Here is a 70,779-nt window from a genome sequence, read left to right on the forward strand (position 1 = left end):
GGGAAAGGCATGAAGGGCTCCCAGGAGGGAGAGCTCTGGGTCCTGTCCTAATGGTTTTAAGGGAGGAGATTTTAGGGAAGATCCCAGGGAAAGGTCTCATTATGATAATATTCAGCTGCTTTCCAGGTGTGTCCTTTCAAGGTCCTCATCTCCACTGATTGATTGGTCAGCACCAGGCAAGGGGGTCCTTATCCAGTGCAGCTGGTCCCGAGGGCAGCTGTGGCTGGTTTTGTTGTTTTCTGCGCCTGGAGCTCAAATACAACTGAGGCCTAGATGCTCTCTGTAGGGAGGAAAGGTCAGGGGAGGGTCCAAACCTCATGACCAGTGATGTGCTAGGGGAGGAAGGGGAAGAAGGGGAGGAAGGGGAGGAAGGGGGGCCCCCCCCCGGGGGGGCCCACCCTACAGCTGTCCTTTGTTAGGCACCTGGTGCTTTCTGCCCTGGTGACCTTCTGTACCTGGCCCACCGGCCTTGTTCTGCTGTGTCTAACTGCCTCGCACACTTTCTTATGCGGGTGCTTTTCTCTAACCTGCTTGAGTGGAGGAAGTGTATTTTTAAAAATTGATTTTAGAGAGACAAAGGGAGAGAAACACGGATTTGTTGCTCCACTTATTTATGCATTCATTTGTTGATGCTTGTATGTGCCCAGACTAGGGATAGTACCTGCAACCTGGGCATCAGGATCAATGCTCAGATAAAGTGTATTTAAAATACATATATATCTTCACTGATTTCAGAGAGAGGAAGGGAGATAGAAACATCAGTGACGAGACAGTCATTGATCGGCTGCCTCCTGCACGCCCCCTACTGGGGATCGAGCCCGCAACCCAGGCAAGTGCCCTGGCAGGGAATCCATCTGTGATCTCTTGGATCCTAGGTCCACGCTCAACCGCTGAGTCACGCCCAGCCAGGCTAAAATGTATTTTTTAATGTGGCTCACAGTCAAAGAAGCACCTGAAGCCCAACTACTACTTGATGTCTGAACCCACTCCACACCTGTGTCTGTAGCCTGGAAGTTTCTGCTTTAAGACATCCCAGTTCTACTCTTGGACATTTTGCTGAGAAGCTTTTCTTCAAAATAACGAAGACAAGAACTTAAAAAATGTTTGTCTCAACCTATTGTTTAAATCTGCTGGAAGATTAAGCATGCTGGAAGCATTCTCTCATATGTGTCGCAGCAGTAGAAACAGCATTACTCACAAGCTCTTCAAGCTCATCACTGGCTTTGAAGGGTGCCACTCATAAGTTGACTATTATTATCATTAATAATGTGTGTATCATCAACACACCAACTGAGTAGGCAGCTTTAAGGTATGGAAATACTACTGGAAATAATGATTTGTAATTACAGTGGCAGAAGCCTTAGTGTGTATGACCATATTTTTCACACCAAATTAGCTATGATCTTAAAAAGTCCAAAACTTTAAAAAAGGGATTAACCTTTAAAAATGATAAACTGTGATTCACAACTTCGAAAAGTCAAATTATGTCTTAGGTATCATAAGTAGCCTAGAGGTGACTTAAAGTATGCATGGACATGCATAAGTTATGTGCAAATATGCCCTTTTATATAAGACTTGAGCATTGTAGTTTGGTGGCCATGGAAGGGAGGGTGTCCTGGAACCAATTCCCCCAAGGATACTGAGAGACTATCATATAAACTTGTCATTATAATGATTTCTTTGATGGTCCCTGTATGAGCTTTTGAGATATTTGGGGCAGGAATTTCCCACAGTAACTTAGCTACTTGGCCTTCAATATTTGCAGAATTTATTATACTAACAAATAGTTCATTAGTTACTAACTATGCAACAAGCTCATGAAGTTCTAGGAACTTAAAAATGGATAACTTATAGTTCCCAATCTTCCAGGTTTCACTGACTTGGGGGGAGACAAAAATGTATAGCAGTGTGACATGGAGCAGAGGTAGGAGGAGGAGGGTGGGTGATCACTACATTGTCCAGCAGTTAAGAGGATGGCTGATGTCCAAGATCTGTCTTAAGGGATGGCTTTGAAAGGTGGACCAGAGGGTAAGAATATTACTGGATGGGGAAACTCATATAAGGCACATGCAAAGGGAAAAAGTGCCGGAAGATACAGGGGGTGGGCCAAAGTAGGTTTACAGTTGTTCATATGGAAAATAATGTAATAATTAAATAATACAAGAATAAACTCTTGTTTTGCATACTCACGACTGTAAAACCTACTTTTGCCCACCCCTGTATAATTGGAGAGATGGGTTGGTACCTAGGAAAGGGAATTTTTAAAAATATGTATTTCTTTATTGATTTCAGAGAGAGGAAAGGAGAGGGAGAGAGAGAAACATCCATGATGAGAGAGCCATTGATGGGCTGCCTCCTGCACACCCCTGACTGGGGATCGACCGCAACCCGGGCATGTGCCCTGACTGGGAATCGAACCCCGATCACCTGGATCCTAGGTCAGTGCTCAACCGCTGAGCCACGCTGGCCAGTCTGGTTTTTGTTTGTTTTTTTAAATCAGATTCCACCAGGGCAAACGGAGGATGGCTGGCACACTGCCTTCTAACAGTATCTGTCCCGTTTGGTGCTCTTGAAAAGGGTGATAAGCTCCATTTCTTACGGAAAGCCCTCCGAGGGCTCAACGGTAACGCCTCCAGGCCTGACAGTCCCGGGGACGGCGGGGCTTTGACACGCGCTGCGCTCTTTCCAGGTGAGCTGCGGGCCGGGCGGCCGCGCCCCAGCAGGTGCCCCTCCGGCCCCTCCGGCGGGCTCGGCACAGCAGGGCCCCGGGTCCGCACAGCTCCGTCCGGAGGCGGCGCCGCCCCTCCCTCCGCACCCGCACCCCGGCGCCTCCCCGGCCCGAGGGCCCACGCGCGCCGCTGCTCCCGGACTCGCCGTGGGCGCGGGCAGGCCCGGGGCCGCCGCATCCTCCTCTTTAAAAAGATGTTTGTGCCGATTCCAGGGCGGGAGGGGGGGGAGGGGGAGAAGCATCGACGGCGAGAGTCAGCGACCCGCTGCCTCCTGCGCGCCCCCACGGCGATCGCGCCCGCGCCCCGGCCTGAGCCCCGCCCGGGAACCGAACGGTGACTCCGGGCTCCCAGGCGGACGCCGAGCCCACGGGCCGGGCCTCCCGCCCATCTTTCCCCGGGGCGCGGGCGAGGACCTCGGCCCAGGGCCGGCCGCGGGCCGAGCGACGCGCGCCGGGCGCCTGGAGCCGGGGCCCCGCCCCGCAGGGCCGGCGGGCTGAGCGCGGGCCGCAGCCGGGAAGGTCGGGCTCACCTTCAGGTCGCGCGCCCCGGGCCGCGGCGACAGCCCCGCGCCGGCGGCCGGGCGGAGGACGGGTCAGCGGAGGACTGACGGCCCCGCGGCCCCGCCCACAGCCGCGCGCCCCGCCCCCTTCCCGGCGGGCCGCCGACTTCCGGACCTGCGCGCGGGCGCCTGCGCCGCGGGGCCGCCCCTCCCCCGCCGCCTCCCGGCATGCTCCGCGGGGACGGCTCCGAGTCGACAATAACAAACCCGCGGCGGCCGTGTCCGCGGCCCTGCCGAGCCCTCGGCGCTGCCTCCGGGTCCTGCTGGCGCCTCGGCCCCTCGGCTCTGACCGGCCGCGGCCCCGTCTCCCCCGGCCCCCGACCCAGAGCCGAGGGGCCTGCCCGCGCCCCTCTTCCGCCCGCACCCCTCCCGCCCGGGGCTCGGGCCGCCGCGGGCCCCGGACGCCGGCGATCGTGTCGGTTGGCGGCGCCGGATGGGCGGTTGGTAGCGGCCGCCGAGGACGAGGCGGCGGCGGAAGATGGTGCCGGGGGCCGCCGGCCCTGTTGCTGCCGCCGGCGGGGAGCGAGGCGCCGCCAGGTAGGGGCCGGGGCCGCCCGCGTCCTTCCCACCGCGGGCCCGGGTCGGGCAGGGCTGGGGCGCCGCCCGCGCGGGTGGGCGAGCGGGTCCCGGCAGGTGGCCCCCGGCGGCCGCCCCCCGACCCGCCGCCGCTGTGGGCGCGGGGCTCCCGCCCGTCGAGGCCCCGCCGGGCTGCGGGCGGCGCGGGGCCGGGGCCGCGGCCGGGCTGCGGGAGCGGCCGACGGGGGCCGATGCCGGGCCGCCTCCCCGCTCCCCTCGCCCGCCGCCCGGCTCAGCCTGCGGGCGTCGGGGCTTGAGGGCCGGGGCCCAGCCGGGCGCGCGGGGGGAGAAGCCGGGAGGCGTCTCGGCCCCGGGTAAAGTTACTCCCGGGATGACTCAGCCGCCGCCCGGCCCGCGGGCAGCGGTGGGACGGGGCCCGAGCCCCGGAGGAACGGCCGCCCCGGGGTCGCTCTCCCGCTCCTTCCGCTGCCCGGCGGGCGGGCCGCGTTTGCTGTTGACAGTTTCACAATCTGGCTTTTGCCCGCGTGACTCTGGGGAGTGCGGTCGTGCCGCGGGGTGGGGGCCGGGGGGCCGGGGGCCTGCGGGACCCCGTCCTCCCGGGGTGTCCGCCTCGCGGCGGCTGCGGGAGCGGGCCTGCGGCCGCTCCGTGGTGCAGTTCCCAGTGCGCGGTGGTGCTTGTGTGGTTCACCCGCAGGGTTAGCAGTTTAGGAGGGGGCTTTAAAGTATATATATGTTTTTGTTGATTTTATTTTTATTTTTTTACACTTTATTGTTGAAAGCATTACCGACGCTCCCTCCCCCTTGACCCCCGCCGCCGCGGAATACTATGCAGCTGTAAACAAGGAAGAGCGCTCCTTACCCTTGGGGACGGTGGAGGGAAGCGGAGGGCGTTGTGCTAAGTGAAGTAAGCCCGTCGGGGAGACACGGCACTTGATCTCCTGGGGTGTGGGCGCGCGTGTCCTCGTTGGTTTTAGGGAGCAGGAGAGAGCCATAGGCCTGCTGCCTCCTGCGGCCCCCGTGTCCAGCTGGCAGTCTGGGCGTGTGCCCTGCCAGGGACGGCGGGGGGCCTGTGGGCCCTTGGGGGGCCTCGACCAGCGGGGCGCCGGCCGGCGGAGACTGCTGAGGCCAGTGTGGGCGCGATGGGGACCCGCAGTGCGGCCCCTGTTGGGTAGAAGGGCCTCCGGCCCGACCTTCCAGGAGCAGCAGAAGCGCCCCGAGGGGCGATGCGCTTTGGGAGGCTGGTCGGAGCCGCCGGGGAGGGTGAAGGCCCGTCCGCTCTGCGCTGCCGGCCGTGCCAGGGCCCGAAGGGGCAGATTCCCAGTACTTCTCCCATGACTTTATGTTAGTGTTTGCGTAGTGAGTTAAAACCCAGAGGGCTTTTCGTTTTGTTTTATTTCTTAATATGTCTTTATCGATTTCCGAGCGGGGAGAGCTGAAGCCCCGGTGGTGAGCCACTGACGGGCTGCGGGCCGCGCGGGCGAACCTGCCCTAAACCCCACTGGAGGACGTTCCCACTGCTCTTGGGGAGGGGGGGACACGGTGCCTCCCGCAGGATGGAGCCTGCGTGCGACCCAGGCCCGTGCCCGGGGCCGGGATCGAACCCGGCCCTTCAGTGCTCCGGCGGGCGCTGTGTCCACCGGGCCAAGCCCGCCCAGGGGGCACAACGGAGTTTCCCCGCCCGGCCCGCGCGGCTCAGCGTTGAGCGTCGACCTGGGACCCGGCGATGGGTTCATTCCCAGGGGATGGGTTCATTCCCAGGCCATGGGTTCATTCCAGGTGGGCACAGGCCGGCCGCGGGCTCCTCCCCTGTGGGTGCGCAGGATGCAGCTGGCCAGTGATGCTCATCGTGGGTGTTTCTCCCCCCCCCCCCCAAATCAATGAAGACATTTTAAAAAACACAGACCCCTAGAGTTTTTTTTAATAAAAGGGACCTTTTGTGTTGATAAATATTTATGTTGATAAGTAGCTGCTGATGGAAATTGGATGTGGGCTGAGACAGGCGTTTAACAGTGATTTGGTCTGTGATTTGGTCTGTTCTGGGTCTTCTGTGTGAGTCCAGCTGGGATTAGTTGCCCGCCTGGTTTCCCGTGTCCCTGCCTAGAGGGTGAAGGCAGAGCTTGCCTTTGAGGAAACGCTCTGGCCTTGCTGACAAAGTGAGAATGCCCTGCAGGTGACCTCTAGGAAGTCGAATTCATAAAGTCCAAAGGGGCAGAGGACCCACGACCTCTGTTCTTGAAAAGCCACACTTTTGAACCTGAGTCCTTATATAAGCTTGGGAAAAACTTTATTTGACTTCTGATTTTGAGAATTTCAGGATTCAGAGAGTGTTTGAGCACCTGCTATATGCATTACATTGCAGATGTGTATAACTTATGACTTTTTTCAAAAAGGAATGGCTAGGAAAATTTTCTCATTTCGATAATACTATTCTCTAACCCCAATTAAGTTTTTCTTGTGTCCTACGAAAATACTGGTTCAAAACACTCAAGTGGAAAATCTAGCAGCTGCTTTCCACATCTATTCATTCCTACAGTTAGGTGGTTACTGCAGGCCGTTGAACCAGTTACTGTGAGAAATAGAAGAATGTGGAAGAAAGCATTCTTGCCTTATGAAAGAAAATGGGAGTCCTGTATAAAAATAATTATAATTGAGCGTTATTGGAAACTTGAAGAAAATATACTGAAGGGATTTGGGCTTCTACAGAGTGTTGGATATTTCTAGGAGAAGAAAAAGCATGGTAGGGCATGGGTAAGTCACTGCATTTCTTTAATAAAAAGTGTTCTGGCCATCTCAACAAGTTTTGACAGGTACTTTTCATGTACCTATTATTATGTGCCGGGCATTGCTCTAGAAATGTGGAGCAGTGAACAAACCAAGCCACATCCCTGTACGTACTCATTCAAGAAAAATATGGAGTAGTAGGTATAGGCTAGGGAGGAAAAATGAAACAGGGAAGGGAGGAGATCAACTGTCAGGATTGCGGGTTGAAACTAGATAAAGTGGCCAGGGAAGGTCTCACTGGTAACTTTTGGGTAAAGTTCCATGACAAATGAAGCTAGTTGTGTGACTGACTACTGGGGGAAAGAATATCCTTGGCAGAAGGAGTAGTAAATGCAAAGGCTCTGAGATGATTGGCATAGATGTGGAGAAGTGAGAAGGTTACTGAGTGCGGCCAGGTTGCAGAGGAGGGGGATGGTAGTAAGAGAATGTGGTAGTGGGGGCTCTACAGATATTCACGTTTTCCGATCATAGTAAGGAAACAAATATACTCTAACCCTGTGTGGGCAAAGTCACAGAGGTTTGTTCCATCGAATGCACAGAGCTGGAAAGCAACTTGGAGCTAGATTCATTTTTTTTATGAAATGTTAATTACACCCCTGCAACACGCAGTTTTAGCTCTGGCAAAATGAACAAGACGAACTTTATATGTAAGCTTCCTATATAAGGTGGTAGGAAATTTTAAAGAAGATGAATTACAAATGCAAACCGCTCTGAGGAGCTGGGGTAGATCTAATGCTAGAGAAGCAAGTTGTAGAGTGCTGGGTTGATGATTTGTACTTACTGTTTCATATAAAAGTATGTAAGTCGTTTTTAATCTTCACCCGAGGATACGTTTATTGATTAGAGAGAGAGAGAGGAAGGGGTGTGTGGAGGGGAGGCGGAGAAAGAAACAGCAATGGAACAATGTAAGAGACACATCCAGCCATTGCTTGCCTCCCGAGTGTGCACCATATGGGGACGGCACCTGCAGCTTTTTCAGTGTATGGGACAACGCTCCAACCAACTGAGCCACCTGGCCAGGGCAAAGTATGTAAGTTTTAATGATCACATTTCTCCAATTCTTTCATTATCGTGGACCTAATAAATGTAATTTGCCTGTAAACTGGACCTCTGTTGTGCAGGGCCTGGAGTGGGTGGCCTTGAGTTAAGGGTCTGTTAAGTTACTTTTTGCAAGTACAGTACTTGAGAGCCTATAAGCACCCTTTCATAGCTGTTTAGTGAGTGCCTTGAGGCTTATGGAATAACCCCCCACGCCCCAATGATTTTGCTCTCTTGAATTCTCATTTTATTGACTTACAGATATTCCACACATAGTAAATAACTAGTCAGTAATTATTTAGACTATCTGTTGAAATATTAGTCAAATCACTACCATATGTTAATGCTTCCAAATTCCAGATGTGCACCTCCTCTTTTGATACTACCGTAGGTTTGCATGTAGTCTTGGCTTAGTAGAATGAGGCTAATTCAACATTTGCTGTATAAATAATTTTGGTTGCAGTTTTTTTTAACTCTTAGTATCTGTTATAAAATGAAACAGAATTAGAAAAATTCTGAGGAGGGTTGTGTGTGTGTGTATGTGTGTGTGTGTGTGTATATATATATATATATATATATATATATATATATATATAGATGAGTGATATGAGCGTTAAGAATTTAAAACACCAGAATTCACTTTTTTTTTTTCTAATCCTCACCTGAGGATATTTTTTCCATTGCTTTTCAGAGAGAGTAGAGGGGGGGGAGAGAGAGAAACATCAATGTGAGAGAGACACATCGATTGGTTGCCTCCTGTACCCACCCCAGCCAGGGCTGGGGATCGAGCCTGTAGCTGAGGTTCATGCTCTTGACTGGAATCTCACCCGAGACCCTTCAGTCCTTGGGCCGATACTCTAACCACTGAGCCAAACCGGCCAGGGCCAGAGTTCACATTTTAAGGAAGTGTCATAATTTGATATTGCTATCCCTTAACAGTTATACCGCGCACAGCTCTGGTTACAGTAATAGAGGAAAGTCGCTGTGGCTTCATTATTTGGTGTATTTTGGAGGCAGGAGAGCAATTTTGTAGTAGACTTCATTTAAATTCATTTTAATACGGTTCTTCTGTATCTCTGTTAAGCAGAAGCTGTCAAATGATAAGATGTGCATGAAAAAATTAAATGCAGTAATACGTGTTTAAGTGAATTTATTTTTTATGAGTGAGTAATTCAGAATGGCAGAGTCTGATGATATTCTCAATTGGGACACCTTTTTAAAGACTGTTTATTTGCTAATATTTCTAAATTTAAATGCTCTTTGTTGAGCATTTTACATAATTTTTATGAATGGCAGACATTGGCTCAAACAAGTTGTATAACGGTATTTCACTTCTATAGAACCAAACTCTCTGCCTGCGCATGTATTTCCCGTGGACATGGGGAAACCCTGAAGGACAAGGCTCTGAACTGTTAGAGCACTCCTGCTGTTGCTGAGCTTTTGGCGCTGTCTCATGTGAAGGTCCTTGCTTAGTTGTGGACGACGTTCGCTTAGCAGGCCCTGAGCCTCTGTGAAAAGGTTCTCTGGGGGATGCGAAGGTGGCCGACCTACTCTGAGGCTGAATGTGCCCAGTTTGGGGTGTCAGAAAACGTCATTGGGAATTTTCCCCTTTGCTCTCCCCATGTAAGGAAGCTAATTCGAAACTTTGAATGGGTTAGACTAGCTGACTGAGCTGGAGTGACTAGCAGCCATTGTGGTGGTGGTCTCTCGGAGGGAATTGTAAACCGTTCTCCAGCTGATAGGTAGGTAGACAGTTTTTTTGAGTATAGGAGATGCTTCCTTGTTCCTTATGTGCACAAATGTCCATTTGTAACCCCTGTATATTTGGGAATAAATGCAATGGAATCAGTATTTTTAAAAATACATCTTTCCTTTCCCCCTCATTTATAGCTGATTCTATCCCAGGAGGGTCTGTGAGGAACAGATGGCCTTTTGTCATTGGAAGATTACATGGGTGGGGTTTCTCCATTGCCAGTGGGAGTGAGTTATCCCTTTCCCCACTGGGAGTTGGGGGCCCGATTCTTGTAATATTTTGAGAAAAAAATTTTAAGACTTGCACGGGGGTGGGGGGGGGAGGGGTGCAGGCGATGAGATGTGACAGAAAGGTTTATTTGTGTGAAGTTACATCCCTTGGTTTCCAGATTCCCATATGCCTTAAACGAGTCCTGGAAAATGGGCAGCTGGGGCTTCAGCAGAGCTAGACGCAAAGCCAGTGTCCAGAGCTTCCGTTCCATGGGGGACTGGAGTCTCGTACAGCATCAGGCTAGTCCCAGTCCGTCAGTCTGTTGTGTAGGGCAAGGCAGGGACATGCCCCCTGCAGCAGGAGAGCCAGGAGGGCAAGAGGGCCACGAGAGCAAGCTCCCTTTGTTCAGGAGCTTATATTTCCAAGATCTCTCTCCCTTGCAGTGGCCACGCCTATTCTAGCCAATGCCCTGTTGCCAGGTGTGACTGACAGATAGTCACCTTTTCTATGTCACCCAGACCTCACTGGGCATGCTTCTGTTTTCCAGTCCCTTCCCCCTAGGGATCTTCGGGGAACAGACCTGGAGAGTGTTAAGCTGCTGCTTTCTGGCAAAGCTGTACAAAAGGCAGGCCTGTATTATTCCGCCCTCCCTTTACTCCTTTCCAGCTGATTAATAATCAGGTTATTACAACGGTATCACTTTGATGTGAAGTCCCCCCGCCTCCGAGATGATTGATAGCGCCTTCTATACTGAATTAAGAGCTCTGTAAGTTCAGAAGTGGAGAAAAGAAGACTGTGGGCCACCTGGAATTAAGGGAGACTTCCTAGAAGTGCTAGTAGGACTGTACTTTTGGACCACACTTGGATGAGTAATAAGCAGAAATGGGGGAATTTTACCTGGCAGGACTTTGTAAAGTAGAGTATAGGTTTTGGGCAGGGGAGTAGTTGGAGATACTCTGGAAAGATAAACGGATAATTATTAAGGCCTTGAATGGTGGAGTTGAAGTTATGATTGCTGCCATTCTTAAAGCTTTTATTCTTTGCATTGTGGACACATCTGAAGTACATCATTTCTATCCCTCTCGTCCACCCTGTAAAAGGAAATATTTCAGTTTATAGATGGTGAAGTGCCGTGTAAAGGTTAGGTGAACCTCGGTGGGGGAGAGGAGATCAGAGTTACCCCAAAGTCTGCCATTGGAATGGCAATCTAGCTTTATGCCAAAGTCAGCAAATTTACCTGCTTCCAGGGGCAGGCAGATAATGAAATTAAGTGAAATCATCTGGGTGCTGAAGTGAGGTCAGGCGAGGTAGCTGCAAAGAAACAAACGACAGAACATGATGGGGCCTTGGTTTGTGGCCTCCTTGAGGAAGCAGCCTGAGGACCATGACCATGGTGGTAACTGGTAGAAGTGCTGGGGAAGAGGTGGAGCAGGATGGAGGCTTACAGGCAGCGAGGAGCATCGTCAGGCTCTAAAATAAGGGTGCTGTCATTTCAAAATGAGGGGTTGGGTTATGAAGGAAAAAATGAATAGGAGTTAAATAGAAATAACAAGATTTGAGTAACAAGGGGATGATAGGTTTTGTTGAGAGAAGGTAGGGAATAGTTTTAAAAGAAAAGCACTGAATTGAAATATGGACATGATGAGTTTGAAGTAGTGTGATTTCTAGTTGGAGATATTTAGCATCAGGACAAAGATCTGGATTAGTTGGTAACAGTAACTGATACTTGTATGGCACTTTAGTTTGCATAGCTCTTCCTTATATGTGTTGATGCTGCTTTACTTCCTCACAATAACCCTATGGGAGGGATATAGGAAGTTTCCTTTTTGTAATCAAAGTAATTTAGTAAATGAGGTCAGTCAGGGTCATACAGTCATTAGTGGAGACAGGACTTGAATTACAGGTCTTCTGATCCCAAATCTCATGTTCTTTTCACAGCTCTGTTTTTCATTTTGTGTGTACGTAAAGATAACAGCCTGGCCAGGCGCAGTCATTGGCGTGTCATCCTGTACACGAAAGGCTCCTAGTCCCTAGTCAGGGCACATCCCAGGTTGTGGTGCATACATTTGTTGAGCGCTTCTTTAGGTATTGTGTTGGGTGCTTTATATATATGTTGTCCTCTAATTTTTAAGTTAACCCTGTAAGATAGGGACTTCATTCTTTCTGGTAATTGAGTTCATAGTAGTCCTGGGACTATGTTGATCTTCTTTAAACAACTGTTACATTCTGTGTCTAACATAGCGCATGATAGAGTAGGCAATCCATGAATGAATAAAGTTCCAACTCAGTAATAATAAAAGACAGTGTTTAAATATAAAATAAATAGTATTAGCAAGCATGCAAAAACATTATATTAGAAGGGTGTAGTCAGATGGTTAATCAGATATATTGCCTAAGGAGTAATGTGTATCTGTGAGATTAAAAAAATAAACCCTGGGAGATAGTAAGTATATAAATTATGGTGAATTCACAAGTTGGAATGCTTTTTGGCCATCAATATTGATGTTTATGAAGCATTTGTAATAATGTGGAAAGAGGATTATTAAGTGAAAAATAAGTAATATGAATCAGGATATACTGGGTCATGCTCAGGTATAAAATAGTCAAACTTATAGTTACTTGAAAATGAGAAAGAAACATCCATCTGTTCCACTTACTCATGAATTCATTGGTTGATTCTTGTATGTGTCTGACCCGGGATTGAACCTGCAACCTTGGTGCATCAGGACTACACTCTAACCAGCTGAACTACCCAACCAGGGTATTGTAGTGATTTTTAGTAAATGTTGTTTTCACCCTCCAGGGATTGGCAGGGGGGCCTGGCTTATTGTTACCCGGGAACCCAGCTCTGTTACTTGGAGGCTCTGATAATCAACTATATTTGTTACTTTACTCTGTTGGCTTCCTAGTCACTTTGTTTTATTCATGAAAATATTTGGTGCTAATCTGTAGTATTAGAGCGACATACATCTGAGCTAGGTAGAACCTGAGTATCTGTCCAGTCGGACCAAGTCCTTGGGGTTGCGTTTGTTGAGGATCTGAATGGTGGTGGAGGGCTGATGAATGAAGCAGAGCTGTATTGTGGAGATGATGACGTTGGAAAACCTGGGGATCTTTCTTTGAGGACAACCTGAAGAAACTCTGTGGTAGATGTCAAGCGTGTGACTTCTTAGCAGCCTTCACAAGGGTATAGAATAATCCTTTACTACTCTAGAATTATTTATTCATTTTTATTTAGAAATACTTTAGAGCTGGTTCCCAGGAATGCACGGTCCTTGCTGTAAAGAAGCTTGCTATCCAGTGGAGGTGTGAAATCTGAAGAGAAACAGAAATATACGCAAGCATGGGAAGACGGCATAGCACAGCTAACGATGTTACTGTGATTGAATCTGCAAGGAAATATGGGGCTGGTGAGCAGCGTGGGGGGAAGGGGCGGCAACAGAGGTAGAGGAAGGAGCGTGTTGGGCGGTCGGAACGGCTCAGGGAAGGCTTGGAGACCAAGCAGGCGGTTCTGTTCGGGCAGTTTAAGCAGCGTGGTGTTTGGGAGTTGTGGGGAGGGCGAGGATGGTAGGTTGTGGTGGAGAGGAAGCAGCCATGCAATGTTTGCTGTCCTACTGGATGTTTTCGTGGTGGTTAAAGCAGGGGTGGACAACGTCCAGCCCCAGGCCATGCACGGCCCTCGAAGTCATTGGGTCTGGCCCTGCCAAGGCAGCCGCAGGCGGGACTCAACACTCAGTGAATCCAGGAGCTTTTTTCATGGATAATTTTTAGCTTGATAATTTTATATGGCCTAAGAATGATGTTATAAATATCCAAATGGCCCTTGGCAGAAGAAAGGTGCCTCACCCCTGGGTTAAAGGGATGTGATAACCTATTATTTAAATCCTAAATTAATTCTTAGTCTTTATAAAATGAGGAGGATGATACTATCTGCCCCCACAAAGATTCTTGTGAGGATCGGATGGGAGAATTTCATTTAATAAAGCACGTAGAATAGTTGCCTGGAACGTGGTGGGCACTCCTAAATGGTAGCTGCCGTAAAATCAGTCACAGCTGGTTCAGAGCAGCAGAAAGCTCGATTAGCCTGGCATTTAGAATGGTCTCTGAAGGTAGCGTGGAGGTGGGTGGGCTAGGGATAGAGGGGATATGGAGCCGGTTGTCCAAAGCTTTTGTTAAGTTCCAGATCAGTGAGGGCCTGATTAAGGCAGTAGCAGTAGGAATAGGAACAGGTAGTAAATGTTTGTTAGAATGGACTGGACATGAGCACTTAACTGACATTTATGTGTGTAACCTGTGAGGAGGGGGCAGATCCGGGGTAGGGCCTGAGACTGGGCAGTGTGATTCCGTCAGCAGGAAGGAACTGGACTAGGGAGTAGGTTAGGAGGCAGGAAAGATGGGTTCTGTTTAGAAAGAGCAATAGTGAGATGCATATGGGAAACCTCGGTTTCTTGAGTTAGAGACGGGCTGGGTACATAACTCGGGTCGAGAGAGAGACTGGGCTGGGGCTGGGCACCAGCAGTGGCAGCTGCAGCTGTGGGAGCAGGTGAGCTGCCGTGAGGGGGAAGGGGCCTGGCTGAGACACCCCTGAGCATGGAGCGTAGAGGAGGAGGTGCCGGGGGGCGCCTGGGCTGTTGACTGAGCTCTTATCCGCTGAGCACCTTACTCATACATTAACTTTTCCCCCTAGTTAATTGTCGTAGTATCCCTATGATGTGGGGTACTCTTGCTGAGCAAGAAATTACCACAATCTTAGCTGTTTAAAACAACACAAATATCTCACAGATTCTAGGCAAGGCTTGTTCCTCTGCCCAGGGTCTCACAGGACTGGAGAGGGTGTGGGCCAGGGCCAGGGCCTTGTCTGAGGCTTGACTCACGAACGACCTGCTTCCAAGCTCTAGGTGGTTGTCGAGATTCATTTCCCTGCAGCACTGAGGCCTTCAGCTTCTTGTTGGCTTTTGGCCAGATCCCAACTTCAGTTTCTTCCCACGTGGGCCTCTCCATATGGCATCTTATTACTTCATCAAGGCGGGCCAGGGAGGGAGTCAGCTTGCTGGAAGGTGTAATCTCCAGTATCAATCATGACATTTCATCACCTTTGCCAGATTTCATTGATTAGAAACAGATCGTAGGCCCTGCCCTCATGGGGGGGGGGGGGGGGATAGGACAGGACTTCACTAGAGGGTGGATAACTGCAGGTGGAGGGGCTCTCCAAGGTACCATTTTAATTCCTATTTTACAAAAGAAGAAACTGGAATAGTTCAGTCACTTGTTCAAGATCAGGCACAAGCACTGGGGTCAGGGTCACCCGGGCTCCTTTACCACTCTGCTTGAAGGAATGAGAAGTGGCCGTACTGCTCAGCAGTCTGGGGGAGTTCTTTGGAGACCTTTGGTTTGATAACTCCTAATGGAGAGGTGTGGGTCCAGGTCCCATGCTTGTGCTCTCAGTGAGTGTGCGGGTGGGAAAAGTCTGAGTTGAGATTTCTGTTTGAGAAGGTAATTTTAAAAGGAAGAGAACAGTAACCACATGATTGTCACATACTGAACTGTTTCTCTCTGTGATAATCCAGATATTTTCTTTTTCAGTTCACTGAGTTTAACCAGTAATGCCATTCAGTTGCCAATATCAAGCAAAGCAAACACAAGCCAGTTTTAATCTGCTTTTTAAGGAAGGTGGTCGTCCTTTCCACAGTGCCTGACGGTAAGTCACAGTTCCTACCTCTGTAATAGAGTTTTTAATGATTTATAATAGATCTCAGGCATTTAAAATAATTAATTTGGAAATCATGAATGTTAAAAACTTATTTGCCTTTTCTTTCTTTCCTGATAATTTTACTCTGAAGGTGGTGTGGAAAGAATATAAAGGCACTTAACTAGTTTCTGGGAATGTATCGTCTTTCACCACATTCTTTAATCTTAGGGAATTTTACCTCCGGTTTTAAAAAAAAAAAGAGCTAGATGTTGAAATCTGTCCCTTTATTTTATATATGAGGTTTTGACGTCAACAAATAGTTAATGGCAAAGTTATTTTAAATAAGTGGAGTTAGATGTGTGACCAAATTTTTGTTCTTTGTTGTTTTACTCTTAGTGTAGATCAGAGTGACATATCCACGTAGCGTTTAACCACTTGCCTCTTCAAATTACTTTTTAATGGTAAAACAGTTATGCTTTTCACTTCTCTCATTACTATTTATTTGTTTTTAAGCAGCAAATTGACTGAATTGTCCAGTAGCCACTGTGAACATAAAAACCTGTGTCGTTTGTTATTTATGAAGTACAACTGTGCTGTGCTTTACGTGAGGGTATTCGTGTGCGTTTTTAAATTTGACCACTTTTCTTGTCTCTTTCTTTTAGTGACCGTATCCGAGTGTGAGTTACAAGCCCAGAGAAGTCACCATGAAGTTATATGTATTTCTGGTTAACACCGGAACCACCCTAACATTTGACACTGAACTTACAGTGCAAACGTGAGCCGCATTTCGTTTGTTCTCACAGCTTGGCATTTTGTGCAGCAAAAAGTGACAGGAAACAATTTGATGTTGTGAAAACTATTCCTTTATTATTAAGAGTAGTGATACAGCAAGTCTTAAATACAGTATTTCATCCCAGCATGTTGTTACCTTTCTCCAAATGCTGAAGTTGAAATCATTAAGTTGTGCTTTACTCTGGTCATGTGACTAAATTATGCACAAGAACAACTCACCCAGGAACATACTGATTTCAAACGAGAGCTGTCAACTAGGAATAAGATTTCATAGCTGATTCCTAGTCCAAGTGTCGCAGGACACAGCTCGGGGTTACTGCCAGCTATAGAAAGCAACATCTGTCAGTCCGTGGTTTTTTACCTGTTTTTGTTTTTTTTTTAAATATATCTTTATTGATTTCAGAAGAGGAAGGGAGAGGGAGGGAGGGAGATAGAAACATCAATGATGAGAGAGTCATCATTGATCGGCTGCCTCCTGCACAATCCCCAGTGAGGGGGATCCAGCCCGCAACCCGGGCATGTGCCCTGACTGGGAATCGAACTGCGATCTCCTGGATCCTAGGTCGATGCTCAACCGCTGAGCCAGGCCCAGCTGGGCAGTCCCGTGGTTTTTAGTGATTTTTTAAAAAATTCTCTTGTATTAATAAAGATAGTAGTTGACTTTAGCCAAATTAGTGGGACTCACAGTTCTAATAATTCTCCAGCTGTGAGGGGTTTCAAGTATTTGAGTAATACATGCCCTCTTATATCTGTAAAAACTGGGGAGAGGTTTCGGGTGAGGAAAGATGTGCCTCGAGGCCATACAGGAAGGGAATAGAAATACCAAATGCGGGGCGGGGCAGAAGTAGGCTACAGTTCTAAGTACAGGAAACAGAGTTTATTCTCCTGTTATTATTCTAGTTTTATGCAATACTATTTTACTTGTAAAGCAATGGTTTTTTTGAAAGATAGGACAAGGAAACAGTTTTCATATAATTTAGATTTAATATATAGTGTAATGTGATGTGGAGATTTTTAACACACATCCTGTGTTCTGAGGATTTTAACAGACCTGATGCTAATTTGAGCATGTTCCTTTGCTACATTATGTAAAGAGCACAAAAATAAATATGTCCACTGCCTGTGTTTGATAGACTCCCTTTTAGATGTGGCACATGGTTGACTTATTCACCTAAGACCAGCCAGTTAGTTATGAAACCCAGCTCCAGAGATAAAGGCGCTTATATTTTTTTCTTCTGTTTTGGTGGAAAATCTAAGGAGTAGAATTCCTTAATCTGTCAGATATTTGTACGTAGTGCTACCTTGATAATAAAAATGCTTGTCAAAGTAACGGGTGCCTTCTCTTGCTGCAGTGTTACAGACCTTAAGCATGCCATCCACAGCAAGTACAAGATCGCTATGCAGCACCAGGTGCTGGTAGTCAACGGCGGCGAGTGCATGGCTGCGGACAGAAGAGTGTGCACCTACAGCGCGGGGACGGTAGGTGTCCTGCCCTGGCGCCCAGCGTGCTCCGCTTCACGGCAGACGGGGCTGGGCCCAGCCTTCAGAAGCAAGGTGTATCTGCCTCCTGTGTTGAGGGCAGTGTGCATGGTCAGTATTTGTAACATTTTACTTCACTGTTTTTTTTTGCATTTTTACTTTCATAGGACACAAATCCAATATTTCTTTTTAACAAAGAAATGATCTTATGTGAACTTCCACCTGCTATTCCTAAAACTACCTTTTCGACAGAAAATGACATGGAAATAAAAGTGGAAGAGTCGCTTATGATGCCTGCGGTCTTTCACACTGTTGCTTCCAGGACACAGCTTGCGGTGGTGAGATATCAGTGCTTTCTGAGATGTAATGACACATCTAGTACAGTTTAAAATTAAAACTGGTGCATGTAACACAATGAAGTCTTACACATACACTTGGTATATTTTCGGAACATTCTAACAAATTTATTACTCCTAAAAGCATTCAAATCTAAATAGCAAAGTATTCTAAGTTACAGAGGAAATGTTCAAAAAATGTGAAAAATAACAAGCTTTTAACGATACGTATTTTGTGGTCAGTGTGTCTGGTATTTAAATTTCAGGACGGTACATTGTTAGTCATTGTACATTGTCAAACAGTGACAAGATCTTAGAGTGGAACATGGTCTTAACTGTGATTTGTTCAACTTCTTTCCTAAATATGGTATGCAGATAATGACTTCTGAACACTGCTTTAATCAACAAAGTACCTATGTTAAAATAGACATAAACAAAGAGAGCTTAAGTAACTATTAAAAATGTGATTCTTTTTCCCCTATCCTTATTTAGGTCCTGGAGGAAAACCAGGTTGCTTTTCTTTCTTTTTTTTTTAATATATCTTTATTGATTTCAGAGAGAGGAAGGGAGAGGGAGAGAGAGAAACATCGATGATGAGAGAGAGAGAGAGAGTCAGTCATTGATCGCTGCCTCCTGCACGTCCCCGACTGGGGGTCAAGCCACAACCCAGGCATGTGCCCTGACCGGGAACTGAACCACCATCTCCTGGATCCCAGGTTGATGCTTAACTGCTGAGCCACACCAGCCAGGCCCAAGTTGCTTTTCAGTACATACCTTTTGTATTGTAGTCTTCATGGGTTGTTTGCCAGTCATTGGTTTTCTTTTTTTACTTGCCTAGTACTTGACTATAATGTTGACTCGAAGCTATCAGTAGTAAGACACATTTTACCTTCAGACATGAGAAAATGTTCGTTTAAAATCCACCAACAGTATTTACCTTTTAATACTTATTTTAATTGATTTTTTTAGAGAGAGAGAGGAAGGAGGAGATATGTAGAGAGAAACATTGATTGGTTGCCTCCTGCATGCACCCTGACTGGGGATTGAACCTGAAACCTGGGTATGTGCCCTGACCTGGAATGGGACCCCCCACCTTCTGGTGTACAGGATGACATTCCAAACAACTGAGCCACATTTATTTATATCTGTAGAAAACTTGTAATTGATTTTTTATGTGATGTATAAAGATAGGTGCCCTGGCCCGTGTGGCTCAGGTGTTTGGAGTGTCATCCTATGCACCAGAAGGTTATAGGTTCAATTCCTGGCCAGGTTTCATACCTAGATTGTGGGTTGATGTTTCTCTTCTTTTCTCTTTTTCTCTTTCTCTCTCTCTCTCTCTCTCTCTCTCTCTCCCTTTCTCTCCCTCCCTCCCTTCTTCCCTCTATAAAATCAATTTTTAAAAAAATTACTTTATGAATTCAGCACCTTGCCTTTTGAATTTAATACTGTATGTTGATCTTTTCATAGCCTTATATATAAAAATACTTCATTTTATGCTACATAAATTTCATTGTATTGGTGTAAATTTTGATAGACATTGAGGTGTTTTGCATTTCGTTTCATAGTATTGAAATAAAGAACCTTTGACGATTCTTTATTTGTTTAAGATCTTACTGGATAAATCCCTAGATGAACCACTTTGCCAAGCAGTAGATAGATAGCATTTTACTTTTGATAGTTATTGCCCTCTGTAGATGCTTTACCAGTATAGACTCCCAGCAGCAATGAGTCGGGTGTTTATCTTCCTCCACTGTCATAACAACGGGCAGGCACAAATGAGACGAACTAAAGCATTCCCTTAACATGCCCTCTTTAAAATGTGTTCAGGGCACATGCACGCACCCACGTAAGTACATGCGTGGAAACGTGCACAGAAACGCTACCTTCTTTTATTGTTTCATATTTTTGACATAGGAAATGTATGAAGTTGCCAAGAAACTTAGCTCCTTCTGTGAAAGTCTGGTCCATGATGAACACCTTCAACACCAAGGCTGGGCTGCCATCATGGCCAACCTGGAGGACTGCTCAAACTCCTACCAAAAGCTGCTCTTCAAGTTTGAAAATATTTATTCCAATTATCTGCAATCCATAGAGGACATCAAGTCAAAACTTACTCAGTATGTGTGCCATTAAAATGGATAATAAGATGTTTAAAATATCTTTGCCATTTATCAGTAGTTTCAGTAATTAATAATGTTTCAAGTAGGCCGTATATTAATCAAAGTTCATTTTTTGAGACTTTTATGATGACTTTCATAGACTCTAAAGTTATGATTGGTTTTACCACATATATTACACATCTCCCACATTTCTTTTTCATGTGTTGTTTTCTTTGTGTAAAAGGCTTAAAATACTTTTGAAATATTTCACAAACCCAAGAATCTTTGCATGCTCTCACCTAGCTACCAACTTTCCAATAAAGTAAAGGTAACATCAAAAAATGACACACCTAATGGAAATGGAAAAATTTTCAAACATTAACTAACAAAGGAAAATGTAATTTTCTTAAGTGGCCATCTGCTGTAGGCTTGCTTAGGTAGAAAATAACCATTGTGTTCTGGCTTTCATTTATAATCTTTATTAAGATTGTTAATTTTATCCTGTGCTTTCAGTATACCAAAAATACTTGATTGACTTAAAGACTGCTGTGGTAAATTTGAATTTCTTATATCTTAGGGTTTGATAGAAACCAAGTGCTCACTTGCTTAGTGTGTCCTAGCAAACTTTACTTTAGAATAGAACTTGAATGTGTTGGTGCCCTTCCCTCTCTCTAACTAGGTTTCCCTTACAACACCTCCTGCAGCACTTTATGGATGTATAACACAGTAGAGAGGTGGTAAGATTTGTGAGTAATAATAAAATGCTAATCTCTAATTAGAGTAGTCCTGTTATTTACTGACAGAACTTTTGTGTTTTAAGTTTAGGAACTGCAGTTTCAGTAATGGCCAAGATCCCGCTGTTGGAGTGCCTGACCAGACATAGTTACAGGGAATGTTTGGGAAGACTGGACTCTCTACCTGAACATGAAGGCTCAGAGAAGGCTGAGCTGAAAACTTCCACTGAACTGGTGCTCTCCCCCGATATGCCTGGGACAACTAATAAATCCTCATTAACCTCATTTCACAAGTCAGTGGAACATGTAGCCCCAGATACTACAGATGCTGAAAGTGGAGGAGAAATGAGGGAATCTTGTCAGAGTCCTGCCCAGCAGGATGAAACTCCAGCAGATGCTAAAGACAGAGAGCTGCCTTTTTTTAATGTTTCTTTGTTGGACTGGATAAATGTTCAAGATAGACCCAATGATGTGGAATCATTAGTTAGAAAGTGCTTTGATTCAATGAGCAGGGTGAGTAACATTAATTTGATTTTTCTTGTCTTTTCAACTATCTGAAATTATATTATTTATACTAAATATTTTATAAAGTGGGAGAATGGGTATTATGTTAAAGTAGAAATAATGAGTGTTGGTGTGAAAGATAAAATTTTTTTTTTGGTATTCTTTGTTTACACGGATGATTTACATTCAATGAAATGTACACATTCATGAGTAGTTGATTCAGGAGTAACCACCACCCAAAAGAAGACATTTTAACCATTTATTATTTAAATCATCAAAGAAAGCTTCAATGAAGACACTTACCAGGGCAGGGGAATATGTGATACATTATGTAAAGATTAGTGCCAAAAACGAGTGAAAACTACTGTTCCTATAGGAACAGTTGACATTTTAGTAGCTAAAGATTTCATTTCTGATTGTGGAAAGTGAGCCACAGAATTGTGATCAGGATGATTGAGGTGTCATCTTTATATTTCTGTGAATATAAATATTCAGTTTGTTTGAATACAATAGGCAGTTCCGTTTCAAAAGAAGGTAGGCCTGGAAGGAATTACTGGTGTCAGCCCATGGAAGCCTGTATTGTTTTCTGTGTCTTGGATGTCATTGTGAGCAGAAGGAAGCCATTGAGGGGTTTCCACAGGAAACAATTATAGTGAGTTAGTAGTAGAACATACAGTTGATATCCACACATAGATACTAACAAGCAGTCAAACATACTCTGAAAATGTGAGGCTCAGGGATTCAAAAAGGGTAGGGAGTTAGCTCTGTAGAAGTTACGCTGAAGTGATAGAAGTGGGCTAAGCGCCGAGTCCTGGCTCATCTGTATACATGGATTAGGTAGGAAAAGGTGCCAGAGGAGGGCCCTGTGCAGGAACTCCTGAGATAATGCCCAAAGCTATGAGGTCTGGGAAAGGTGGTCTTCAGTGCTAACTATCTTAAGAGCCTCAAGTAAAACAAGGTCATTGGTGATCTCTGGCCGGGTGGTTTTCATGGAGAGTCCATGCAGAAGATGGCCCGTGTAAGGTATTCCAAGGGGAGGGGAGACTGTAGTTGACCCGATTCCTTGAGGAGCTAGGGATGGAGAACGGAGATCTCTCCAGGAGGGAGGTAAGTGTGAGGATGTTATGTTAGAGAGAAGTTGGATTGATGACAATGACCAAAGAGTGTGTTTAGTTTATTTTTAACTCTGCTTTACTTCATTAGACCTTGAAAATAACATTTTCTTTGGGATATTGACAATTGAATAATTTGTGGCATTGATTGAAAGGTGTATTTCCTGGAAATATATATTCTTAATTATGTATTTCAATATAGTCAGTAGTACTTGTGTTTTATTAACATAATTGTCCAGTTCTTGACCTTCTGAAAATAAAACTTAAACTTCTGTGTTTTTCTCTGAAGTTGTATAAAAATAGTGTGAAATATACTTTAAACTCTCTGATGAAACTTGATTCATATGTGTGTCCTTATCATTTAGCTCGATCCAAGGATTATTCGACCATTTATAGTAGAATGCCGTCAGACTATTGCCAAACTTGATAATCAGAATATGAAAGCCATCAAAGGGCTGGAGGACCGGCTGTATGCCCTGGATCAGATGATTGCCAGCTGTGGCCGCCTGGTGAACGAGCAGAAAGAACTGGCTCAGGTGCTATTTCAGACTTTTCTGTACAGTTGTTTTAGGTGCAGTTTCAGTTTGGTCAGCACCATGTTTTCACTTCACCCTAGGATATTGCTAATGCAGCATCACTGTTTCCATGTAATAAAGAACTCATGTTCTTAGTGTTTCAGTTTGATAAAGCAAATTGAGCTTAGGCTGTTTTAGATGACAACGGGAGATAAGCCATGAAAATGCTGTGAGCAGCTGGGGGAAAATACGTGTTGAAAGGACATGTAAAGCAGTCACTGTACTAAACATTTGAATACCTCCTGGTCCCCTCTCAAAAACTAAAAAAAAAAAAAAGAAATTTGTAAAGGACAGGAGGAATATATGAAATCTTAAAGAATTTACTAATACTTAGGCGTTTAGGTCTAATTTAATGCAATCTGCCAAGATTTTTAAATGGATTGAGTTACAGAAAAAGTAAGCCCACAGTTGAGTATATTCCATATTGAAAGGAAAGTAAGATAAAGTTACTATTGACATTGTCTTATTTTTACATATAAACTGTTTTGACTTAATTTTAAATACACATCATTTAAATTGAAATGTTTTCATGATATTTAGAAAAACATGCAATGGAGAGAGAGTGACAACTACTAGAAATTAGGAAGACACACTTGCTGTCCTTTACTGATCAATGTGGTTCATTTCCTAGAAGGATAGTTATTTATAACAGCAAGTACAGCAGTCGGATGGATGTGCAAATCCCAAAGCCTCGGTAACAATTCAATCACTTAGTAAGTAGAATAGGAAAAGAACACCTATAAACACAATAAAAACACGTTAGTAATAACCTCATCAACAGGCTATCAAAAGATTATAACCTCTTTGGACATTTTTATAAGTGTTTGCTGTTGGATTTTCATTTGGCTGGTTTTGTGAACAAAAGAAGGCTTTTAAATATGGCACATCTGCCTAAATAATTTATAGCCTAAAGACAGTCCGTTCCCTACTTAACAAAATGATGTAGAATTCACGTATGAAAATAAATGAATAAGAATAGCTAAGAAAACGCCTATTTTTTCCCACCAAATAATAAAATGTGCTGTAAAATTGTACAGTTCAGTCACTGCTGTAAAGACAGGACAAAATATGTATATGTTATTGGAACAAAATGTAGTCCAGAAACACTAAGAGGGATGCCTTTTCAATAAAAAGTGCAGTTAATTGATTTTTTTTTTTATTTAGGGAAATATACAATATAGGATTAAATATTGGTCAAGATTAAATCAGTTCCTCTTTTTAAAGGCTTTGAATTATTGACCACGTTTCATTTAATATCATGCTCTTACTGACCCATGTGTAGTAGGAGTCTAGAAACACAGTTTCTAGTTCTCATTTAGCCATTAAATGTACCTTTGAATTAAGTTACTTTACCTTCCTGGGTTTTGCTCTTTTTTTTAGCATGACAATGGAATAGAATTAGATGAGTATAGATTTCTTGAAAACTTAATCTTTTGTTTTGACCACAGGTAACACATTCAAAAAAGTAGATTTTAAAATCTTGTTTGAAAGTAGGACAGTTCTGCCTGCTCAGCGTGGCTCAGAGGTTGCGTGTTGACCTATGAATCTGGAGGTCACCATTCTATTTCCAGTCAGGGCACATGCCTAGGTTGCCAGCTTGAGCTCCAGTCTGTGGCGTGCAGAGGTAGCTGGTCATTGACTCCCGTCATTGATGTTTGTATCTCTCTCTCCCTCTCCCTTCCTCTCTCTGAAATCAATAAAAAAAGTAGGACAGTTCTTGTTTAATATAAAGATATTTCTCCTAAGTGAATGTTCATGTTTCTCATGAAACAAAGTTAATACCTTTTAAAATATTTTCTTTCAAAGGGATTTTTAGCTAATCAGAAGAGAGCTGAAAACTTGAAGGACGCATCTGTATTACCTGACTTATGCCTGAGTCATGCAAATCAGTTGATGATTATGTTGCAAAACCATAGAAAACTGTTGGATATTAAACAGAAGTGTACCACTGCCAAACAAGAACTAGCAACTAACCTGCACGTCAGGCTGAAGTGAGTGATTCTGTTACATCGAATTTAGGATGTTTAGAGTTGATGTCATTTAATTTCTCCTGAGTGGTGCAGTAGTTTTCTCTTACCATTGTATTGAAATACTTGATTGATTATTTTGGGTTATTTTTATAGTGTTTGTATGTCAACTTCATCCTATAGGTGGTGTTGCTTTGTAATGCTTCATGCTGACCAAGATGGAGAGAAATTGCAGGCTTTGCTTCGCCTCGTAATAGAGCTGCTAGAAAGAGTCAGAATTGTGGAAGCCCTGAGTACAGTCCCCCAGATGTACTGCTTAGCTGTTGTTGAAGTTGTGAGGAGAAAGATGTTCATAAGACACTACAGGGAGGTACGCGAGTTCTGATTAATTGGTAGGAGTCGTAACGAATTGGTGTGTGATACTAATACCAGCTTCCCTCCTTTCAGTGGGCTGGCGCTTTAGTCAAAGATGGAAAGCGATTGTATGAAGCTGAAAAGTCAAAAAGGGAAACCTTTGGAAAATTATTCAGTAAGTGTTCTTCATCAGTAAGTTATTTTTTATAGATGTGGACATAGCGTTATATAGCATGTATATGATTTTAATTAGCACTGAAATCTAGAAACATTTCTTTTAAGGTTTGTGGAATTGAATCCATTGTTAATTTTAAAAAACGGAGTATTGTCAGAATTTTTTTCCCAAAAAAAAGTTTGGTTTTTTTTGTTGTTGGTTTTTATCTCAAATAAAGTTATAAAATAGCCATATTAATTTCTTTATACAGGGAAGTCTTTTTTACGAAATCGCCTGTTTCGGGGATTGGACTCCTGGCCCTCCTCCTTTTGTGTATGTATTTTATTTCCTGCACGAGACAGGATTTTGTATGTGTTCAAACCTTTATTTCAGAAGGAGAGGCATTTATCAGAATAGTTTATCAACATAATGTTTTGGGGTTTTAAAAACACCAGTTGTTACAAAGCTTTAAAATATATGTATGGTTTCTGACCTAGAGTTTCCACAAGGGGATGTCTTACTACGTCGTTAAGATTGGTGGGAATGGATCCTCCTGTGTATAGTTTGTCTTTCTGTGTCTCCTCCCCGCCCGCCCACCCTTCTACTTCCTTCCTCCTCTCATTCTCTTACCCGCTGACCCCCTTCCTTTCATGTTTTGACAAATCAGAATAGGCTGACTCTCCAGGTAGCCCTCACCAAAACCCTGAGGATAAGTTTGGTTTATTTCTAAAGCAGGTTGACTGTCAGAGAAGTTGAGGAAAGGCTGTAGGTGTTTTTGCTTGTCGTGCCCCCCCCCCCCCCCCCCCCGACATTCTGCTGAGCTGTTAAACAGTTTTCTGTGCTGCAGGCTTTCTGAGGGCTTTACTTGTATGTGTTTTTGAATATCTGAGAATGAGTGATTGGTAGGGTTTCCACACTCATTTATCTAGGAAACTTTGTTTAATGAAGACCTTGACATTTCTGGATCTGCTTACGTAATGATTGAAACAAATGGAGTTATTTTTAAAGGTGCATTTCTTGGCTGTATTGTAAAGATATGGTAGGACTCAACAGATATTTTTTAATTGACTAAGTTTTTAATTTGTTATTTCATTCAGTTTCTTAAGTGTGAGTAGATCTTGAAGCATTTTTATTTGTTTCACTGAATTTGATTATAGTAAGAGACCACTTAATCATTTATCCTGTATGTTTTGTAAATTATCATTATCATCACTATTGTACAGACGCAGAAACCTCGAAAGTTTGACTGTGAGCTTCCAGATATTTCATTAAAAGATTTACAGTTTCTGCAGTCACTTTGTCCTTCAGAAGTCCAGCCATTCCTCAGGTAAATGTCACTGGTATTTTTAGCTTTAGATGTCGCCATACAGTGTTTCATTATTCTGGAGTGTGGAAGGGAGCGCCACACGCCTCGCAGGGGCCAGAAGAGCAAACTGTTTTAGGGTAGACCAACACGCCTGTGCCTGCTTCAGGAAGTTTCTGGGGAATTTTAAAATGATCAGAAAAGAAGGAAGTTAATGTCTACGTGCACTCAATGTTTTTCTAGCAGTTACTCTGACTTTGCATACTGCGGAAGACTTCTAATATCATTTTAACAATTCTATCTTTGGCTTCTTGCACTGTTCCTGGTGTTGTTGATAGAAAGAGAATGATAGTGCAGGAGTTATTTTTGACATAGATTAAAAATTTGGTTGTGCATACGCATCTTTTTATTAAGAAATCAGAAATCTAATTTGATTGCATTTTGTTTCAGGGTCCCCTTACTTTGTGACTTTGAACCTCTGCACCAGCACGTACTTGCTCTACATGATTTGGTAAAAGCAGCACAAAGTTTGGATGAAATGTCACAGACCATTACAGACCTACTGAGTGAACAAAAGGCAAATTAAGTTCTTCCCAGTGGCTCACTTATTAGTGTAAACGTTTGTGTTGCCGCAGCTGTTAATGAACCTGTCACTCTCTCTCTCCTAGGCATCCGGGAGTCAGACATCCCCACAGTCGACTTCCTCACCAAGAGTCGAAGGTGCAACAGGAATTACAACTACTACCTCACCAAGAACTCCCCCTCCACTCACTGTGCAGGATCCCTTGTGTCCTGCAGTATGCCCCTTAGAAGAATTGTCTCCAGACAGCATTGATGCACAGACATTTGATTTTGAAACTATCCCCCATCCCAACATAGAGCAGACTGTTCACCAAGTTTCCTTAGACTTGGATTCATTAGCAGAAAGTCCGGAATCAGATTTTATGTCTGCTGTGAATGAGTTTGTAATAGAAGAAAACTTATCATCTCCTAATCCTATAAGTGATCCCCAGAGTCCAGAAATGATGGTGGAATCGCTTTACTCGTCAGTTATCAATGCAATAGACAGTAGACGGATGCAGGACACAAATCTGTGTGGTAAAGAGGACCCAGGAGGTCGTGTGTCTCTAAATGTCCAATTGGAAAAATGCAGGGTTGTTGCCCAAGACTCGCAGTTCACTATACAAACCATCAAGGAAGACCTTTGCCACTTCAGAACCTTTGTACAGAAAGAGCAGTGTGACTTCTCAAACTCTTTAAAGTGTGCAGCAGTAGAAATAAGAAACATTATTGAAAAGATAAAATATTCTGTAGAAATAACACTAAATGAAAAACATCAAAATGAACTACAGTCTTTAAAAACTGAATATGAAGGCAGACTTGATGCACTAGTAAAAGAGAGTGACGAAAACAAAAACAGAATTAAAAAGCTTAAAGGAGACCTCGTGTGCCTTGAGGAGGTTCTGCAAAATAAAGATAATGAATTTGCTTTGGTTAAACATGAAAAAGAAGCGATCATCTGCCTGCAGAATGAAAAGGACCAGAAGTTGTTAGAGATGGAAAACGTCATGCACACTCAGAATTGTGAAATTAAGGAACTGAAAGAGTCACGAGAGAGAGTGTTGAAAGACTTTAAGAAGCTCCATGTTGAAAATGATGAAAAGATCCAGTTGTTGAGGACAGAGCTTGAGAGCTTGGAGCAAAGCCACCTAAAGGAGCTAGAGGACACTCTGCAAGTCAAGCACACCCAGGAGTTCGAGAGAGTTATGACAGACCACAGAGATTCTTTGGAGAAATTAAAAAAAGAAAATCAGCAAAGGATCGACCAGATACAGGAGTCTCATGCCACAGTCATCCAGGAAAAAGAACGGCAGCTGCAGGAGCTGAAACGGAAGGTTTCTGATTTGTCAGACATGCGGTGCAAGCTAGAGGTGGAACTTGCTTTGAAGGAGGCAGAAACGGACGAAATAAAAATTTTGCTGGAAGAAAGCAAAGCCCAGCAGAATGAGACCTTAAAATCTCTCCTTGAACAAGAGACGGAAAATTTGAGAGCAGAGATAAGTAAACTGAACCAGAAGATTGAGGATAATAGTGAAAACCATCAGGTGGGCTTGGCAGAGCTGAGAACTTTAATGACCATTGAAAAAGATCAGTGCATCTCGGAGTTAATTAGCAGGCACGAGGAGGAATCTAATGCGCTGAAAGCTGAACTGAGCCAGGTAACAGCCTTGCACCACCAAGCCTTTGAAGTAGAAAAACACCTGAAGGAAGAAATAGAGGAACTGCAGAGGAAATTGGACTCAGCATTGAGTGCTCTTGAAAAAGGAAAAGATGAAAAAGCCGCCCAGCAGGAAGAGAGGTACGAAGCCGCCATCCAGGAACTCGAGAAGGACAGGGAGAAGCTCCGCACGCACCAGGAGCAGGAGCGGCAGGAGCTGCTGCAGCAGCTGAGCTGCGAGAAAGCGGCGGCTATCGAAAGGGCCCTGCAGGGGTTTCGGCTGGAGAGAGACGCCGTGGAGAGGGAGTTGCTAGAAAAGGTGAAACATCTTGAGAGTCAAATAGCAAAAAGGTAAGAACTTCAGCCCGCAATCGTAAAATAAAAATATTGATGATTCAGATTTCAGCTTTGTGTGTGAGTCAGCACAGTGCCTTGGTTTACCTTAGGTAAAGGTAGCAATTAAGGTATATTTATGCAGGAAAAACTTTTAAAAATAGTTTATTGCAAACATTTTGAAAATAACAAATCTATTAATGGATTTTAGTAATAGATTAGGGTTTTGGATCTCTGGAGAAATGATTGTTTTGAAAATTTCAAATATTTACAGGAGCTTTTTCCTTTTTTAACTTAAAAATTTCCTTCTTTGATTTACTTGAAGTTTTTCCCCAGATTCTTCAATTGAAAATTACTTATTTTTACTCTTTTTAAACTGTGTGTGTATAAAAAGTCACAGCTTTCTCTGAGCAGTGTTCCGTAAAGGCTAAGTTCTGGATTGGGGCTGTATAGTTTCATCAACGTTATTTTCTTGATCTTACAATTTCAGTTATTTCTTTGGTGATTCAAAAGAATGTTTTTAAGTCCCAGGTTTTATACAGTTGTTTTTTTGCACTTTTATTATTGTTACTGACTGATCACTGCTTTTTATTAGAGAAAATGGCCTTCAGTTTTTCTATTCTTTAAAATTTATTGAGGTGTTTTGTGGCCTAATAAAAACTTTCTAGAACATTACCAATTAGTTCTATCATGAATTCTTCCAAGTGAATATATTTATAGTTATATATACATTATATATGTTAATCTCTCGCTTCTTGCCTTAACCACTTTTATACAGTCTCTTGGGGTTATCTCTCTGCTGTGTAATGTTCATATATTGGTGTACAGTTAAACCTCTTCTGTATTCTGGGGCAATTCAAGGGTTTAATATGAATTAGAACCTGCCTGAAATGTTTACAGAACTGGGGCAGGTAAGGTCAATGTAGTCACTACTGAGGGCCAGGAAAATTCTAAGTGAAATATGAGGAAAAGAGACACTAAGCACCCACCAAGCTCATGGTTTCCCCGGCTCCCTGGGCAGCTGCGACAACATCCAAGCGCCTCTTCACGCCCGATGATGTGCCCACCCGCAGCACACAGCGGGTAGCGCTCATTTCCTTGGCAGGACGCTCCTGTGAGACTGCGTCTGGACACAGCCACCTCTGGAGAGTCAGCCTGGGCTGCTCTTCTCTGCACACCTGTACCTGTTCTTTTCACTGGCAAACTTGAAGTTATACAGAGGATTCTGGAAAATGTAGAGTCTGCATTTCATTGTAGATGAGATTCCAGAAAAGAGGCGAGAGCAATGGCAAGATGACAGGCAGTCTAGCGCTGCACACCCCCCGCTTTAAACTCAGTGGTCGCACACATCACACCCACATTGGACCTCCAAATAAAGATGCTTACCACGTGATGTTTCTGTCTAGTGTGATTTAGCATATATGCCTCATCTCAGGCGTCCTAACCCTGTCTTCAAAAGGTGTGAGTCAAACATTTCATTCTGGCCGTCCCAGAGTGAACGTATTGGTGATCGATCATTTTTCCACACAGACCCAATCTCTTCCTGATATTCTGTAAGTTAAATGCCAAAACATAGGGTTGGCTACCATTAAGACAACATGTTACATACTAGGAGAATGGAGAAGGGAAAGAGACAGAAATGATTAATTTTTGCAGTCTTGGTTGCTGTGGTCTTTATTTCTGTAATCAGCCTGGGAGCTCTAATAGGTATTTACAGCTCGCTTGTGTCACACAGCCCAGGTGGTCTCTGTCCGAGCTACTCGGCTTTGCTGTTGCAGCAGGAGAGGAGTGCAACACTATAAATGGGCGTGGCTGTGTTCCAATAAAACTTTAATTACACAAGCAGGTGATAACAGGCTGGATCTGGCCTGCGGTCTAGAGTATCTCAACTTGGCATCTTACTTTTGTTTAATGTTGGCCGTTAGGTCCAGGTTTCAGGAAGTCAACCTAGCAAACTCTTAATAGCTAACACTTGAACTAGAGTCTGGTCATTGCATTCGTACAAATGATTTTGGCTTGTAGCATTCTGTGTGCCCTTGTTCTAACTCCCGTTGGTTCTGTTTCCATACGTATTTCCTATGTTTCTTCCGAATAAATGAAACATCTTGGAATTGCAATTCCTCCTTTTTTTTTTTTTAACTTCCCTTGGCACTGGGGTTTGAATGTAGCAGTGGGTCTGGGAGTAATGAAATGGTGGAGCGGTTGTTGAGAACCATGGCCTTGTTGAGAAGGGGACCTCAGGTAAGGTGACACTAATCTCAAGGGAGAAGAGGCTGCTGCTGGTTGGTAAGGGAGGCTTGGTGGGATTTGGAGGGACAACTGGGACGTCTCCAAGACCTTGCCTTTAGTCACCCGAGACCAGACAACGACCGCTGTTCGCTGTTCTACCTTGGAATGCCCTGGTGGTGAGGTCATTACTGCCTTCAGATGGAAACAGGTCACAGAGTTCCAGGTTCCCGTCTTCAGAGTTTATTTTCCCCTAGGATTCTATTTGTATCTATCAGGATTGAGTTTAGAAAACAGAACCTATTTTATTTACTTATTTTTTAATTCTTACCTAAGATACGTGCATTGATTTTAGAGAGAGAGGAACATCCATGTGAGAGAAGCACCAGTGGGTTGCCGCCTTCGCACCCAGTTCACTACTGTTAGGGTAGAGAGACCTGTAGCCTCTGCGGTTGGCTACTTGGGGCATTTGGTGTATGGGGGATTATATCTGCCATTTTGAAAAAAAAATTAATACTATATTTAACTTTCAAGTTCTGCCACTGAGTCTGCCAGAGAAGATTCTTTGAGCCTGGTTGCTGAACTTCAAGAAAAGCTTCAGGAAGAAAAAGCCAAGTTTTTAGAACAGCTTGAAGAGCAGGAGAAGAGGAAGCAGGAGGAGGTGCGGAGCGTGCGCACGGCCTTGATTGCCGAACAGCAGGTGAGTCCTGCCCCTCAGTGTTTAAACATCTTCCTGATAAAAGCATTCTCTTTTTAAAGGCCATTGTGTCACACGGACGGGTGCTTCGAAAGGAAACAGTCCTAGATTAGAAATTGGGACGTAAATTATACTCCTAGTTTCTTAGCTACTTCTGTGATCTTAGATATGTCACTTAATCTTCTTAAAACTCAGATTAGTTTTCTTGCAAAATGAAAGTGTTTATACTTAGATGATAATCTCTAAAATTTTATTTTTCTAAATTACATGCTATACTGATCAGTACAATTTTTTTTACTTTTATCCCAGAAATCTGTTATAGTTGATATGCACATTTAATATGTGTAGTCCCCCCCAAAAATGGTAATTTTAAATTTTCTTTCTAGCCCGGCCAGGCGTGGCTTGGTGGTTAAGCGTCGACCTGGGATCCAGGCGATCAGGGTTCGATTCCCGGTCAGGGCACATGCCCGGGTTGTGGGCTTGATCAATGACTCTCTCATCATTGATGTTTCTGTCTCTCTCTCTCCCTCTCCTTTCCTCTCTATGAAATCAATAAAGATATATTAATAAAAATTAAAAAAATTTCTTTCTACAGTTTTTAAAAAATGTCTGTTGGGACAGATTTAAAGTGTATTCGAAAACCCTTAGGAATTTTACATTTTAAGGACTGGGAAAGGAAAGAAGAGCCTGAAATCAATATTTCTCTCTCTCCCACTCTCTTTGAAAAGCAATGGAAAAAATATCCTTGGGTGAAGATTGAAAAATAAATAAAAATAGAAAAGGCAAACTGGGGGCGGGGGAGAAAGATTTCTTAAAAAAAAAAACATCGTTGCCCTGGCTGATGGGCTCAGTGGTTAGAGCATCAGCCTGCGAACCAAAGGGTCACAGGTTCCATTCCCGGTCAAGGGCACGTACCTGGGTTGTGGGTTTGCTCCCACCCCAGGTTGGGGGCGTGCGGGAGGCAACCAATCGACGTGTCTCTCGCATCGATGTTTCTCTCCCACCCTCCCTCCAATATCCTCATGTGATGATTAACAAAAATAAGTAAATGCTAAACGTCATTTATAAATTGCGCTTTATTTTCTTCACATACTAACGTACTGTGTGAAAGTGTTTGCAGGGTTATTTCTTTTAGCCCCAGCTTCTTGTGCATGCAGATAATTTACCTGCTTACCGTTCTGTGTTCCAGACCAATTTTAACACTGTTTTAACAAGAGAAAAGATGAGGAAAGAAAACATCATTAACGACCTCAGCGACAAGTTGAAAAGCACGATGCAGCAGCAAGAGCGAGATAAAGGTCAGTAACGTTTTGTAGCGACGCCCGTTCCTTTCCGAACCGGACGCCGTCTTCCGTGGCCCTGACGCCGCTTTGGCGGTGCCCGCAGATCTGATCGAGTCGCTGTCCGAGGACCGCGCCCGCCTGCTGGAGGAGAAGCGGCGGCTGGAGGAGCAGGTGAGCAAGCTGCGCGGGAGCAGCTTCGCTGCGGCCCCCGAGCTTCATGGAGCGTGTGGCCCTGAACTCCCAGGCGACGCCGAGAAGTCGGCCCTGGAGACCCCAGACGAAGGCAGAGTGGACTCGACCCTGGAGACGAGCATGATGTCCGTCCAGTGAGTGCCCCTCCGCAGCCGCTGGGCGCCTCGGGCGTTTCAGCAGTAGTGCTGGGCAGTGGGGGGAGGGAGAGGTTTCTAAGGTGGTGCAGAGGTTCAGTGGTGGGGGGGGTGTGGTTGGAGATCAAACGTGTAGCATGGGGACTGTAGGAGGTGACCCCAGATTGTACAGTTGAATTTGGCGATAGTAGATTTTCAGCGTCATCTCCCCTGCCTCCAAAATGGTAAGTGATGTGTGTGAATTAACTCGGAGGGACTCCACAGTGTGTGCACGTATCACATCATCACAGTGTAGACGTTAAATGTACAATTTATTTCTCAGTAATGCATCAATATAAAATAAAAGCCACCCTATTTCTATTTTTTCTTTTCTAATTAGTTTTTAACTATTTTTTTGTGGTGAGCAGATTCCCACGCAGCCTGTTGACTGGCACACTGGGCACTCAGGAATGCCTGCGAAGTCTTCACTGAGACTTGGGTTATTTTGTACTGAAACTCGGAGCTCCGCAGGCCCACGCGGGCAGGCGGCGTTGGTTGTTTTCAGTTTGGACAGTGAGGCCACCCGAGAATTGCCACTCTATCCATAATGTGGATTCATCCACACAGGACGAAGGAAGGTTCTTAATCCCTGAAAAACACATACAGAACAACTTGACATTTAAAAGGAATTATTCTAGAAAAAGGCATAAACAAATGCTCTGCTTGTAATTTCAAAAAGTTTATAGGTCTCATTTCAGGAGCTGTGGTACAAAGAATGCACTCCATTGAAATGCACCCTAACTTAAACAGGGTGCTTTCTGAAATTTAGCACAGTCCCTTACATTTTAAAGTGCTTATAGTAATAGTTAAATTTCTAAAATCCTTTTGAAGAGTGTAAAGTCCTGAACTTTAAGGCTTAAACTAAAATAATCCATTCTCTCTTAGAGAAAATATCCACATGCTGTCTGAGGAGCAGCAGAGAATCATGCTGTTAGAACGGGTAAGTAAATTGTCATCTGGAAGTGCAGTGCTTACTGTGTTCACTCTGGGTGCAGTTAGATGAACCTCATGCTTAAGACATGGCTCTGCTTGTGTTTATAAGTTAGTTCTTTTAATGGTTATTTTTGCAGTTACTATTTTGAGAAGTGGCCAAACAGTTGGCAGTATTATTTCAAGCCTCTTATTTGTCCTATATTTCCAAGAGATGAGGTCTGTGTTAGAACAGAGGTTAGTGGTCTTTATAAAGTAAATAATATACAATAATATTTTTAATCAGTAGCTCAGAATTCATCAAAACATTATAAGTACGAGTTCTGCATATTATAGAAACAAAGCATTAAATACCTGAATTGGGCAAACATAGATTATGTGAATGATGAAATAGTGTTGTGTTTTTTATAGAGATTAATTGAACATGAAAACACTGGCAGTAAGTGGTTTCCTCCCGATTGCATTACAGAGCACATCTCATTCCCTAGGGCTTTAAGATTTTCAGCAAATTTTTTTGTTCTTTACAAGCTTATTGTCTATGGATCTAGTAAAAATAGTACAACTTTGTGCTCTAGCATGCTCTTTTCATTTTGTTTTTTTGTTATTAAAGGGTTGTATGATCACTTACATCAGCATCAACTGCAGATGTTGTATATGCTAATCCCTCCTCTTAGGCCAGAGCTACTAGCAGAGCTTTGGGGACCGATCCCAGCCATTTACTGCATACTTAAAAGTGATGTGATTCTACTGCATAGTCAACTGTAGAGCCCTGGGCTTGGGTAAATGTACTAAAGTTGATCTAATTATCTTTTAAGCCGGTAAATAATTAAAACAGTGGGAAAGGATCTGTGAAGAAACATTTCCCACTAACTCAGTACTAGAACCGAGCAGCAATCTGCACTTAGAGAAGATGCTGTCGTCGTGTTCAGGCTGAGTAGGTACAAGGATAAACAGCAGGTCTCTCCCCCCCGCAGACGTTACAGTTGAAAGAAGAAGAGAACAAGCGGCTAAGCCAGAGACTGGTAAGTCCGTCGTGTTTCATCACAAAGAAGGTAAATTTGTCCAGTGAAAGTGATTGTTGAAGGAAAGGAAGTATATTCATGAACCACATAAATCTGGATGCTTAGAAGCTGGGCAGAGGCCGTGTGTGTAACAGTGAACGAAATGTTTGCAGCGAGGACCTGAAGAGCGCCCTGCTCTGATGGTATGAGCTTTATGAACTGTTGGTTTCTTTTCTAGATGTCTCAGAGCATGTCTTCGGTATCCTCCAGGCATTCCGAAAAGATAGCTATTAGAGAGTAAGTATTTTGTGTATATTTTGTGGTGGGTTTTTCTGTGAAAATTTTACTGAACTGAATAATGTTGAATTGTATTGTTAGAAAATTTTATTAAAAAGCACGGCTTTTCTAAATTATTATTTCTGGTGATGTTAGGAAATGTTTCTGATTAGAGCTTTAATTATTACTTATGTATAAATGTTCCCAAAGCTTTTTTGACACTACTGCCACCTCTTTTAAATTCCACCTGTCTCCTTAGTCTTTTTAAATTTTAGATTGGAGAGTCTTGACTTTTTAAGTTACAGTGTTTTCTCATTTGTTGCCCTGGCCGGTGTGATCCAGTGGTTAGTATTGACGTGCACGCCTAAGGGTCAGGGGTTTGATTCTGAGTTGTAGGTTGGAACCCTGGCGCCCGTTGGGGCCCTTCAGGAGGCAAACAATTGATGTGTCGTTGACCCCTCCCCCCCTTGGGCGTGCCCCCCCCTCCCCCCCCCCCCCGCCGCCAAGATAAAAAATGGAAGAAATACACTTGGGTGATGATTAACCAAAAAAAAAATAGTTTTCTCACTTTTGTGTTGACTTTTTTCATTGATATGCTAAAAATTTATGTGTTAAATTGATGAAACAACAGACGATCTTCCTGGACCGAAGTCCCCCATGTCAGTGCTGCGTTGGGTGTGGGCTGCGGAAGGGGAGGGTCTCGGGTAATAAAGCTGCTCTAGCAGCTGGTGAATGCTGGTCAGTTTCCTCTGCCTGTCAGCACAGATACAAAATCAGCAAGCTAAATATTTGAAAATATTTTGTCTATAATAGGTTTGTTTACCAAATTTTTGGTTGTCAAATATTACTGACCTGTAAGTAATTATTAGAATTTTATTTTTTCTCAGTGATTTGAAAGGGTGGTATCTGACTTGACCTTCCAGCTATGTGTCAAATCACATCAGTTTATGGCGTCTCAAAGATAAGAGAGGTGAACTTTTTAAAAAAGAAAGGAAAAACTCCTGAGAGAGGCCCCACCTGCCTTTCTAAACGTATCTTCTGGTGTTTAGCTGAAGCAGTGCCTTATCTCGTTAGGGGGGCTGCCGGGGGCTGCAGGGTAAACATGATCGAGTAGAAGCCTTTCCACCTACCAGCTTCCTCATGGTTTTGATGATCTGTTAGGTGTAGGGCTTACTTATTTTGACACCAAGGAATCTGAGGACTTTTAAGGGCTCTTGATACTTGAACATTTCTAAATTCGTCATCTCCATTGTTTAAGCCTCATAACAGCGTGAACCTGCTCAGAGCAGGTTCAGTGGCCTTTTCTCTGGAGTTGCAGAGCCGTGTGCCTGGAGGCTGGAGGGATAGTGTACAGACTGCTTTAGCACTGGGCTGTAAATGTTTGCGCCCTTTAATTTGTGTTTCTCATGAAAGGTTAGGATGGTGCCCTCTTCATGCAACTAGATGAACTGTGAAGGGGGTTTTCCTCCCCTCATTTTTTTCCTTAAACAGTAGATAGCATTACAAATTTTATTTTAAAAAATGTTTGGTCTCTGACCATTGCTCGTGTCATTCTTTGAACATCTATGAATCGCCAGAAGTGCCATTAGGAGCCGGGTAAAGTATATGTATATATCCTGTAAATATGAAAATTAACATGGTGTTGATATTTCAATATGTAGTTGACCACTGCAGAACATATACTTAAGTTTTAGGGTAGGGCGACAGCGACTTCTCGGGCAGTGCAGTGACTCCTGCGTTCAGTTTCCAGGTGGGAGATCTGGTCCTAATCATCCTGGACGAGCGCCACGACAATTACGTGCTGTTCACTGTGAGTCCCACCTTGTATTTCCTGCATTCAGAGTCTTTGCCTGCCCTGGACCTCAAACCAGGTGAGGGTGGTAAGTGTCACGTCCATTATTAAAATAATAACCCGGAGTGGGGAGAGCATAGTAAAGGTTTTTCTTCCCTGTCTAAGTATATCAGAATTAAGTAACTAAAGGGAGCTCTGCTTAATCTGTTTGTTTATAAAATCTGCAGTATCCAGATTACTTTACTGGATTCTGTTGACAGTTCACAATAGACATAGTTAATGCAGTTGGGCCAAATATCTCATATCCTAGCAATAGCAGAATTAAATTGTCACAATTCTTAGGCAAATTCAACTGACTTAAGCTTACATGCTTATTTGTTTATAACATTACCTTTCTTTGGCAAATTATAAAATGTCTTTTCTGTCTTATTTATCATCCAGTGTTTCTACTTTATTTTTTTTATTAAATTTGTCAATACTTAAACATTTTTAAAAGGCAATGATAAGCTTTGTTAAAATATACTGGATTATTCTGTCTGTTATCTCCCAGAGGGAAACCATATAATTAGGCTGAGGTGGGCACGTGAAGATGTAAATAGACCTTGCCTAACCCTCGTCAGCTGTTTACGTGCCCAGACTGTGTCCACACTGCCCTGCTGGGCACCGGGGCACTGATGTGAGACAGCTGCAGGTCCTGCCCTGAAGCACTGGCGCTGAAAGCGCTGCCCCTCAAGCAGCAGGGCTTTTCTTAGGATGTAGGAAATAACTCGTCTGCTTCCAGAGTGGAAAAGGTCACCTCTGTGAGCACCTCCAGCAGGTGGCCCTGTGGAGCTGAGTCGGAGTTTCTACATGTAGTTTATAATTTATGCTGGATTGTTTGCATTTCTTTTGACTTCGTTAGTTCTGTGATTTGGCTTACCACCTGTATTTAATGAGTAAATAAAACCAAGATTACTGGTTGGAAAGCAGGATGAATTCAGTGTTGTGCTGAACACTGTCCTGCATTTTCGTGGCTTCGGCCATTGCACGTATCTCGCGTTCTCCCGGTCTAGGAGTTGCGTAGGTCTCGACTCTGACAGGTACATTTTGTGATAATTATAACTGTACTTTTAAAAAGAAACTAATGACTCGATTTAATAGCTTCAGGTGTGTCTAGAAGACCCTGGGTGCTTGGAAAAGTAATGGAAAAGGAGTACTGTCAAGCCAAAAAGGTAAACACCGGCGTGCGCTGCAGACCTGGGGCACGCAGGGAACTCCCACGCTGCTTAGTAGACGCTCCCGGCAGTGCTGTCGTCCGTCTTTCTGCGCACTGGGGTTAGACCTTGAATTTAATGGGTGTGAGTTTGAACCAGCAGTTTCATGAGTATTTGTGTATTTTATCTGTAGGTAGTAGACGTAAATTACCAACAATTCACGGACCTCTATAGGAAAACCATAAGTTTCTGTTCTGTGACTGTTGGTATTAGTGTTTTCATGTACAAAAAAGAACACAGCCTGGCTGCTGATGCCACTAGAGGTAGAGTGGATGTTTCTTATGTTCACACGCTACTCCCACTGAAGTAAAGTATTGATGGCTGGAAACGCGCCTGACCGAGATGAGCAGGAGCGGAGCCCTTGAGCCTTCGCCCCGACTCACTGTTGCCGTGGGCCCCTTTGCTCCAAAACACTGATAGAACTTAGACTGTGTAGTAGTGAGGTCTCTCGGTACTTTAAAAGTATGACTTACGGCTCAATTTGTGCTGTGTCCTTCCATCAACACTAGTGGCTCAATACATTTTCTCCTGGCGAGGGGTAGATCCTACATAGTTTGACAAAGACAGCCCCCCCAATACTCTAGCTTTGAGGAGTAGGCTATGATGGTCCCTGTGTGACTTGGTTTCTTTTTTCCTAGGCACAAAACAGATTTAAAGTTCCTTTGGGAACAAAGTTTTACAGAGTAAAAGCTGTGTCGTGGAATAAGAAAGTATAACTTATGGAAGAAATCAGTACGTCCTGTGACATTTTCCTGACGTATCCTACAGTGTTCATTCATCACTCCACAAACTGCAAGCCATCTTTTTATACAAAAGTCACCGAGACCATGTGCTTCCTGGGCGTCCGTCACCTTTCTAACTGGCTACATACACTTTAGGAACAATAAACTCAGCAAGACCCTTGGCTGAATTAAAATGGTTTTGGTTTTGTTTTGTTTTTATCCAAATAACTAGAAATATGGACCAAACTAGTTCATTTCTCAAAGGGCATACCCTGTGCATTGTGGCTCATGATTAGCCATGTTAATTGCCTGTTACAGATACATTAGCTTGAACTTAGGTAGTAAATGTTAGTTGTTATTACCAGCATTTGTCCTTTTGTGAAATCAGCATCAAAAACTTGCACTCTTAATACATTCTTTATAAAATGTATAAATTCTTCAAAACTATTTAAAGGGGTGTTTACTGCATGCAGATAATCATAATTTTGAGTTTGCCTCTGTAGATTACTAAAGCAGATTGTTTCATTTATTTTTTTTAAATGCCCTTTGATGTTTCAAAACAAAAAGGAACTCGATTTGATGGATTGATTTTTAAGATCAGCCATAATTTGCAGCCTTTACAGGCACTTTCAGCAGACTGGTCACCTGGGTTCTCACGGGAAGAGCCTGCCGCTGACGCGGCGCTGCAGCCTTCCTGATGACTGTTCTGTCTGGAATAACCCATCGATGAAATTACAATTCATGGTTGTTTCAGAAAAACATATTCATTGTACAGTAACCATTTAGAGGTCATTTAAATAATAAAATACTGTATTGTAAAACATGTAGAATTTTAAACAATAAAGATTTGAACCTGTAAATGTGTGTGCCTTTTAAGGAGGGTACATTTTAATATATTTGAGTGAGTGCTGGGGTGTGGGAAAACTTGTTCTGTATTATATCAAAAGAAACATGTTAATTTCAGAAATGTTCTTTAATTATATTCTATGTAACAGGGTAAAACAGTGTTACGTAGATCAGAACCGTGTAACCTGGATCTTTTAGACAGATGCCGTGGAGCGAAGGTATTTAATGAGTTAGTTGAGTTGGATGCGACTTGTTTCAGGTTGTTGCTAGAAAACAAGAAAATGATTTCCCCCCCCAGAAAATATTTAATTTCTTCATAAAAATAAGTTAAATATTTTTTTAAATATGTATGTCTAACAGTACAGAAAATGGAAAAACGCCGTGGTGTGTAGAAAATGGAACCTGACATACTGATGAATAAATGAACACGTGACTTCACCTGTTTCTACGTGATCCTTTCGTGGCATCTTGGTGCAGGGAGCACCGCAGCCCTCGTTGCGTTCTGCGCAGAGCGGGTCTTTAAAGAGGTTTGGTTGGGGCTAAAGGCATCTGCCAGAGGGGCCGTTTCTACTTAAATTTGCTTCAGATTTAATCCACGGTCCTGGTGCTGTGGCTTCATAGTGGGCTGAGCACATCCCGTCCGTCAGCCCCTCATGTTGCCCTTGAGCTTCGTTGCTTGCTTCTTTTCTTAGACCCACCGTGTCCGTGTTCACATGCACACTTATAAAGCAGAAAGGAAATGCAGTTTTCTTTGTTAAAAAGAAAACGAGTGAAACCTGAAGATCAAAACTCGTAACTGTACCTTACCTTTGGGTGATGAAGGAAAATGGACCGAGAGTTTTGGCATCAGAGTGTTTGGGGAAGTTGCACAACCTCTACACCATTTTATACACGAGAAAACTGGGTTCAATGATAGGACCGACCTCAGGGTTAATTTGAAGATTATGTAATAAAAGTTAAAAATATAAAGCGCTTTGGACAATTTCAGGAAACAGAATTGGTGCTCAGTGAGCGGGAGCTGTTGTGAAGGTTTCTTTACAGTCGATTTCCCTGTTGAAGTTCGCCCGCCACGTGGCCGTGCCGGAATCACCAAGGTGCTTGTCCGTTCCTCTCGGGACACTCGGGGCGCGAAGCACTGGACAGTCGGGCACCGCACAGCAAAGCTTCGGCCCGTGACAGGCATGCACAGCGGTGGTCTCATGAGATTATCCGGGGCTGAGAGTCCCTGCCGCCCGGGACATCCTGGCCATGGGGACGCAGCAGGCATTGCCCGTGATGGTGCTGCTCTGTCGCCTGAGAGTGTAACACGCAGCTGTGTACAGCACATGACACTTAATGATAAACGACCACGTTACTGGTTGACGCATTTACTGTACTTTTTATGGTTGATTTTTACTGAGTTTGTAGACAGTATATTAGTTAGTTAACCTCATGTGTGCGGTCTAGGGATTTGGCATTTTTATACCTTGCAGCGTACTCACCTCACTAATCCTAGAAATCACCCGTCACTGCAGCTTACCGCAGTATTACCGATTCTGTTTTCCTTCCCGTCCCCACCTTCTCTCCGGTGTCCGCCCCTGTGGTTTCTGTCTGAGTGCGGTGTGTTCGTTGGTTGTTGAGCTTTCACGTGTGAGTGAGATCACGTGGGGTTTGTCTTACGGCTGCCCAATACTCCGCTGTGTGGGTGTGCTGCATCTTAGCTGTTGTTTAAGACTCGGCTCTTTCTACTTATTAAAAAAAAGTCTGTAAAACAGCAGCCGTGTTCTGCCAGCGCAGCCGCATCTCGCGATCCTAGTCTCCCGACTGCGCGTGCCTCCGCTTGACTAATCGCACGCCCTGCAGGCTCGGTGCAGCCTAAGGCTCGTGGCGCCCCGGTCGTGCGCGGGAGCGTCCTCGTCTCCGTGTCCACTCGCCCTTTGAAAGGACTCGTATTAGGAGGGACCCGGGCTCCTCGGTCCCGTCTACCTTCCCAGAGACGGGGGGCTGTGTCCTGCGTGACGGGAGGCTAGCGATGGGGGCCGGGGCCAGGCAGGCACTGCCCGCGCAGCGACTCCTGGGAATTTGCTCCACGTCGGGAGCTGGCAGGAGCTGCGCTCGCTGTTCAGTGCTGCTCGGCGAGGGGGCAGCTTCAGCGCCGCCTGGGAGCTGGTTGGACGGGAGACTCCGCAGCCCTGTCTCAGGCTCAGCTGCTTGGACGCTGGAGGTGGGTCGAGGAAACCTCATCTTCCCAAGCCCTCGGGGCCCCCGGTGCAGGTCAGGGTCTGAGACGCACTGCGCCGGGTGGGGGGGGGCCCGGGGAGGCAGGGCGGGCTCCTTAGAGTAGGGGAAGGGGCTGTACTTTGGGCAGAGGACCGAGATGGATGCTCCCTCCTGGTTTGCTGGGCAGTGAGGGGCTCCCTGGAACTTGGGCTCTCAGTGTTAAAACTCGGGGAGCCCTGGCAGACCGGATGGCCAGCTGTCGTCCTGGTGGGGTGTTGGTGCCCCTGTGACTGCTGTGGGACCCCGCAGCCTCGGCGCCAGGATTGCCGGCCCCGGTCCCCGCCCCACACCGCTCGCTCGGCGTGGACGGGGCAGAATTTCTGCCTGGTCCTCCCTCCCACCCTTCCCAACGCGCCTCCTCCCCCAGCTCCGGCATCACCCTCTCAGAGCGACCGGCAAGTCACAGTTGATTCGAGCCAGGCCGATGGCCTAGGCCAGGGAGCAAGATCTGAAATGCTCCCCGTTCTCTGCGTTTCGTGTGCTTTAAAAACACAAGGTAACAGACCCAAAAGGGAGTCCCTAAGTGCCGTGCCCTCAAACGGACTTAGCTACAGCTGCGGGGCTCCAGGAAATGGAGCCTTAAACCCGTCGATGAGGAATCACCGGCCAGCACCGGACAGGGACCTGCCTGAGACCCGCCACCCTAAGGGAACTGGACAGGCCACGGCCAGGCCACCGTACTGACCTCTCATCCTGTCCAGCGCCCAGGGCTGCTGTCTGTCTGTCAGGTGGTCGCTGCCCGATTCGAGTCGTTGAATAAAGCCAGTGAGATCTCTGAAATTTCCTCAGTTGAATTTTGCTTTTTAACATCTTTGCTTCGTTTTATTTTTCAAAAACTTGGTTGTCTTTAACAAGGTATTTGTGGTCTATGACAGATTGGAGGGGAGAAAGCAAAAACCCCCAAACCTTGTAACCCCCAAACCTTGTCCTCCACACATGCGTTGCTTTCGTGAAATGCCCACGCTGTCCACGAGGTGTCACCTTCCTGCCAGAGTGGATCTTGGAAAGGACGAGTCATCCTGGACCTGAGCAGCCCCCAAATTGGCCGCCTACCACTGCGCTGCTCCAGTTAGAGATTTAGAACAAGCCCAGCCGGCGCGGCTCAGCAGGTGAGCGTCGACCCATGAACCAGGAGGTCAGGGTTCGAGTCCCGGTCAGGCCACAGGCCCGGGTTGTGAGCTCGATCCCCAGTCGGGGGCGTGCAGGAGGCAGCCGATCAATGACTCTCATCACTGATGTTTCTCTCTCTCTCCCTCTCCCTCTCCCTTCCTCTCTCTGAAATTTAAAAAAAAAAGGTTTAGAACAGAGCTTTAGTCCTTAAATGCCAATCGATTGCTATTTGGTATATTATTTATTCTCATGGAGCAAACGGAAGGTGTAATCCCGCTGCCCAATGGGTGGCGTGTCTGAGAGCGTTGTCTGGGTGCCCGGGTGCTGTACGCGGCCTGCTGGGCGTCCTAGGGTGCCTGCGAGGCAGGGGGCGGTAGGACCGTTGTGGGCCTTCCAGAGCACAGGGTTAGTCTAGCTTGTGGCAGAGGTTTTCAAGCTGGCCGTCCTCAGAATCCCCCAGAGGGCTGGTTAAAACAGGGCTGCTGACGGGGCAGGGAATCTGATGTGCCTGGGACCCTGACCTCCAGGTTCATGGGCTGACTCGCAACCACTGAGCCACACTGGCCGGCAGCAAGGACCATTGTTACCCCAGTTTGCAAATGGGGCCACCGAGGCACCGATCGTGCGAGGAACAGGCCCAAGGGCGCGCCTTTGGCGAGTGGCGAGCGGAGGGGTCTAACCCGGGCCGGGGAGCGCGAGGCTGCACGTGGCCCTGGCGCAGGTACTGGGTGCTGGCGACTCGCAGGAGCAGCTGCCAGGACAGCAGCCGCTTTCGGGGCCGCGCAGGATACGGGCTCGCCTTTGTGTTTTCGTAAAGCTGACGAGCCTGACAGGGAGGTCAGACCTTTATTTTATGTAATGGGCTTGAGAGAGAGAGAGAGGGCGGGGGAGAGCGAGACGTGGCTTTGATTTGCTGCTCCGCTTATCTCTGCATTCGTCGGCCAGTTTCTGTATGTGCCCTGACCGGGGATCGAACCTGCAGTCTTGGGGGTATCTGGACCCGCAGTCTTGGGGGTATCTGGACCCGCAGTCTTGGGGGTATCTGCTCTAACCAGCTGAGCTACCTGGTCTGGGCTACAGAAGTTAAACATTTAGGCCTAAAAGATGAAATAAAGAAATCAACCTAAGTGCTGTTGGGGCGCAAAAGGGAGTCATCCGGGTTGGTGAAGGGGGTTCGAGGAGCGTTCCCGGGGCGTGGCCTTGCAGCGGAGCCTCTGTGGGCTTTGGCAGGTGAACGGGAGGGGGGCGCAGACTGACGGGGGCTTCGGTGGAGTGTGGCTTTTAGGGAGCGGACGGTGGGGGCCAAGCTGGAAAGGAAGGGCGAGGCCGGAGTGGAGCCCCCGAATGTCATGCTGAGGAGCCTGGGTTTTGTCCCGCAGGCAGCGAGGACTTCAGCCTCTGTGAAGAGCGCGGGTGTCCTTTCAGGGAGCACCCCGCCTCTGGCTGGGCGCCATCCACTGCAGCTGTTGGCCTTCGATCTGAACGGAACAAACGGGCGTCGGATGGAAGATGCCGGCGGGACACAGAGGCAGACGCGGGACGGCAGCGGCCCCGCCGGCTCCCCTTCGGTGCCCTATCCGCCCCCCGCCCCCGCCCCGGCCCCGCGGCTTTAGTGCCGGAATCACTTGGCAGCGTTTGCCACCCGCTGAAAAGCCTCCACGTCAGGTGGCTGCCCCCTCCTCAGCCTCCCTCCCGGCCACGGCTCCACGGGCCGCTTGGCTTTGCAGAACCACTTCCAAGAGTGTTGATAAGGTCTTGCTGCCGCTTCCAGCCGCCGCTCGCCCGCGGAGGCCTGGCTCCTGGGCACGGCCGGGAGCGAGGCGCTGGGCGCCAGGGAAGGCTGAAGGCGCAGCTTCGCCCCTGCCCTCCTGCCGTCCCGTCCTTGCTGCCTTTTCATCCGGCTTCCCACAGGGGACTGAGGGCAACCTTTCCTTCGAGTGAAGCCAAACTTCAGCTAATTCTCCAATTACAAAAAAAAAAGACGGGCCCTCTTACCGTTAGTATCAGCCGGGCCGGCACGAAGACCTAATGCAGACACACCTGGGAACAGCAACGCGCACAGTGAACACGCGCACACGTGAACACACGCACACGTGAACACGCGCACAGTGAACACGCGCACAGTGAACACGCGCACAGTGAACACGCGCACACGTGAACACGCGCACAGTGAACACGCGCACACGTGAACACGCGCACAGTGAACACGCGCACAGTGAACACGCGCACAGTGAACACGCGCACACGTGAACACGCGCACAGTGAACACGCGCACAGTGAACACGCGCACAGTGAACACGCGCACACGTGAACACGCGCACAGTGAACACGCGCACAGTGAACACGCGCACAGTGAACACGCGCACACGTGAACACGCGCACAGTGAACACGCGCACACGTGAACACGCGCACAGTGAACACGCGCACAGTGAACACGCGCACAGTGAACACGCGCACACGTGAACACGCGCACACGTGAACACGCGCACAGTGAACACGCGCACAGTGGCTCAGAGTAAATTCCCCAGGGGTGTGTTTTGCTAAAACGTGGTGAGGGCGTATATGCATATAGTTTATTTTTCGTAACAGATGCCAAGTTAACACTATAATCATTAAAAAAACATTCTTAAGAGTCGGAGCCGATACAGTCACACAGCAAGGTCCTCGGAGGGAAACGACACGGTGTGCGAGAGGCGTTTGGCAGGACCGCCTTGGGTCCACGCAGAAACGGAATGTTTTTGAAATAAAGACATGTCACAGGAGATTTAAGGAAGTCACTGATTTCTATGCTCCGGTGAAAAGATGTTGTTCTTTTGAAGACATTCGTCATGTTTAATTGTATGCGGATTATGCACATATTTTTTGCCTTAATTTAGATGGTAAAAAAAAAGTTTTATAAAAATTATCCTACACTTCCATCTTGTTTCTTGATTTAATAAACTTTCATTTAAATGTTTTTATATTTTGCATCTGCTGCCTGTGGAGTGTGCATTTTTAAAAATATATATATTTTTTATTTCAGAGAGAGGAAGGGAGAGAGAGAAACATCCATGATGAGAGTCATTGGTCGGCTGCCTCCTGCACGACCCTGCTCGGGATCGAGCCCCAACCTGGGCCTGTGCCCCGACCGGGAATTGAACTGGGACCTCCTGGTTCCTAGGTCGACGCTCAGCTGATGAGCCACACCGGCTGGGAGGCACGTTCTTGACTCAAATGATTTCTTATTGGTAGTTCAAACAGCGCAAATGGCTTTCTGAAATAAGGCTTTGTGTGATTAACGTGCCTCTATTATGTGATTCGGCGGCCTCACTTTTATGTTTTTTTATGACTAACTACAACTCCTCTTTAATCACCAGACACCATTCTGTGCGTGGAGCATATTGGATGCACATATAGTTTATTAAGCATCACCGCTTTGAAACCAAATGCTGGCTTATTACCACTTGCTAAGAATACGCTCTGGCTCCCAGTATCTGAACAAATTTATGATTTACTCGGTACCCGTGGAGTGTTGAAGGTAAGCTAAACAAGCGCCGTAAAACATAACGCCGTCTTAGGGTGTCTTTATACTCCGGCCAGGATCTGTTCCGACGGCTCTGTTTTAGACGTGAAACCACTGAGGGCCACTGTTCCGTCCAGGCTCATTTTTTGCTGCGGCCCAAACCGGCCTCGCGCCGTCCGCAGGCATCTCGCCGCCCGCGCTTTCTTCATTGGCGTCCGTGCCCCTCTCGGTATCGAGTGTGTGCCAGATGCTCTTGCTCGATGCACCTTTGGTTGGACTGCAAACCCTTCGAAAGCCGGGGCAAGGACCCACACCTCATGAGAACCACGTACCACAAAATGCGGCCCGTCAGGTTTATCCTGATACCTGAACGTGAGGGTAAAGATGCCCACGGAGCGGAGAGGCGGTGGGCATGCATCTTCCTTACCCAACGTCGGGTCAATCTGGCGGAGCCGCGGCCCCGCAGCACCAGGTGCGCCTCGCTCCTCCTTTGTCCCGACCTCTGAATGCGCGGAGCGCGTCCTTGGAAAGCCTCTCCCGGTGTGTGGCCCGGGGGGCCTCGGGGGCCTCGGGGGCCTCGGGGGCCTCGGGGGCCTCGGGCCGGAGCGTCGAGAGCCCGGCTCACCACCGCTTTCTTCTGGAGAAACAAAGCCGAGCTGTTAGCGAGAAACGCGAGGCGCGGAGCAGAGAGAGGCCCTTTGTGAGGCGGGCTTCAGGGTTTCCCTGGACAAAGGAGGCGATGGCCGTGAGGCTGCCCGACCCTCTGGCCCAGCCAGGTGCCTGGCGGTCAGTGCCTCCTAGAAGGGGACACCAGGTGGTCCGCCCGGGCGGGGGGGGGGGGACGGACACACACCCGAGGGTGGCCGTGGGTGCTGCTTGAACTCGGGAACACGGCTCGGCTGTCTTATTTGGACAATGTGGTTTTACTAGTCTGGTGAGTTCTTCAGATGTGAACTTTACCTAAGTAAATAAAACCATCTGTCTGGTCCAAAGTTTTCTTTTGTTTGCTGTTGAAGTGGCTTCTTAGGAAAATGACTAAAGGACTCAGCTGTTTTAGGAGAAACAAGAGACCCTGCTTCCCTGTCCTTCTGTGTTTAAGGAAAATAAACACTTTAACAGGGAAGATTAAAGAGAAACCTACAGAGTTCAAGTTCATCAGGGTGTGAATTTAGTTTAAAGAAAAGTGCTGGGTTAGTTAGCGGTTTTTTTTTAAAAAAAAAACTTTGTTGAGTTTTCGAAGAGTGGTATAACCTAAGGGAACTAAGAAAATCTATCTTTATTTGTATATTTAACGAGTAGCCTGTCATGTATAATTTATCTACAATGTTATAAGCTGGTGTAAGTTCAATTAAACATAATAATTGCTCTACTCTGCATTGCAAATTTAAAACTTCTCTTCCCGGAATAATGCTTTTAAAAACATTTTTTTTAATTTATTTTTTTAAATGCCTATTGATTTCAGAGAGAGGAAGGGAGAGAGAGAAACATCAATAATAGAATCATTGATCGGCTGCCTCCTGCACGCCCCCTACTGGGAGTCCACCTGCAACCCCAGGGACCTCCTCTGACCAGGAATCGAACCCGAGATCTCCTGGACCATAGGTCGATGCTCAACCACCAAGCCATGCCAGCCGGGCTGGAATAGGGCATTTTAAAACGCCTCAGGTCAGCGTGTGAAGTGACTGAGAGGTTGCTCTTTTTTTTTTAATTTATCTTTATTGTTGAAAGTATTACAGATGTCCCCCTTTTTCCCCCATTGACCCCTCTTCCCCACACCTGCCTCCCACCCCAGGCTTACGTCCCCACGCTATTGTCCGAGTCCCTGGGTTTTGCACATATGCATATAAATTCTTTGGTTAATCTACCCTCCGACCCCACCCCACCCCACCCCACCCCCACCCCACCCCTGCCTTCCCCCCGAGACCCCTCGGTCTGTTCCATGCTTCTATGTCTCTGGATCTATTTTGTTCATCAGTTTATTTTATTAGGTTCCACATGTGAGTGAGATCATGTGATACTTGTCTCCAAGGACCAAGCTGCACACCAAGGTCTGCGTTTCCTAGACCCAGGTCCAGAAGCACCCCAGGTCCGCCTCTGCCTGCAGGCTGTTAGTCTCAGTCACTTAACGAGCCTCAGGCTGTAGAGCTCATTAGGGCCTAAGCTCCACAGGGTGGGGGGAGACGGTTTCCAATGAGTGGGGCAACTGCTCCCCCCCAGGCTAAAGCTGCCTGGATGGTAACGGCCCACCTGAGAAAGGCGTCCTCTGCGATCTGGGGCAGTGGCTCCGCACAGGGACCCCGCGGCTGTCCTCTCAGCTCTCCCCAGAGCCACCAACCCGACTCTCCTCACACCGTCCAGGCCACTCGGCCTCCCTCCGCCGGAGCCCCAGGTGAGTGGTGCACTGGCCCACCGAGGGGGCTGCGTTTCCAGCCGTCTCTCCCTGGCAGACAGACGCCCGGCTGCTTTTCACAGCTGGGTGTTATATGGGCACCTTTCCCAGCTCTTTTGCTCTGGGCTGGGGAGCCCAGTTTGGGGTTTAGGCCCCAGACTTCTCAGTGGGAGCCCCCGCAGCTGAGATCTCCCTCCCGACCTTCAGCTGCTGCTGTGGGAGCCCCGCCAGCCTCTGACCGGGGAGATGAGACCTCGGTTCTTGTCTTCTTGAGAGAAAGATTTCAATCAAGAGACAAAGTGTAGAAAAGAAAAACAATTTATTGGCCGCAGCAAAATATACTTAGGACAGTGAACCAAGGAAGGGCCCAGAAGCAGCAGGAGAGCCTGGGCTGGGCTGCGTTGGCTCCCTGGGAAGTCAGAGAACAGGGGCCTTGGAGACAGGCTCGGGGGGTTAGCCGGGGACAAGCTGCCGCTCCCCACTGCTCCCCTGGTTGCAAGTCTCACGGGGCCCCCTAGAGGTAGGGGACACGTGCCTGAGGGGGAAGAAGGCACCGGCGGGCTCCCTGGAGGGAGAGTGTGTTGGGACCTTCATTTTCAGGGGATTTAAAGGCTGGGCGTTTAGGGGTGGCCTTAGGGGCGGATCAATAGAATATTCATCAGCTTTATGAGGTTTATTCTCTTAATCTGTCTGTCCTCAGGTGTGGTCGGCAAATGGCACTACTTGGATTTCTGCTGTCGGTCTCCCTGGGTGGGGTGATTTAAGCTATTTACCCTCTGGTTGGCGGGGAGAAGCGCAAACCATTCACTCTCAAGTGTCCCCGGTTTAGGGAAGACAGGATTTACCAGGTGGCTGCAAACTGCTGTTTAACTACCCATCTCAGTTTCCCTATTTTCGTAGCTTTTACGATGCTCTGACACTATTAGTAAGAAATTATTTGATGGTATTTGGATGTTACATGGATCGCAATATGTCATCATATGATCTGCATTTTGAGGTTGAGAGCTATTTGTCTGCGTTTTCCTGTCTGTAATTCTCTCTTGGGATCTTTCCAGTGTGTGAAAAGATTAAAGGGCTATTGAGTATTGAATATTGAAGGACTATTGAATGTTGATTACTGAACATTCTTTTTCCCAACTGAATTTTGGGGTGCAATTTAAACTCATTTTTCTTTCTTTCTTTGCTCTGAAAATATTCATGTGGGAGAGATAAAGAGTGGACTTTATGGACCAAAAGAACTGAAAAATTCTTACATTTCATCTCTCTGGTCTGCCCTCTCTCTCCAGTCTACATTTTATAAACTATTTAAAAACAGTCTGTGGATCTATTTTGTTCATCAGTTTATTTTGTTCATTATATTCCACATGTGAGCGAAGAGGGGATCAATGGGGGGGCATCTGTAATACTCCCAATAATAACGATAAATTTAAAAACTAATAAGTAAATAAATAAAAACAGCCTGTGCTGTCCTTAGTGCTTTCTACAACATTCGCTGTGTTTGCTTCATTACTTAAAAGCAGAAATAAATGTCCCGTAGATGTATTCAGCAAATTTGTCTTTTCTTTGGCATTTCTAACTACCCGTTCTGTGTTTCCTGCCCTCAAGGAGCACGCACAGTGCAGGTGTAAGGAGTTGGGATCGTTGAGCTCTGAGTGCGTCGTGCGCCCACAGGTTTGTGAGGGATGAGCCCAGGGAGGTAAACGGAATTGGATCATGGGACGGATTTACCGAAAGTTTTAAAAAATGTGGCTCTTATCCCCCCAGTGAGCGAGTGTCTGCATCACTGTTAGCCGGAGTAGCAGGGGGGCTGAAATGCTAAGAGCTCAGCGGGCGGTGAGCAGGTTCTCCCACAGTCTGCGCAGGATGTTCCGAGGCCTTGAATCAGCCATCGACATGGGGATGAGCAGGCGGAAATACACTTGAGACACGCGAGTTTCGTTGACGAAATGTATGGAATGCGCCGGGTCGGTGTAGCTCCGCGGTTGAGCGTTGACCTATCAACAAGGAGGTCACGGTTCAATTCCAGGTCAGGAGGGGACGTGTCGGGGTTTCAGGCCTGGTCCCCAGCAGGGGGTGTGCAGGGGGCAGCCGATCAATGACTCTCATCATTGATGTTTCTCTCTCTCTTTCCCTCCCTCTCTCTGAAATCAATAAAGATATATTTTTAAAAATATAAAATAAAATAAAGCGTGGCAATATTTGTTGAGTATCTGTAGCATTTTAACAATTTGGGGAGAGCATAATACAGGTTGGACTCTGTTAGCTAATCAAGTTAGTGGCAGTTTTACCAAATCTTAAAAAAAACTCTGCAGCGTGTGAGAAGGTCAGATACATCCTCTGATGTGTAACTTGTCTGCCTTTACTTAGGTGCCATTACGTTAACTCCCACCCTTCCTTAAAGGTTGGACCACTTCAAAATATCTCTGTCAAAGTCGTCATTGTCCAGAATCCTCTCAAGCTGAGTAAAAAATTACAGTGATGGGTCCTTTTGACTCTTGGATTTAATACTTGTTTTCTTGCTTACGATGGGATTCTCATTCCTAACCATGGAGCTGGAGGGATGACTTTGGCATGTAAACCAATGCAAAGTTGCTCATGCAAATGTTTCCGAGATGCTGGGGCATTGCTCTGGCTAATTTGACTGCTATTTTGGATTTTTTTTTTTTTTTTTTGGTTCTGTTTTATTGATGTACTTGGGTTTCTGAGTGAATTTCCAAATGTCACATACATTTAAGATTTAACACACCTCAAATTATTTTTTTCTTGATTCTAAAATAATGTTATTCACTGGAAAATTCTAGTAGATGTTTCAAAGGTACTTCAAGCAGCATTCAGGGTTTCACGCCACAGCTCAGAGTTTATAACAGTCTGTAAGCTGATAGGAATCGTTGCCAAGAAGAGCTGTAGAAGTTGACCTTTGAGGTTTTATAAACGTCCAGTTGCTTCTCTACTCTTTGGGACTGTTGTTCGAAGCGGAAACAGGGCATTTTCGAGAAACAGCCTAACCGAGACGTTTTGAAGGAGAGCCCGGTCTTTTATTATTGTTCATTTTATTTCTATAGCAACAGAGTCCCGGGGTATTTGCTTTTCAAATATATTTGGTTACGGGTATTAGTACTACCCAGGGCTAGTATCGGACTGTTTAATGCTAAGGCTGAGCATGAGCACCTACCCTAAACCTTAATGATGACCGTTCACAGCGTTATTTTCCAGACTTCACTGAACAGGGCGAGAGGAAACTGTGATGAACAGGGGGGAAAACGGGTGGCTGTGTTTTTGGTAAACAAAGCTTGCTCCTGAATAAAAGTTTCATCGCCGCATAGTTGAGACTGGTGATGATGTTCTTCTATTGCCGTTTTCCAAGGAAATGTATATTTTAAGTGTATTCAACATGGATGGCTATTCTGGGTACAGCAGAATCTAATTATAAGATCCCCGACTAAATTCCTTGGTTTGGCTTTTAAGAGACCTTCCCGTTTATTGGCTTGTTATTGTTGTATTTAAATCAGGGTTTCTAAGAACTATTTTTTTGAAAAAATAAATTTAACAGTTTTCACAATCTTTCAGTTGAGGTTTATTTTTTAGTAAATAATCAGTAAATTTCATTAGAGATGTCAACAGGTATTTGCCATTTAGCTCCATCATTTGCAATTACAACTGAGGCTGGGTTAAAAAAAAAAAAAGAAGAAGTCTGTGCTTTAAAAAACAAAAGCTAAGTAAACATGTTCAACTTTCCTCCCCCAAGAAACTCTTTGCACATTTTGATCACTTTGGATTGTGGCTCATGATGTTTATTTCCAAAACCAAATCTATCAGCAGGATAAGCCTGAATCTGTTACAGAGCAAAAGGAATTTTTTTTTTTTGTTTTCTCTCTCAATTGTTCATTCGACTATACAATCACCACACCGGTCATCTTTTGAAGACGAGAGAGAGGTTTCAATACTGATCCACACAGGACACGGTTAAAACTAATTTGAGAAATACTGAACCCGAGACCACCGGATCACAGTCAGGTATGGGCTTTGTTGTTTTTTTACTTTTGCTTTTTTATGAATATTAATTTATAAAGAAAAAAAGTATCCCATCTAGTTCATTTGGGTCCCAAACATTTAAAGTCAGTAATATGTGTGGAATTTGCTTTTTTGATAATTGTTAAATAACTGAAGGTAGTGTGAAAAGTAATGCTGTGTCAGATACTGCACCCAACAGTGCTTTATTTTATTTTTAAATGTTTATTTATTGATTTTAGAGAGAGAAAGAGGAAGGGAGGGGGGAGAAATAGAGAGAGGGGAACGTGGATTTGCTGTCCCACTTACTGATGCATCATCGGCTGCTCCTTGTATGTGCCCTGACCTGAGGTCGAACCCGCAACCTTGGTGCATCCGGACAATGTTCTAACCAACTGAGCTCCCCGGCTGGGGCTTCAAGCTGTTCTTTTTTGTTTCAAAATAGTGCTTTATAGCGGCACCTTTGGGTACGTGTTCCTGTCCCCGGCAGCGCCCGGCCCAGCGAAGGGTCCCCTCGGGAGCTGGACACGCTGGGCCCAGGGCCTCTCGGCGGCATTTTCCCTCCTGAGTCTTCGTTCACTTTGCACGCCGCTGGGCAAGAGTAACCGTTGGTGAATTAGGTAAAAGGAGTGGCAAGGACATCAGAGGAGTGGCAAGGGCACCAGGGCAGTGAAAGGAGGCTTGGGGTCCCCGTGACACGACAGTAACCGCAGGGAACAGACGGCCAGCTGTCCCCCGGGCGCCGGTCCTCAGTTTCTCCTCGGTCCGAGCAGAGACGGGCCGAATGCAAAGCGCCTGCTTATAATAAATAAATCTGTGTGCACGGCATGAGGGTTTTGAATACGAACAAACGGGAAAGGAGAAGTGGGGGCAGGATTGAAGCTGGAGTCACGTGGCTTCGAAGTTTGTGGAAAGTTTCTTCCTTCCTTCGGTGCCCTGCGTGTGTCACGGTTTCAGACGCGAGCCCAGCTGGCGCCGAGCTGACGTTCGAGCTTCTTTCACAAGTAAGCTTTTGAACAGTTTTAAAGCAATTGTAGCCTGGCTTTTGGTTCGGAACGCAGGTGGATGTGCTGCTGTGCTTTCATTGCTGAGAGGCCTCCCTTTGCCCCCTTCCCTTTCTGACGCATTTATTAGGGACACCCCAAACTCTCGCTGCTCGTGTCAAAAAGCGGCCTCTCTCCCGTGGAAGCTGAGCGGTGCCTGGACTGGGACGGCTTTATCTTCCTGTGACCTGTTACTAGTCTGCGCCTTCTCTTAGGGGAACCTAATAGGCACCACCTGGTCAGCTGCCCCGTTGCTCCTGCTCGGTGACGGGCGCTGCGGGACGTTGCTGGACGTGGCCACAAGGGCCGGTGGGTTCTGGCTGAACTGCCTGGCCGCGCCGGGCCCCGGGGGGGGCAGTGTCCAGACGCTGCTTCTCTTAGGAAGTGATAAAATAGATTTTTTTCCAAATTCCAGTGAGTCACGCCCCTGGGCTCGCTGTGTCACTCACGGAGCGAGGAACTCACGGAGCTGCTCTGTGTTACTCACCGCGCGTCCCCCACGAGGCCTCGCAGCCCCCGGGACGCGGCCTGAGGCTCAGGAAGGCGGCCCGGGCCGGCTCCCCTCAGCACCTGTGCGGGACACGCAGGGCCCAGCGCCATCCTCGCGCCTGTGCCTCTCTTCACGCGTGTTCTCGGACGTGTTTGGTTTTCACCTACATTTAAGAGCCTCATGGGACAAATATTGTGTTGATTTTTTTAAAAAAAATATGTTTTTATTGATTTCAGAGAGAGGAAGGGAGAGGCAGAGAAACATCAAAGTTGAGAGAGTCATGGATCGGCTGCCTCCTGCGAGCCCCCCTGGGATGGAGCCCGCACCCGGGCCTGTGCCCGACCCCGAACGGAACCGCGATCCCCGCTGGGCACGCTGGCCGGGCTTGTGCTGACTGCTTAGAAAAGTTTCTCCCCCGCTGCTATCTTGAAATGATCTAGTGTGTTGCGTGCATGACAGACATTTAAAGCATTATTGCTGAACGGAGTTACAGGCCTCTTTACCTGTAGAAAATAAATATTTTTTGATGTTATAAAAATTGTCATATGCTGGGAGTTCTACTTATGAATTTCTTGATTCTGATGATATAAGAACTGTCCCATAATCCGTGTAGAGTTTGTGACAAAAATACCTCCTGTCTCCTACGGAAGGACAGGTGTGAGGTAGTTGCTTCGTCTTTAAAACAATAAAGCACAAAACCAGCGGGTGAAGGTCGCGCGATGTATGAGTGCTCCGGCGGATAAGCTTCGAATCCGCTCTCTGTTTGTTAGGAGAATATTAGGTTAATGGGTTGCTGAAGGCAGGTGGTTAAATAAATTGATATTTTGTTGGATTCCAGGGAGTCAGCAGAAAATGACATTCTGTTTTTCCCTTTTTATAGAATTTATTGGGGTGACGCTGGTTAACCAAATTGTCCAGGTTGCAGGTGCACAGATCCATGACGCATCGTCTGGATATCGTGCTGTGTGTTCACCACCCAGGCCGGGGCCCCTTCCACCACCGCTTACCCCGTCACCCTGCACCCCCCCGCACTCGCCCCCCGCACTCGCCCGCTGACGTTTGTGTCCGTGGGTTTTCTTCCTTCTTTTTCTCTCTGGCTCAGCCCCCCCGCTCCTCCCACCCCTCCTCCCCGGCAGCTGGCAGCCTCTCCCCACCCATGAGTCTGTCTCCGTCTTGCTGGTTAGTTCAGTTTGCTCATTAGCGTCCACCTATGAGTGAGGTCACCGGCGTTTCCCTTCTCTGCCTGGCTTGTTTCACGCAGCATCGTGCTCCCCAGATCCCCCCACGCCGTCGCCGAGGGATTTCCTTCCTTCTTCACAGCTGCATAGTGCTCCACGGTGCGAATGCCCCCCAGCCGTGCCCCCGCTCACCCGCTGAGGGGCACCTGGGCGGCTTCCAGATCTTGGCTGTTGTAAACTGCGCTGCTGTGAGCGCAGGGGGCATAGATTCTTCCAAATCCGTGATCTGGGTTTCTTCGGATAAATTCCCAGAAGTGGGATCACTGGGTCATAAGGCGGTTCCATTTTTTATTTTTGTTGGGGAATCAAGTGGAAACACAAATTTGGCTCTGGGCTTCCTTGCAGCAGATGTTTAGTTTTAACATTCACTCAATCTACATAAAAATAAATCAGACACTGGAGGTAAGTAAAACTTTTCCTTTGATCTACTTGTGGATTCTTATTTAGGTGCTGTGCTGTCCTGATCATTGGAACTTTAACTCTTGGAGTCAGATAGCTGTAAGTTCTACAGTTTAGTTATTGTGGTGTTTTTATTTTTATTTTTTTGTAAGATTGCTTTAGACATTTTAAGTCCTCTCTCATATTTCTACGAAAACTTTACAATCATTTTATCAAAAATTACAAAAAAATCCAGCTTGCTGGGATTATATGATTATCTTGACTCTATAGATCAATTGGAGGAGAACTGATATCATAACAATATTGACTTTCCAGTCCTTGGACATGGCATATCCATTTACTTGTACACTGCCCCTTAACAACGTTCTGAAGTTTTAAATGTTGAGATCTTGTCCATTTTGTTTAATTTATTCCTAACTCATTATATAATTTTTTGTGGTATTGTAATTGAATTTTAAACATTCCAGTTTTTCATTGTTTTCCATTTGTATATAACATGCATTTGATTTTAATATACTAACTTTGTGTCCTGCAACCCCATTAATATCACTTATTAGTTCAGTTATTTTTAGATTTTTCTGTATAAACTATCATGTTGCATGGAAATAAAGACAGTTTTGCTTCTTTCTTTCTGACCTTATACCTTTAATCTATTTACTTTTCTTGCCTCTGCAATGGCTAGCACCTCTAGCACAATGCTGAATAAAAGTAGCAAGAATGGATATTCTTGCTTTGCTCCTGATCTTGGGAAGAAAGTGTCACTAGTTCACCATTCTAGTGAGTTAACATTTTCCTCTGTCATCTCCATTCGCTGGTAAGCTCATTTAATGATTAAAAAAAAATCCTAGAGAGAGGCACACACAGATGTGAGAGAGAAACACGGGCCGGCTGCCTTCTGTGCGCTCCCCTCCCCACTGGGGACCGAGCCACACCCAGGGCAGGTGCCCTGACGGGACTCGAACTGGGATCTCCTGGTTCATGGGTCAATGCTCAACCACTGAGCCACACTGGCCAGGCTACGATATTCTGTTTTAAAATGCCATGTAAAGAAAGGAACTATGTAGTTTAAAACCGGAAGTCATAAATAACACTATCCTATTAAAAATATAATACTTTTCTATGTATGAATATAGGACATATATAGATTAGGTATAAATGATGGCTGATAATTGGAGATCTAAAGCTTTAAACAATGATAAAAATCTGATAAAGTTTTGAAGAAAGTAAGAGTAGTTGTATCAATGTTTTTTAGTTACTCCCTTGGTAGGTAGCATTTCATCATTTTTGGTATTCTGACATAAGGTAGAAATCCATTTAGTATATAGAATAATACCTATTTAGTATATGGGATATAATTATGTTATAGATTCTCTTACTATATGGGTCATTTAAAAACTTTGCTTAAACTATTATTCATGAACTCCTGATATGGAAAACTCTTTCCAGCTACAATTATTTTAATGGCTTTCACTTTAAACTAAGTCTTCGCCATCTGTTCTTCCTTTAATTCTAAATGCTAAAAGAAATTAATTTAAATGCATCATAAAAGAGCTATTTTATGTTTTTAAAATCCCTGTCTGTAGCTTAATTCTCCGTTTAAATATACATTGGCGTTCTCCAATAACATCTGGAGGAAAACAGCTGTCTTTTGACATCTAATTTGGAATATTTCCCAGGGAGGGTAAGAAGTCACCCAAAATGGATGTATTTCCTATACTGAAATGTCTGCCCCATCTAAAGTCTACCGTTACTATCCAGCTAAAAAGGAGGGCAATCTTTAATACAGTACTAGCGTTGTTTTATTAAAAAATAAAGATTTTATATCCAGGTAAAGTTTACTTCTCAGTATTTTTTATTTTTATTGATTTTAGAGAGAGGAAGGGAGAGGGAGAGAGAGAAACATCAATGATGAGAGTCATTGATCGGCTGCCTCCTGCACGCCCCCTACTGGGGATGGAGCTCACAACCCTAACATGTGCCCTGACCTGGAATCGAATTGCGACCTCCTGGTTCATGGGTCCACGCTTCAAACACTGAGCCATACTGGCTGGGCTATTATATATTTTTAAATAAACTATAAAATTAATTTTAATATTTAACCCAATATATTCAAAATGTGATCATTTTACTATGTAAGCAGTATAAAAAACGATTGGTTAGGTACTAAAATGACACCTGTGCCATAAATGGGCTCTAATGCAACCGTGGCATCTGACAGTGCAGCCGCTGAAGCACAGTGGAGCTCTAGCAGAATAGAGCCGTGTTTAATACAAAGACATTTACATGGTCTAACCACTAACCAATTTACATTGGTTTTTGTTGAAACCAATCTCAACAAAACTGAAAGGGGAAAAAAGGCATTTACACTACTTCAGTTTTTAAATTTTATTTTAAATTAATTAAAATAAAAAATTTAAAAAGCCATTTCCTGAGTCAGGCTAGCTACATTTCAAGCGTCCAAAGCCACATGTAACTAGTGGCTATCAGCTTAATTCATTTTTAAAAGCAGCTATTCACAAGACAGACAATTATGTCCATAGACATCTTTGTGTGCTGACTTTTATTGTTGAAGTGACGCCTCTTGAGACAGTTGAAAAATTCTGGTATTTCAATGTCATCATATTTGGATTTTAGTATTTTACTAAAGCTTGGCAAGTTCCATTTCTTTTTATTCAGTTTCAATGATAGTTGAAAGCAGAAAAATTAACCTACTAGTTTAATAATTCTGGGTGTGATTTGTTAAACTCACAAAATGATATGCGTATTTAACAGTACATAGCAACCACGTCTCAGTGTGCTTGCTTTAGTCACATTTCAGTTCTGCCTGACAATAGTTTTTTGGCAAACTGTGTCTCCCTCTAGTGACACAAATCACTGTTTGTTTTTTTAAAATCCAGGGAAAGTTGGATCCCTTGAAAGAAATATATTTTTAAATTTAGAAAAAAGCTTATTATTAAAGAATAAACAACATACTTACATCTGGAGTGTGGTTTTTTGTTTGTTTTTTTGCTACTGTAGCAAGAAATGTGAAGACTTGTTTTTTATTACGGTTTTGAGGTAGATGTTCATTCTAGATGACAATTGTCACTTTAGAAAAGTTTTTATGAAGCATGACTCCTCTAATATATGTTGTTTTGTTAAATAAAAGGACATAGGCTGTTTAGACATTAAACGCTACTGTAGAAAGGGGGAGGCCCTTCAGCTGTCCGACTCCAAAGGATGGAAACAAAAACACAATGTGCTCATGGTTCATTATGGTCTGTGACGCGTACCAAGGTAAATCCCCTCCCAGCGATTCCACTCCTGGGAATATATCCTAAGAGTCCTGAAACACTAATGAGAAAGAATCTATGCACCCCTATGCTCACTGCAGCCTGATTTACAACAGCTAAGATCTGGAAACAGACCAAGCGCCGGTCAGTAGATGAACACATAAGACAGCTGTGGGGCATTCACACCGTGGAATACTACGCAGCTGTGAAAAAGGAAACCGTACCCTTTGCCACAGCATGGAGGGACCTGGAGAGCACTGTGCTGAGTGAAATAAGCCGGGCAGAGAAAGACAAACACCGTAGGATCTCACTCATATGTGGAATCTAATGAACAAAATTAACAAACTAGGACCAGGTTCATAGATACAGAGAACAGACTGACCGCTGTGGGAGGGGAGGGGTGTTGGGGGGCTGGGTGGAAAAGGGGAAGGGACTAAGCGAAGAAGGAAACCACAGGTCATAGACGGTCAACGGTGTGGTGATGGCCGGAGGGAAAGCGGGGTGGGGGAGGCAGAAGAGGGTGAGGGGGGTAATGACCATGGACGGAGGCTTGACTCGGGGTGGCGAGCACGCGATGCCATAGACAGATGCTGTGTTACAGAATCGTACACCTGGAACCGATATCATTTTATTAACCAGTCACCCCAATAAATTCAATAAAAATAAACCCCGCGATGCCAGGGCACCTGAACACCCGCGGCCTTCGCAGGCAGCCTCCGGGGCAGCGGGTTTTGGGTTTGGCGGCTCTGGCGCTGAGCTGTGCGGTGCCGGGGTTTCACGCGGGTGGTGGAGCAGCCTGCGTGGGGACAGCCTGCGTGGGAATAGCCTGCGTGGGGAGCAGCCCGCGGGGGGAGCAGCCTGCGGGGGGAGCAGCCTGCGTGGGGACGGCCTGCGGGGGGACGGCCTGGCTGGGAGAGGAGGGCCCGGGACCAGCTCCCCGCTCCAGGGGCATATGGGAGCTGGGCACCCCCTGCCGTCCCTCCTCCCGCCTCCCCGGCCGCCTGCAGGGCCCGAGCGCCCTCCCCTGGGCGCGGCTGGTCCTGGAGGAGACAAGGGGCGGGGCCTGGGGGGCGCCCGGCTCTCCAGCTGGACAGGGCGCCTCGGGGTGCGCGCACAGACAGACGCTCGGACGCTGGACACACGGCCACGGCCGCCCCGGGCCTCCTTCCTCCCTCCCTCCCCACGGGCTGCCGAGGACTCGCGAGGAGGCCGCGGGGGCCGCGGGGCCCCTGGTCAGGCCCGAGCCCGTCCGCGTCCCCCGCGGCGGCGGCTCCACCATCGTCCCCAACCGGTCCTCCCGCCGGCGCTGGGTCCCCCGGGGGGGGGACGGGGGGGGGGGGACGGGGGCGGGGGCGACTCTCCATCCACGTCCCCCCGCCCCTCTGAGGCCAAAAAAGTGTGTTTCCCCCCAACCTGGTCCTTCTGGAAGTGCGGCGCGCACGGGGCACCCCAAGGGCTGCGCGGGAGCCGCGGCGGGGGGGGGGGGGGGGGGGTCTTGCCCATGGACAGTGGGGGTCGGGGTCCCGGGCTCCGCGCCGGCAGCGGGGGCTGGGGGGGGCAGGGGGGATTGGAGAGCTGGGGGGGCTGGGGGGACTCGGGGGGGCAGGGGGGACTCGGGGGGGGCGGGGGGCGCCATCTGGGTGGGGCGCGAAGGGGGCTGCGCTCTGCGCCCCGAGACCGCCCCGCGCGCCCCCCCCCATCTGCGCGCCCGCCGCCGCCTCGGGATGAGAACCCCGGGCGGCCCGAGGGAGACGCGGGGAGGCTCGCAGGGCGCTGGGGCCCGTGGCCGCCGGGGCTGGCTGGGCGCTCGCGCTCGGTCCGGAGGCCCCCCCCAGGTTCCCGGGAAAGGTTCGCTCTCCCCTCTCCCCTCTCCCCTCTGCTCTCTCCTCTCCCCTCTGCTCTCTCCTCTCCCCTCTGCTCTCTGCTCTCTGCCCTCCTCTCCACCCTCCGCCCTCTGCTCTCCCCTCTCCCCTCTGCTCTCTCCTCTCCCCTCTGCTCTCTCCTCTCCCCTCTGCTCTCTGCTCTCCCCTCTCCCCTCTCCTCTCTCCTCTCCCCTCTGCTCTCTCCTCTCCCCTCTGCTCTCTGCTCTCCCCTCCTCTCCACCCTCCGCCCTCTGCTCTCCCCTCTCCCCTCTGCTCTCTCCTCTCCCCTCTGCTCTCCCCTCTCCCCTCTGCTCTCTGCTCTCTGCCCTCCTCTCCACCCTCCGCCCTCTGCTCTCCCCTCTCCCCTCTGCTCTCTCCTCTCCCCTCTGCTCTCCCCTCTCCCCTCTGCTCTCTCCTCTCCCCTCTCCTCTCCCCTCTCCCCTCTGCTCTCTGCTCTCCCCTCCTCTCCACCCTCCGCCCTCTCCTCTCCCCTCTCCCCTCCGCCCTCTCCCCTCTCCTCTCTGCTCTCTCCTCTGCCCTCTGCCCTCTGCCCTCTCCTCTCTGCCCTCTGCCCTCTCCCCTCCCCTCTCCCCTCTGTGGCCAGGGCAGCCTGCGGGCTCCGAAAGGCGTCTTCAGAAAGCCGGTGGTCACCCTGGACCAGCCCCGTGGCCCTCTCCTGTGTCCTCAGGTGCGGGCCCTGTGAGAAAATGATGTCCTTGCCCAGAGCTGTTAGCTGTCCCTCCAGCCTGTGGCCCCCCAGGAGCCTCAGTGGGCGGGTGGGCATTAGGCCAAACTTTGCTGTTCAGACCTCTGATTAAATAAATCTAACCTTCCAGGAAAAACAAAACTGGCCCGAAAATGAAATAAGCCAAAAGCCGGACGCAGCCGTTATGTCTGAGCCAGACACCAGAGGCGACCGGTGTTCAAGATGGTTCAGAACAGAGGACTTGGCCCATCGGGACTCGAACCCCAGTCGGTCAGGCCTGTGCAAGAGGCAGCCAATCAATGTCTCTCTCACATCGGCCTTTCTCTCTCTCTCTGAAAAGCAAGGGAAAAAATATCCTCAGGTGAGAATTAAAAAGAAAAATACTTGGTAAAATGGCAGTTTTATCCACTAGCACACACTCAAAAGCAGCCAGAAATTCAGATTCTCAAGTACATTTTGCGGAAGGAGGTCTGTGCTCTGCCATCTTGCTGGAATGGCCGACGTTGCTCGGGGTAATAGCTTTTCATAGGTTGATGAGTGAGTCTTTAGTGTCTTAATTTTTTAAATTTTTTATTGATTTCAGAGCGAGGGGAAGGGAGAGGGGGAGATAGAAACATCAATGATGAGAGAGAGTCAATGATCGGCTGCCTCCTGCACGCCCCCTACTGGGGATCGAGCCCGAAACCCTGGGCATGTGTCCTGACTGGGAATCGAACTGGTGACCACTTGATTCATGGGTCGATGCTCAACCACTGAGCCACGCCGGCCAGGAGAGTGTTGATTGTCTTTAGATGGATTCCTGCAAATTCAGCTTCCCCAAAGGATGCAACTTCCCCAAAAATCATGCAAGGTCCCAAAGCATGCCTCCCTGAGCAGCAGGCACTTGCTTCGTCGGTGGGCTTTGGAAGTGGAGGGAGAGTTGCTGGACAAATGCCTGGAACTTGCATTTGGCCTGACAGGTCTCTCTCTTTTGCCCTTTTTCTCAGGGAGGAGAGAGGCAGGGATGTGCGCAGAACAGGCAGGCTCCCGGGGTTGTCCTCAGGACCAAGGCGCCCGTGGGTACTTCTCCCGAGGGCTGTGCCCCTGGGTGGAGCCGCAGTGGAAATTCCTCACTTCCTTTGTCAAGGTACCTAGTCCTGGGCCAGAAAAAGCTCGTTCCCGTGTGAGAAGACCCTTCAGTGCAGACACAGGAAAGGACATCGTGCGAAGGGGATTCCTTCATGAAAGGCGTCCGTAACAAAGGGAATGAATCATTACAGTTTGATTGGCTTCAAAACACTTCTTGGCTTCAAAAATGCATGTTTTATGGGTTTTTATGGATTTCAGAGAGAGGAAGGGAGAAAGAGAGAAACATCAATGATGAGAGCCATTGACCACCTGCCTCCTGCAGGCCCCCTGCTGGGGATCTTGTCCGGAAAGTGAACCAGTGACCTCCTGGTTTAGGGGTCAGTGCTCAACCGCTGAGCGGCACTGGCCAGGCCCAAACTGTGCGTTGTAGTACCAATATCTTCGACACCACCCCCCCTCCTACACGCCCATTCTCACCTTGAGGAAAAGCCTTAGCTGCCCCAGTATTTTCTCGAGCATCAGCTGTTTTAGTTCTGGGTCAGTATTTTAGAAGGTCAGAGCCCCATCTTTCCAAATGTGCCCCCACGGCACTCGTCTTCACTGAGCAAGTGAAAAAAGTAGTTTGGAATTATTTGTAGGGAAACGCTCCCCCCCCCCCCCCGCCGAGAGTGTGAAGCGCCGGGAGCCGGGTTTTGCGAGTCTGTTTTGGGTAGCAGCGAGCATATTTCCCTGGGCGGCTCAGCGACAACATTTCTGTCCCGTCAGCTAGTGAGGGATGGATGGCATATTGTGGTTTCCGAAACTGAGACTGCAGCTGCTACACCCAAATTTGCTCTGTTTGGGAAGCTCTCGAGTAGCTTGCCTTTCATCCCCCCTCCCCGAGTTTCTCTTCCGGCCAAAGAGAAACGACTTCTGTGCCATCCCGAATACTTGAATTTACCTGCAGCCCGAACGAGAGAGGCGGCTGCTGAAGGCCCCTCTCAGCAGTCCACCGACATGTGGGGTGGGGGTGGGGGTAAAGGAACAGGAAGGTCCAAAGGAGTTCTGGTGTCTTTTTTTTTTTCTTCTGGCAAAAAGAATTGATGTTTATCCACAAAAAGACACTCACAAGGAAAACTGCTGGTGGATTTTCTGTTGTGCCTTGAGCGTCTCGGAGAAGCTTGTTAAAATGTTCTTCAGTCGCTCTTCTTTTGATTACTGACAATCAAAACTTGCATAAAATTCAGTTTGTGGCCCGGCCGGTGTGGCTCAGAGGTTGAGCAGGGACCTGTGAACCAGGAGATCACAGTTCGATTCCCGGTCGGGGCACATGCCAGGGTTACGGGCTTGGTCCCCAGTCGGGGGCCTACAGGAGGCAGCCAATCAATGACTCTCATCACTGATGTTTCTCTCTCTCCCTCTGCCTTCCTCTCTCTGAAATCAATAATAAAAAAGAAAACATTAAAAGGTATTCAGCTTGTGGCTTTTGCATGCGGTCTACTGTTATATAAGGCTCTCTGAAAGAGACGGGGTGGAGAGAGGTAGCATTTGGGGGAAATACAGGAAGGTAACAGGTTAATAGTAAGAGTGTCTTAGAGGTGATGGAAAAGTCTGTGAGGACGTGTATTCGTCTAGATTTGTCTAGAAAGACCGTGCAGAACAGGAATGGCCTAAAAAAACACACAGCCCACCAAGAACTGGCAGGACGGCCAGTAGGCGCCAGGGCAGGCACCGCCATAGACTCTGAGGAAACCTCAAGGAGCCTCAAACACAGGGTCCCCGTCTGCCAGGAGCGTCTGGTCGAGCGGAGGAGTCTGTCGTGTGCAGCTTAAGTAACGGAAATGTTGGAAAAGCACTGTTCTGGATAGAACCAAAGTACAGCTCAGGTTTTCTCCCGTTGTTCTTGTAAAATGTATTCAGTGGGACCAATGTCCTTAACCCCTGGAGGAAAACCCTGGCCGGTCCCCTGGCTCTTCTGATGGCTCTCAGATGATTCAGAAGGTCCCCTGGGCAACCTGAGTCACGGAGAAGTCTCACTTCAGCCCTTAGAGTGTCTAGTCTTGACTTAGTGACGCCTCATCAGGTCTCCTCCGCGGGCCTGACTGCCTACAGCCAGGCTGGCAAGCCCTGCGTTTCACCAAGCCCTGCCATGTGTGGGCCGTGGGGGGGTGCTGTAGGAAGGGCAGGGGAGAGGTCAGCCCTTTCTTAGCTCACCCCTCTGTTTTCTGCCCTGCAGAGGTCTGAGCTACCCTCCTGATGATGGGCTTCCTAGAGCACTGAGCCTTGTCAGTTCCCGACAGCAGGCCCCTTATTCTCGGGGTTCCCTTGACCCCCCGGGGGATGCATCTCGCGTCCTTGGGTCATCCTGGCGGCGCCTTCCTCAGCCTGGCTGCCCCCTCCAGCCTCTTCCTTCCTGGGTCTCCTCTCTCCAGGGAACCCTTTGGACGGAGTTTCTCCTGCTGGCCCAGGGACGCATACCTGGCCCTGCCCCGCCCCCCCAGCAGGTGTCGCCCTTGCTCAGGGGGGGGGGGGGGCCCTGCATCCAGCTTCCCCTCTGCCCCCAGAGCTGTTACCTGCTCCTCTGCCCTCCTCACCGTCTGGACGGGCCTCTGCACAGTGGGCTGAGGCTTTCTGGGGCCCGCTCCTGTCTCCAAGCCCCCCAGGGCTGCCTTGCGGTTGGCAGGAAGCAGCCCCAATCTACCGTGGGGGCCACGGTCTGGTGTGGGGGAGTCTCTTCCCTGGCCCCCTCTTGCTGCTTCCCCAATCTTTATTCTTGATCTGGAGGTATGTGGGGGGGGTGGGGGGGTAGGTGGGGCCCAGGGCTGTAGAGCTGCTTCCGAGGCAGCTTTCTCCGCACGTCTGCGGTGGGGATGCGGGTGAGTTTTGCTCGGAGTCTGAGTACTGGAGCCTCGGCTGGGCCTAGAGAGAAATTCTGCGCTCGCGTCCCAGGCTCTGTCATAGACTCGGGCTGCGTGGTCAGCCCTCAAACTCAGGAGACAGGTACAGTCAGGCCAGGAAATGACCTGAAGAGGGAAGAAAACTGAGCTCAAGCGGTTTCAGTAAGTTGCCCAAAGGCAGGAATTCAGGGGTGAAGTCTGGCCTCAACCCCAGGCCTGCCGGCTGGATCGTGTGTTTGCAGCCTTGGGGTTGGGAGGCATGAGCCTGGGGACGGGGAGGGGACCGGGACAGCCTCCTGACAGAAATTTAGGGCAACCAAGCAAAGAAACTTGGGGTGAGAGCTGCAGCACCCCGGCCCTGGCCCCTGTCTTTCCTCCCGAGGGCCTGTGGGCCCCTGAGCATGGCTCACAACAGCCCCTTGTAGGGCGCAGCGGGGCAGTGCCACTCGGCGCCGGCCCCGGGGCAGCACCGGGCCTCTGGGGATGTGACCGTGGCTCGGACATGAGCCCGCTTGTTCGCTCACTCTCAGTGAAAAGAGTTTTGAAATGAGTTCTGAATAGACAGCATTTTCTTTGTGCGGCTGGTAAATAACCCAGAGCAAAGTTAGCAAGTTGGTGCTCCTGCCCTCTGGCTCCATGGAAACTTTCAGTGGGGAGACGGGCAGGATGGTCCTAACAGGAGGTGACCTCCCTGGGACGCTAGAGGTAAGGAGAAGGCAATGGCTTTTAATGAATCTACGTGAGGACGGATTTTCACATAATAACACGAAAACCAGCGCCTCGTGGGGCTTTGCTGTTCGCATTAGTCTGGCATTTGTTTAGATTTGGTTAAAAATCAGCGATTTTCTTGTGGTAATTTTCAGTGCACATTGTTTTCTCTCTCCTTTAGAAAGTAATAAAGCTTCTGGACGGGGCAGTGTGGAGAAATCCTGAGAGGAATAGCCTAAGAGCGTTCTGGAATATATCTCGGAAAAGATAACTCCCTATGCATCTGTGGAGATTCGCCAGGTAAAGGTAAGAACAAAAATACTGTGAAAAGAAGATTCGGGTCATTTCGTTACATGGCACTGGATCGAATTCGGGGAGCTCAGCCCCTCCCACTGCTGCGGGATGAATGGAGGGGGGCCTGGGAGGGCCTCCCTCTTTTAGGAATGGGCCTGAGCGTGGCGGCCCCAGGTCCCCTCTGACAATTGGTGGTCACCTGACTGTGTCTGATGCCAGCTGGGGAGCCATAAAGAGCTGCGAGGGGACCTGACCGATGACAGTGGCGGGCGCGCTGCTGAAAGTGGACGTGTGTGATGCTGTGAATGTCACTTGTGTAGTATGGAACTGCCTCGGGGTTTATATTTGCACTGACTCACTTTCTATTTGGGGTTCTTAAAGAATCCCTTTTACGGTGCTCAGATGAGAAGTACATCTGTTGCTTACATATAATAAGCGTCAGATCTGGAGGCACGCTGAACGCTGGAGCCGCTTGTTTGTCGCTGTAGGGGACCCGGAGCATATGCACGGTGCGTGTCTCTTGACTGGATGCAGGCTCCGAGGACGCCAGCTCTGTCGTTCTTCCCCTGAGTGATGAGATTAAAAAAAAAATCTCTGGCTAATTTAGGTCCCTGTGATGAACATCACTGAGGACCCTCGAACGGGTTCTTGGAGTGAAGTTCAGAGGGACAGAGGTTGCATCGGTTACGGTGGAGTCTTTGGGATTCTGGGTGAGTTCGCTGAGCAAAGCGTGGCTGACGCCTCTGCGTGTCGGTGGGCCGCATGCGCACGTTAGCACGAAGACGGGGCTGTCTTTGCAGCAGGCATGGGAGTGACGCTGTTGTTTCTCAGGACTGTGTCAGTTTTAGGGCTCTCATTGTGGGTGCAGTAAAGAGTTGTAGGGGCCTCGAGTACAGGTTACAGGGGAGCAGGCATTCCAGCGGAGAGGAGCGTCTGCTTTTTCCAACGGTCGGTGAGATACGTTCGCTGCGTACAAACCAGAGCCTGGATCTTTCTATTCCAGATAGATTGCTGTCAGGTTAACGGAAATGGTCCCTTTAGATCAACGTAGACTGAGTAATGCTCGGGAAGCGATTCTCACGTTGACGCAGCTGAGATAAAAATTGTGACTTTCCTTCAGGGTTCGATTCCGGGTTTCAGGCTCGAGCCCCAGTAGGGGGCGTGCAGGAGGCAGCCGATGGGGGACTCTCATCATCGATGTTTCTATCTCTCTCTCCCTCTCCCTTGCTCTCTTTGAAGTCAATAAAAATAAAAAAAATTGTGACCTTCCTAATAAAATTGCCCTAGGTTAAATAAATTCAAAATTACAGACTGCTTTCCGACTTTAAAAGCCAACTTTTCAGATAAAATAGTGTATTTAGTTTGTGGTTGTTTAAGTTATTATGCTCTGGAAAAAACTTTATCTCCAACACAAAATAAAAATTAAGCCCAAAGATCCTTAACCCTTAAGACACGTTTTGCTTTATTTCTTCGGTCATTTAAATGAAACTAAAGCTATGGACGTGCGTCGCCCCACGAGGAATACGCCGCGGGAGCCTTGCACCTGTGAGGCTGGTGGCCGTGGGGGTGGAAGCCACCGCAGTGCCGCTTCCCTGGGACCACGTGCAAGCGATGGCCAGCAGAGGGCATCGCAGAGCAATCAGCGCCCGGGAATTTCCAAACAGACGTCGACGGATTTAAGTGAAAACATCTGCATGAAAGTAATACTTTTTGGACAGCAGTCTCCACCACAATCACAGATCTGCGAAATAATTTTCAAAGAGCCTCGAACGCGTTAATCCCTAAATGAGCCCCTTACTGCGAAAACGTTGAGGTGTGAGGACAGAACTTGATTTCCCTGTGGTCCCCAAAGGTGTGTGCACTTTGATTTTCTTTTTGATTTATGTTATTACAAAAGGCTATGTGAACGCAAGTACCAATAACGTGCACGTATTTTCATTACAAAGCTCTTCAAGGCAAATTTTCCTTCAAAAAGCATCGAGGAAATCGTCAGTTCAGATCCATGGGACAACCCCTCACCGAACTCAGCATTTGGAGCAAAAGAACATAGAAAGTTTTCCGTTAAACACAGATTTTTCGACACAAAACAATGGAATGTTGTTGTACTTGTCACATTTTTTTATTCTCAGAATTACTACAGTAAACATTTTATGTTTTATAAAAAATACATGACACTCTATATTTGACATGCATTTTACACTGGAAGCCTGGAAAGAAAAAGACGAGACTGGAGCAGAATCCTAGAGCTCTGAGAGGGACAATGATCTGAAAACACATTCTTTTTGGTGACAGGCTTATTATAAAAACCCCAGCGTAGTGGTCAATGCATTCATGTTTAAGGAATCTAAATGTCCTTACTCTGAATTTTCTCCTGGAATCTGAAAGTTAGCGTTTAAGATGATATTTTTTCACAGGCTAATTAGGGTCACAATGCATTTTTTCTCTTTTCGAAAGTTCATGAGCACGTAACACGTTGGAACTACTTTTACAAGTCGAGTGCCCCTCTTCTGCCATCGTTTGCTTGGATTTACCTTCTCAGTGACTTTGGCTTGAGCCCTTTGACACACCAAGTGGTGTTGTCCCCAGAGGTTTCCCAGGCAACTGCATCCTGCAGCTGGTTGCAGTCGGAAGTGTCCTTGAGCTCTCAGCTCCCCTCACTCCCAGGTGCGAGCGGGAACAGAGGAACACCGGAGACTTTCTGTAACGAGCCGGGAGAATGGGGGCGAAGAGGTGGGTGCGTTCCCAGCAGCATGGACCCCACGGCCAGCGCTGCCCCCGGCCGCCTGCGGCCCTGCTCTGCCCTCCCGACCTCACCTGGGGCTGGGAGGAGGCCACCACCGCACCCCAGGTCCCAGGTCCTGCTTCGCTTCTCACCGCTCCGGGGCCGGGTGCTGAGAGTGGGGCGCCC

The 70,779-nt window shown here is 46.9% G+C and overlaps 1 protein-coding gene across 3 annotated transcripts; it reads left to right on the forward strand.

The window, feature by feature from the left end:
• Nucleotides 1-3,707: 3,707 nt before the first annotated feature.
• RB1CC1 (RB1 inducible coiled-coil 1) lies at nt 3,708-41,084 on the forward strand. 3 transcript variants are annotated; one of them, XM_087825256.1, is made up of 24 exons: nt 3,708-3,825; nt 15,191-15,305; nt 15,959-16,071; nt 17,441-17,567; nt 17,735-17,905; nt 19,817-20,019; nt 20,822-21,248; nt 22,717-22,887; nt 24,733-24,917; nt 25,077-25,263; nt 25,341-25,422; nt 25,673-25,734; nt 26,625-26,728; nt 27,155-27,281; nt 27,373-29,273; nt 32,016-32,181; nt 33,368-33,476; nt 33,565-33,787; nt 34,712-34,766; nt 35,731-35,778; nt 35,996-36,054; nt 37,777-37,913; nt 38,966-39,036; nt 39,717-41,084. In XM_087825256.1, the coding sequence occupies exons 3-24, from the start codon at nt 16,001-16,003 to the stop codon at nt 39,792-39,794; spliced, it is 4,764 nt and encodes a 1,587-aa protein (XP_087681382.1). In that variant the 5' UTR covers nt 3,708-3,825; nt 15,191-15,305; nt 15,959-16,000; the 3' UTR covers nt 39,795-41,084. The 3 variants fall into 3 exon arrangements, with proteins under 3 accessions (XP_087681382.1, XP_016054401.2, XP_016054402.2); XM_016198915.2 differs by lacking the exon at nt 3,708-3,825 and having other exon boundaries at nt 15,062-15,305; XM_016198916.2 differs by lacking the exon at nt 3,708-3,825 and having other exon boundaries at nt 15,062-15,305; nt 37,777-37,904.
• The last annotated feature ends 29,695 nt before the right edge of the window (nt 41,085-70,779 follow it).

Source organism: Miniopterus natalensis, chromosome 16, assembly GCF_054644295.1.
Source record: "Miniopterus natalensis isolate mMinNat1 chromosome 16, mMinNat1.hap1, whole genome shotgun sequence".
Taxonomy (NCBI): Eukaryota; Metazoa; Chordata; class Mammalia; order Chiroptera; family Miniopteridae; genus Miniopterus; species Miniopterus natalensis.

Excerpts from the sequence above, each read along its gene's own strand:
- RB1CC1 (XM_087825256.1), top strand. The coding sequence starts at position 16,001 with ATGAAGTTATATGTATTTCTGGTTAACACCGGAACCACCCTAACATTT. Across the intron at positions 21,249-22,716 it reads GCTTTGATTCAATGAGCAGG|CTCGATCCAAGGATTATTCG; the intron begins GTGAGTAACATT and ends CTTATCATTTAG. Across the intron at positions 37,914-38,965 it reads CCTCAAACCAGGTGAGGGTG|CTTCAGGTGTGTCTAGAAGA; the intron begins GTAAGTGTCACG and ends TCGATTTAATAG.